At 32.2% G+C, this 60,948-nt stretch overlaps 4 protein-coding genes across 4 annotated transcripts; 1 reads left to right on the top strand and 3 right to left on the bottom strand.

The window, feature by feature from the left end:
• Nucleotides 1–4,127: 4,127 nt before the first annotated feature.
• On the bottom strand, nucleotides 4,128–12,893 carry LOC133323632 (ceramide transfer protein-like). The gene is made up of 6 exons (XM_061532546.1): nucleotides 12,814–12,893; nucleotides 5,836–6,072; nucleotides 5,532–5,763; nucleotides 5,265–5,467; nucleotides 5,065–5,200; nucleotides 4,128–4,323 (listed from the first exon to the last, which is right to left on the bottom strand). The coding sequence occupies exons 1-6, from the start codon at nucleotides 12,877–12,879 to the stop codon at nucleotides 4,196–4,198; spliced, it is 1,002 nt and encodes a 333-aa protein (XP_061388530.1). The 5' UTR covers nucleotides 12,880–12,893; the 3' UTR covers nucleotides 4,128–4,195.
• Nucleotides 12,894–18,912: 6,019 nt separating this feature from the next.
• Nucleotides 18,913–24,982, bottom strand: LOC133323639 (ceramide transfer protein-like). Its single transcript, XM_061532562.1, has 5 exons — nucleotides 24,641–24,982; nucleotides 19,526–19,833; nucleotides 19,272–19,356; nucleotides 18,991–19,200; nucleotides 18,913–18,942 (listed from the first exon to the last, which is right to left on the bottom strand). The coding sequence occupies exons 1-5, from the start codon at nucleotides 24,980–24,982 to the stop codon at nucleotides 18,913–18,915; spliced, it is 975 nt and encodes a 324-aa protein (XP_061388546.1).
• A 2,858-nt stretch (nucleotides 24,983–27,840) lies between these two features.
• Nucleotides 27,841–30,956, bottom strand: LOC133323637 (uncharacterized). The gene is made up of 5 exons (XM_061532560.1): nucleotides 30,572–30,956; nucleotides 30,227–30,506; nucleotides 30,012–30,158; nucleotides 28,099–28,248; nucleotides 27,841–28,033 (listed from the first exon to the last, which is right to left on the bottom strand). Exons 1-5 carry the CDS (start codon nucleotides 30,954–30,956, stop codon nucleotides 27,841–27,843), a joined length of 1,155 nt encoding a protein of 384 aa, XP_061388544.1.
• Nucleotides 30,957–55,381: 24,425 nt separating this feature from the next.
• Nucleotides 55,382–57,431, top strand: LOC133323631 (ras-related protein Rab-43). Its single transcript, XM_061532545.1, has 3 exons — nucleotides 55,382–55,594; nucleotides 55,669–55,753; nucleotides 57,064–57,431. Exons 1-3 carry the CDS (start codon nucleotides 55,382–55,384, stop codon nucleotides 57,426–57,428), a joined length of 663 nt encoding a protein of 220 aa, XP_061388529.1. The 3' UTR covers nucleotides 57,429–57,431.
• The last annotated feature ends 3,517 nt before the right edge of the window (nucleotides 57,432–60,948 follow it).

The raw sequence follows: 60,948 nt of genomic DNA, 5'->3' as shown, positions 1-60,948 counted from the left end.
GATTACATGTAAATGGTGCCCCAAAGTCCCTATATATCTTTCGATTTGCACGAAATTTGGCATAACGTACTGAATTGAGCCTAGAATGATGTCTACTAAGTTTCGAGAAAATCGGTCCAGATTTAGGTATAGCTCCCATATATAGTTTTGTCCGATTTCATGTAAATGGTGCACAAAAGTCGCTATATATCTTTCGATTTGCACGAAATTTGGCATAACGTACTGAATTAAGCCTAGAGTGATGTCTGCCAAGTTTCGAGAAAATCGGTCCAGATTTAGATATAGATCCCATATATAGTTTCGTCCGATTTAATATAAATGGGTCTCCAAAGTCCCTATATATCTTTCGATTTGCACGAAGTTTGGCATAAAGTACTGAATTAGGTCAAGAATGACGTGTACCAAGTTTCGAGGAAATCGGTTCAGATTTATATATAGCTCCCATATATATTTTCGTCCGATTTAAGGTAAATGGGTCTCCAAAGTCCCTATATATCTTTCGATTTGCACGAAATTTGGCATAACGTACTGAATTAAGCCTAGAGTGATGTCTGCCAAGTTTGGAGAAAATCGGTCCAGATATAGATATAGCTACTATATATAGTTTCGTCCGATTTCATGTAAATAGTGCCCCAAAGTCCCTATATATCTTTCGATTTGCACGAAATCTGGCATAACGTACTGTCTGCCAAGTTTCGTGAAAATAGGTCAAGATTTAGATATAGCTCCCATGTATAGTTTCGTCCGATTTCATGTAAATGGTGCACCAAAGTCCCTATATATCCTTCGATTTGCACAAAATTTGGCATAACATACTTAATTGAGCCTAGAATGATGTCTGCCTTGTTTCGTGGAAATCGGTCTAGATTTAGATATAGCTCCATTTTATTATAGATTGATTTTAAGTAATTGACGTACTAAGGAACCAATAGAAACAAAACGTTCTGAAATCAGTACAACCTAACCTGTGACAGGTTTGTTTGAAATCGCTTAATATTTGGATAGAGCTTCCATATATATTTTCGCCCGATTTCAAGTAAATTGGGTATCAAACTCCTCATGTTAGTCAGATTGACATCAAATTTTGAACAACGTATTGAGCATAGAATTACGTAGTTGCGTTTTCTAGAAGTACCGACATAGCCCAACGGATGACCTCTTTATACTTGTTTGAAGTCGATTGACATACTTTATGGATAGATCTAGGTAGATTCACAGTTAGGTAAATATCACATATTTTTTTTCATCCAATTTTATGTTAATAGTCCTGTTTAATATACTCATAGTGGTGAAGGGTATCATATAGTCGGCCCCGTCCGACTTTACTACTTTCCTTACTGGTTTTCTAATAAGAATAGTATTGTTACGAATATAACTTTAGATTTAGTCTAATTTAGATGAATTCCGTTAATTTAAGAATTTAAATTGTAACGTAAATTTCTACTACACAGTTTATTCGAATAACTTCACAACAACAACTACTGTATAGATTTTTCTACATCCTTCCATTTCCTCTTTCATTTTCTATTTTGCTATTGACGTACAATACTTTTTGTGAATGTCATCATTGATGATCGCTTAATTCCTCTTTCTTTGTTACTCCCTCGCCTGTATATGTGTTGTTGTTATTGTTCATTCAATGTAAGTTTGTATGTGTTTGTTGCATTGGTAGATTGTTCGTAATCTAGGTGTTACCAGATCGTCTAGAAACTTCTGTAGCGACAGGCAAGGCTCATATAAATAGGGGAAATGGCGAGGCAGTTAGTGAGTTGTGAATCAGATCGCGAATTGAAACCGTCAAGTGCAAAGTAAAGTTGCGTCAATAAAATCATTGTAATATTCGTAATCAGAAAGAACCCGCGTTTTATTTAGTACGAACTGTACTGGGAAATAAAACAACGTCTACACGGGATTAAGTAAAATCCAAGAACGTAACAGTATTGCAAAACTGTTAACTCATTTGGCGCCACAGTCCAATTGTAATTTTTTGTTGTATTATTATGATTCTTTGATATTATAAAAGAGCAAAAATTAGAAATTCTATGATATATTGAATTAATCAACAATAACTAGTCAGAAAGTATCGTTGTTCCCGACAGATATATACCCTCGGTCTATTACTATTTTGGTCAGTGAACCGACATTTCAAGAAGGCACATTTTTAATCGTAAAGAAGTCGGTAAAATTGTTTCCATTCCATTCGTCGTTATCGAAAATGTAAAGCTTTTATGTATTTTATGACAAACAAATCTTTACATAATTGCATATAAATATGCATGCTATGTACAGACATACATATATTCTGATCAATTAAAGTCTATATAGTATACTTATATTTATAGATTATAGAGCCAGGAAATTTCAAAATATTAAACAATATAAATAATTTAAGTATTTTTACAAATGAGCACATATTGTCCGTACATTTCGAAGGAGAATATTCTCATTTAAATTTTGAAAGCTGAATGTTGTCAAAAGTAAAAATATGAAAAAGTTGAAATCATATAGATGTGTGTGACTACCTTGTATAATTATGCCATGTTACCTCCCATAATTAAACCATGATTATGGGTATAATTGTACAAATTTACAAGTGTTTTTATATGATTGTAAACATTTAAAACAGTTGTGTTTAGTTATGATATACTTACGCTTAACTTCCAGTACGTATTTAATTGTACAATTCTTCTGTTCTGTGTTCTCTTCAATAATCTGATTAATTTTTTCCACATTTATTATTTTGAATTGGTTTCAACTTTGAATTTTTTTCTTGACGAAATTTTTAACAGTATTCCATTATTAAGTTAAGTAAAATTTTTGTATGAGAAATTGTCAAAGCATGATGATTGTCTTCTTAAAAAAAGTAAAATGACATATATATTTATTTGGTGTTTCATTTCTTGTTTTGTTTCTTGACAAATATTTGTAGTAGCTACTATAAAATAAATGCGATTTACTTTCACACAAAAATTAAAAAAGAATAATTTATTAAAAAAATGAAAATAATTATAGAAAATATTGTTTTCAACAATTTTCTTTCTTTATCTTGGGATAATGTTAAACAACTTTGTTGAATATATATAGCACTTTTTGTTTTATAATTTTCATTTGCTTATTTTTTTTTTGTTCTTGTTTCTTATATAAATATATTAGAATTATGGTATATTAAATATACATAAATATCTTTTGTTTTACTTGTAAATAAAGATTTATATTGAGTCATAGTGATTGTGTGTACGTGTGTGTATTGGAAATATATTAAGGATTGCTGCTTTTGTGCATGTGTATATATATATAAAACAAAAACAAAAATTACACTTTTTAAAATAAAGAAATTTAATATATATTTTTTATAAAATATAAAGGAAACTATTTAATTGTTATTCAGTTTGTATTCTTAAGCCAAAACGTATTGAGATATTGCTCACTCTGCACCATTATAAGATATAAAATTCCCTCTTTATATATATTAAGATTATTGAATTTTCAGCCAAGAATTAGAATAGACTACCGTTGAGAAACTTGAATGGTTTATTTATATAAAGGTATTTTTTATCTCGGTGTTTTTTTTTTCATTCTGTAAAACCTTTTTTTTAATAAAAAAATCTCCAATCAAAATTTGCAATAAAGAGGGAACTTTTTCAATTTGTTTCTGTTTTTAGAATTGTTTAACATTTCTACTAATATTGTAAATATATGATAAATGTTTTAGTTATTTTTTTATTTTGTAATAAGAAAGGCATATGGTTTCCAATTTGGGGGCTATTTGGTTATTTTTATATGTGTATTTGATTTTATTAAATTTAAATTATTTTATTTATTTTTACAACAAAACACCCAAGCGTTGTTTACTAACTTCCTACTAACTATTTAAAGAGGAGGGGAAAGTATTTGTTCGCTTTAACTTTGTTAAAATCTAGTAAATAGTTAATAAAAAAATTTGAAGAACGTTTTAAGAAGTACAATTGGAACTTGTGGGGATTTAAAACGAAGAAAAATAAAATAAAACAAAAACAATATTAAAAACTGGTTCCATAAAATAACATAAACAAATTAAATTATTTGATTTTATGCCTTGCATTTTCATCAATGTGAAATCTAAAACTTTGCGAGTAGGAGGGGTGATAAAAAAACCATAAAAAATAAAATAAAAAAGATTATAACAGTGTAAATATAATAATGAAAATGGCAAATATCAGAACATAATGGGTTGATCTTTACGTTGATCTATCACGTAACTGGTGAAACGTTTAAGGAACTTTGGATATTCACGCTTATAAATAGCGCGTAAAGCTGAGGCGGGCGCCCAACCACCGGGATTAACTGAAAGAAAAATAATTGGTAAGATAAAACGAAATTAGAATTGACATTAAACAATAAGTGGTAATGAAAATCAGACCTTGAATCAGAAGGTTTTCTTTACGCATACAGGTCATCTATTTATACTTTCTAGGATCTAAAGGCCTTCTGCATGTGTTTTACATATATATATATATATATATATATGTCTTTCTTCTATACACATACGAGCAGTCTGTTGTGTCTAATGCTTATTCACATCTTTCGCAGACAGTTATTTTATTTATATTGCATTTTCTAAGGATGAGAATTGGCCTTAGACAGTAACTGGGAATGCAAATTTAACGTAGAAGCAGAAGGGGTTCTTTCTACAGACAGACCTTGTGCATGCCTTTAACAGGCAGACAACATTTTATAAGTCTTCTATACACAGAAGACTTGTCTGTTATATCCAATGCTTATACAGATCTTCTGCAGACAGAATAACCGTATATATCTTCTATGAACAGAAAAACCTCAAGTTTATTTATGTATAGACCATTATTATTTGTACTAGAAATCTTTACGTCTCTTATAGACACACATATATCCAATGACAGAGAGTTCTTTATAGACATTTGAATGTCAGATGGCTAGTTAGAAAGACATTGAGTAGTTACACGAGCCTTCTAGTCATTTTAAGACATTTTCAAACTGCTTATACTTTGTATTATGAATTCATCGTATTATATTTACATATTACCGATTTTTGTTATTTAAACTTACCCACTGAACAATATGTAACTTTACACGTCAAATCGTCACGTGTCAATTTATCGGATTTAGTTTTTCCGGGAGGCAAATGTGTCTGACAGGCCATTATAACAGTTAAAAATATTCTAACACATTTGCCATTTTTAGACTAAAATGAAAAAGGAGAAAATTAAACAAACATCCTCATTGCACATTCAATTCCCACTTCTTACCTCTTGGTTAGAGTAATCTGTTGAATTATTGCAAACAATCCAGGTATCGACTGCACCCTCATCTAAGCCATCGGTTATTTTACGCATATGCGACCAGAACAGGGCATCTCGCTGACTAGCTGGCCAGACACGTTTGTGAGTCTGTAGGAATAAATATGTGTCGGGGGAGATTTTTTCTAATATTGTGCAGTCCTCCAATGTTGCTAAAACACACAAGAAATTAAATAAAAATATTTTCAACCAAATAGTGTATTTCCCGAAACTCACTTTCCCATTCATTGCGAAATTCGGGCATAAAGAAATAATGACACATTTCCCGTGCCGTAACACCCTTAACGGAATGATAAGCCTTGAGCGGATCCACCACCATACCATTGACTTCTTCTTCACGTTTATACATTTTGATTTCACCTTCGTCGGCGAATATTTGCCAACCATTGCCATCCTGTCCGACACCCTGACGGGCATAATGTAACTGTTCCAGGCACACTCTATCAATCTGTGTAAAATGTGGATGTCAAAAATTCAGTAAATAATTATTAATTTCCTTTTTAGTTAGATTTTTCATTACCTCTTCCCACAGAGCATGTGTCTTGGCCAAGGCACCAGTGCCAAACTCAGCATCGGCATCATCGTTTTCTCCATTTTCGATTGGTGTGGCAAGTGCTGTGTTGTGTGTTGAGATTTGTGATTGCTGTGATTGTAATTTCAATTTGACACGCATTTGCATATCCTCTTCGATTTTATCCAATCCCGTTTCAACAGCATCGAAAAATTCATCTTCCGGTAGTGTGGAATGTGGTCCTTCCTGTAAAGAACGGAAATAGTATTTTTTAATTAAATTTGTAAATTCGATTACATAAATTGAAATAAAATTGTTTAATGTGAATATAAAAATAATAGATGAAGTTCAGACATTATTTGCAGAGATTTCCATTGAGATAGATATTTAGAATATTTTCAAAATAATTTTTTGTACATTTTTTAGATGTCAAGGTTCCTTAGTTGTTCTGTATACAGAAGCCCGTAATCTTCTATAGACATACGACTTTCAGAGATCTTCTGTAAACAAAAGCTGTGCTACAAATATTCAACAGGACTTCAACAGCCAGAAGGCCCTCAACATGTATTGTGTAGCAAGAAGAGTCTCAACTGGTCTCCTACTTTAATTGTCAGATCCTCTATTGTATATCCTGAATACTTTATACATCTATTATACAATTATTAGAACCGATGGAAGACGAGGGACTTTTAAAGGTGTACTAGAGCAATATGAACTCTAAAAAGTTCTTCGATAAAAAGGAGGCCGTCTGAAGGTCCGATTTCTATTTTAGACAGATGGGGTTTCACAGATCTATTTTAAGGGAAAGAAAACCTTTCACAGTTAACCAAGAAGACCTTCTACAGGTTTACTATATCAATAACATTTTCTGCAAAACTTCTACAAGGTAGTAGGTTTTCAACAGGACTTCCACAGCCAAACGACCTTCAACAGGCCTTCTATCGCTCGAAGACTATTTACAAGTCTTCAATAGCAAGAAGACCCTTAAGACAACTCCTACAGATATGACCTGTTGAAGGTCTACTGTCTATAAAACTCCTAAGACATGAGACCTTCCACATATTCTTCATCTTCTGTACACCTTGGAAAATTTACATGTCTGATATGGTAAGAATCTCCTTGAGAAGTCGACAGATTTTTTCTACAGGTCTTTTAGTGTCTGATTTTCTATGGGGGAAGAGCTTTTATCGGCCTTCTATTGGTGGCAGACCTTCCATAGACCTTCAAAGGTCATCTAGAGCGAGAAGACATTTTAACATGTATTTTATAGATCGTGGCCATAAAACTTGGAAATGTATTATTAATGCAGATGATCTTCTAAAGGTCACATATAGGCGGATGAACATATACACATCTAATATATAAAAGAGCTTAGTGTTAAGTGAGTGAGTGAGTGAGTGACTGACAGATCATCGCCCAGACGAAACGGCTAAAGCTAGAAGCTTGAAATTTTGAGTGTGGGTTGGTGTTGGTGTGTAGGCGTGAGATAAGGCTGGGTTTTTGGAAATTCGAACTAGAAGGGTACGAAAAGTACTAAAATGTACCAAATATGGTACCCTTTGTATTAGGCGAACGGGAAGAGCTAGAATTCTGAAATTTGGAATGTGGGTCACTGATGTAAAGTTAGGAAGATGTACAAAAGCGTTTTTGGAAATTCCTACTAGAACGGTACGAAAAGTACTAAAAAGTACTAAATGTGATACCATTTGTATTTGGCGAACCGGTAGAGCTAGAACTCTGAAATTTGGATTGGTGGTCGCTGAGTGTAGGATAGATGTACCAACGGGTTTTTGGAAATTCGAAATAGAAGGGTACGAAAAGTACTAAAATGTACTTAATTTGTACAATTTCGTAGCATGTGAATTGATAGAGCTAAAAACTTGAAATTTGGAATGCGACTTAGGGATGAGATGTAGAGTCTATTTAAGGAGATGGTTTTAAAAGCGTGTACTCATGTGTACGAAAAGTACTATATGATACTATATTTGGTACAAATTTAATTTGGAGATACAAATCGAGCTGGAATCCTGAAATTTGAAATTAACATTAGGAGTTGGACATCTGAGTGTAGGATTGGGAATGTACGTAGTTTTGGAATTTTTTTATCCAGTTTTAGTAATTTATATTCATGGGTACTAAATGGTACTAAATTTGGTACAATTTGAATTTTATGCGAACCAATAGAGCTAGAATCATGAAATTTGGAGTCAGGATAACTGTTGGGGTGTAAGATCGAGATATGTAGGAAGTTTTAAAAATTTTTACTAATGTGTACTAAATTTGGTACAATTTGAATTGTGGGTGAACCGATAGAGTTGGAATCATAAATCTTGGATTTACGATCAGTCTGGGGGTGAAAGTTTTGGTTAAGTGGGACGTTTTGGAAATTCGTACTACTGTGTACTAAATTTGGTACAATTTGAATTGTGAGTGAACCGAAAGAGTTGTAATCCTGAAATTTGGATTTAGCATCTCTGTTTAGGGTAAGTAAGAAGTTTTCGAAATTCGTACTACTGTGTACTAAATATCGTACAATTTGAACTGTAGGTGAACCGATAGAGTTGAAATCCAGAAACTTGGATTTAGGATCACTGTGAGGGTGTAGGATTGGGGTCTGTAGGAAGTTTTGGAAATTCGATAGAGTTGGAATCTTGAAACTTTGATTTAGGATCACTGTGGGGGTTTAGAATTGGGGTATGTAGGAAGTTTTGGAAATTCGTACTACAGTGTACTAAATTTGGTACAAATTGAATTGTGGATGAACCGATAGAGTTGGAATCCTGAAACTTGGATTTAGGATCAATGTGGGGGTGTAGGATTGGGGGAAACTCGTATTTATGTGTACGAAAAGTAATAAACGGCACTAGATGGATTTGGGTGAACGGAGAGAGCTGGAAACCCATAATTTGGACTAATGGTTGATGTTTGAATATAGAATTGAGATATGGAAGCATAGTACCATTGTGTACTAAATAGTACTATATTTCGTACAACTTGATTATGTGTGAACGGATAGAGCTGGACTCCCGAATTTTTTAATTAAAATTACTGTTGGAGTGTAAGATTGACATAGTTTAGGAAATTGTTAATTATAGAAACAAAAAGTACTAAATGGGTCCGGAAATCTTACAAATGTGTGAACGGATAGGGCTGTATTCTAAAATTTTGAATTAATATTACAGTTTGAGTGCAGAATTGGGATATGTCGGTAATTTTTTAAAATTCGTCATTATGTGTACTAAATGGTAAAAAAATTGGTACAATTTTGATTCGAGTTAACGGATAGAGATAGTAAACGTAAATTTGTAATTAAAATTGCAAGATTAAGGAAGTATTGGAATTTCGTACCTATGGATACGAGAAGACCTAATTGGTACTAAATATGGTACAATTCGTTTTGTGTGAGCGGGAATCCTAATATTTGGACTTAAAAATAATTTGGAACAATTTGGACTTTGGTGGAAGTAAGATTAGGATTGATGGATTGATGTAGTTTTAGAAATTCTTACCTATGAGTATGAGAATTACTAAATGGTACTAAATTTGAAACAATTTGGATTTGGTTGAATCTTGAGATTTGGAACTTAGATTACTGTTGAAGTGTAGTATTGAGCTATGGAGACAACTTTGGAAACTCGAATTTATGTGTACCAATAGTATAGAATAGAAAATTCACTAAACTTGGATAACGGAGAGAGCTGGAAACCTAAAATTTGGAATGTTGGTCATTGACAGAGAGTTAGAAAGAAGGACCAAAGGGTTTTTGGTACCAAATTTAGTGGAGGTGACGGTGTTCGAAAAGCTCTAAATGGAATTACATGTGGAACCTGTACGTTTTTGCTAAAGTGTGGATTTCGGAAAATAGTGCTTATGTGTATGAAGAGTAATTAATGGTAATAAACTTGATATTAAATGTAGGAATAGAGGTGGAATTCAGAACTATAGTACAACTAATTATACGGTATTCACCATTTCCATATGAAATATTTTTTATTCCCTTTCCGCATACGAAGTAGCGGGTACTTTGCTAGTATGCTATAAAGAGAATACCTTCTATATGCATTTTATATATAAAAGGCATTCCAAATGTTTTCAATAGGATAGGTTTCTATGAATACGTCCTCCTCTCTAGATTACATTACATTGGTATTTATTTAAGACTTCTCTAAATATATGTCCTACTATATATCATAAATACATGCAAATCCTTCCACACTCTTTCATTTCCATTTCATAAAAATCCATGAAAGATATTTTTAAATTTTGTTTTTTTTTTTATAATTTTTTTTTATAAAAATTAACGAAGAACAGCCAAAAAATTCAAATAGAATAATTAATAGCACGTCTATTGTTGAGAATAATTTTTTTGTCCAGCGCGTAACGTGACTAAAATAATTGTTTTAAAAAATAAAAGATTTTATTAACGGACGCAAAGATGGGCGAAAAATGTTAAGCGTGAGTCAAATAAACTCAGAATAAAAAAGCTGAACATCTTCACGCATTCGCCCAGGAAAAAAGAGACGAATATTTTAATGCAAATTAATAAATTTGCGTCATTCGTTGTCGTACGACCGATCAACAGTTTTTTTTACTTTATTGCCAAAATCGTATGGCTGAGGTATTCAAAATAAATTCTATAAACGGGATTTGAATGAATAAAACAATTGTCCATATGAATTGATTATTTTCTATTTTGCGTAATTTCAAGAAGGCGTTTTAGAGAGATTGTGTATTTATCAGAAATACACACACACACACTTACATATTATGTGTTTGGAATTAATAGTAACAGGTGTAACAGAATTTCTTAACGAAATAGCCAAAAAATAATTCTTTATTTACCGCTGTAATTGATTTCCAAAAATTTTAATAATGAGCCCTGAAAAAATGTTTGTTGTTACATTTATGGCATAACTGGAAATACCAAACGGGGTAAAACGGTGTGTTCGGTTCGTTCCCAAAAATTTTGTTTAAGCCAACATTTAAGGTCGCCTGTAATATTATTGGCCATCAACTAATTAAAAATGCAAGGCAAGTGTTATCATTTTTAATTATTTACTGGACAATTATGGGGTGGTAGGGGGAGTGTTATTTATTTATTTTATTTTTTTTACATTAAAAGAGTTGACACTTTAAATCTACAGGTGACATATGTCAAATAATCACAACTTTAAATTTTAATTTGATCTTGACATTTTGTTAAATATTGTCTTAGGTTTTATGGACTCTTAAATATCTTAAATGGATAAATTCTATAGGTCGTCTTTAGATTGAATACCTACTACAGGTATCGTATGTAAATTATAACATACTTCACGAGTAAGATGGTAATCTGTTGTTTATATTAGTCCTCAATGACCCCCTTAAATTTTTTCAAAAAATCTTAAATGGTTATAGGGATCGGAAAAACAAACAGATCTAGCCTATAACTCGACCTTTCTCTCGTAATGTATGATATAACATGTTTTCTTATACTTTCACAATGGAGTAGCTAACATAATATAAGACATTGGCAGATTTTTACAAAAGTCGATCGATATTTTTCAGAAAAAAAATCTTCAAAATCCATGATTATTACTCGAATGTGTTCTCTGAAAAAATAATAAAATATTCATACATATAGTATTGATGCTTCTCTTAAAATTATTCGGAAAAAATTCCCGTTTATTTCTCTGATGGTACTTTAAAATTCCATGCTTATAGATTTTAGCCCCATTAAGAAATAAACCTTAAAAAATTCTTTCTCATAGTATCGATGACCAGAATATCTTTGAAACACCATCTAAAAACAGAAGAGCGTTAGAAGGTCTTCTGTACCGTCAGAAGACCATTCAAAGTTATTTAATATACCGAGTTACGACGACGATGGATAGTTTACATATGTTGGGTTCCAGGACATAATAACATAGAAGGGAACGAGAAAGCCGATGCATGCTCGAGGGGGCTCACAATCGTCCAATCTTCCGATTGAGATATCAGTGCAACCACCCATTGGCTATATCATTGGACTTTTAGCACTAATGTACTTTAAAATATTCGTATAAAAATCCAGTCTTTGATAGTCCTTTGAAAAAGTATTCAGTGAAAAAATGCAGAAATTCTCGCTCACAACCATTTTTAAAAATCCATGATTATAGCTCTAAAGGGCGATTAAAAATTCTGTTTTAAAAGATCCTCGCTCATAGCTCCAATGGATTATAACAAATTAATTATAAAGCTCTGATGATATTTTCCTAATATCCTTTTTCCTACAAACCCTTCGCTTTTAGCTATGATGGTCCTCTGAAAAATTAATCGTAATAAAAACAGGCTCATAATTAAAAAAAAAGCATTAATGCTCTAATGGTCCATTGAAAAATTATTCTAAGAAAAATTCTTTCTTCCAAAGTCTATAAAAAAATATTTTTAGCTTCGATGGTTTTTTGAATGATTATTTCGAAAAAAACGCTCACAGCTCTATTGGCTGGCCACTTGAAAATGCTAGTCATAAGACCCTGATGGTCCTTTAAAAAATATTCTTAAAAAATGAAAAAAGATCTATGATTTTAGTAATAAAGGCCCTTAAAATTTAATCTAAAAATCAACGCTTTTGGTTCTTACCATATTATCGGTTGAAATATAGAATTTAGGAATTTTATTTAATTCGAACCCACACTAGTTCAAGAACTCTTGAAGATATAGGCGATTTTTTGTGTCAGCGTAAAGTATATATTTCAAACTTTAAACTCGAAACTAATAATCTAATCGGTATCAAATTTTAAAACGTTATTCTATCGTATGAACTAGGATAAATGTAATCGGTCAAGATCTTCCTTATTTTCTAACATAGTTTGTGGTCGAAAATATGGGATTTAAAAAAAAAATAATTCATATGTCCGGTTGAAAATCATAAAAATTTGAAATCGAGAAAATAACAAACTTAAACAACTTCTTTCTTCATTCGTTCTTAAAATTGCAATATCATTTGTGAAAAAAAAAAATACTTACAACCAAAACATCTTTGCTTTTATTATTAATTTTAAGTCCTTTGATCATATGACTGATGGATGGCATGATTAACGAGAAACTTCTTTTCTTATACCTCAATTACACAAATATGCTTTACAATATACAATTTTTGGCAATACAATAATATTTTGAAAACAAGTTACATTCACACATTCACAAAAGAGAAAAAAATTGTATTATGAAATATTGAAGTTTACATCAAACACTTAAAAGCAAAAGGTGGGTAATGCACCACCAGAAATTAAACACTTGCAAACAACAGAAATTAAATTGGAAAAAAGTAATTGTTTAAAAATATTCACAACAACAACAACGTAAGTAATGAAACAAATATAGTGCACAAACAAAAATTACACTGAACTAAACGAAGATATCAATTTTATTCGCTTTACTATACGTTGTTTTGTGTTGTATTTTTGTAGTAGACAAATTTTCGTTGGGTATGAGCGTGGCTTGTTGTTGATGGCTTTAATGTTTGTGGCTAACTGAATTGCCAAATGGCCAACAGGTATTCTGTTTTCCCTAGCCATAAGCAAGCAAAAAAATCAATTTAGCATGCTCGGGCTTCTCCCCAAAAGAAGAGGGAAGTATATTTCAACTACACTGTAATATGACTCGGAAAGGGAGTTTAATTCGTTTGAAACATATTTATGTTAGCAATGCGCCAAAGGGGTTGGATAGGTTAGTTCATTGCTCTGTAATCTGTTGCACACATGAGAGGAAAACATTGCTATGGATTCATCAAATAAATGGCGACTAGGTTAAATTTTTGTAAAATAATAGACAAATGCAATAGAGGAAGGTGAACACTGTCAATGGGACCTTTAGATCCTAATATTCTAACAATATCTATACTAATTTTGTATAAAATACATTTTATTGAAATTTATATTCTTATATTAAAAAATAAAATATGCTGAAGAGAACAGAAATCTAGCTTATACTAAATTAGGTAACATTTATTTATTACTTTTTGTACTCGAGTTGTACTTATTCCAAATTTCATGATTCCAGCTGAATAGGTTTACCGAAATCCAAATTTTACCAAATTAATTATAAATTGTCAAAACTTCCCTATCCTGCACTCCAACAGTAATATAAATTCCAAATTTCATGATTGGAGCTCTATAGGTTCAACCAAATCCAAATTTTACCAAATTTAGTACCATTTTATACATACTCATAGAAATTTCCATATTTATCTACATAGTAATCCAACAGAAATTAAATTTCCCAATTTCAGGATTATAGCTTGATCCCTTCACCCAAATCCCAGTTGTACAAAATTTAGTACCATTTTGTAGTTCTAAATACCCCAACTGTTGAAGTGTAGAGCAGTAATCTAAAATCCAAATTCTCCAGCTCTATCGTTTCAACCTAATCTAAATTGTATAAAATTTAGTTCGCATTAATACAAATTTCTATAACTACCTAAATCATACAATCCAATAGAAATATTCGTTTCTAATTTCAGGATCCCACTCCAATCAGTTCACTCAAATCAAAATTTCAACTAATTTAGTACAATTTAGTTCACATTAGTGCAAATTTCCAAAACTTTCTACATACGCCAATCCTACACACCAACAGTGATTCTCACTCCATGTTACAGGATTCTAGCCCTATCGGTTCACTCAACATTATTTTTTTTCATACCAAATTGAGTGACATTTAGTTCACTTTTCCATAACTACCTACACCACGTATTTTCCAAGTATTCCACCTCTATCAGTTTACCCAAATCCAAATATACTACCATTTAGTACTTTTCGTACACGACAGTAAGTTAATTTCAAATTTACGCTCCATCCGTTCTTCCAAATTTAAATTGTGCCAAAATAATTACTGTTTAGTAATTTTCGTATAGATGGCCAAACCTACTTCTCCGACAGTAAGTTAATTTCAAATTTACGCTCCATCCGTTCTTCCTAATTTAAATTGTGCCAAATTAAGTACTGTTTAGTAATTTTCGTATAGATGGCCAAACCTACTTCTCAACCTTGATTCGAATTCCAAATTTCAAGTTTTTAGCTCTCACTGTTCTCATGCTACGAATTTGTACCAAATTTAGTACATTTTAGTACTTTTCGGATACTTATAGTTCTCTTCGTGTCGTTCTAGAATGAATTTTCAAAAAAAAAAAAAAAACAGTCTTATTTGACCCCTTTGGACTAAAAGTAACCATCACCCCAAAAAAGGTTTAGCTCCAGCCGCTCCGCCTGGGCGTCCATGAATCCTTAAGTCAGTCAATCACTGTACTCTATTATTAGTATAGAAAAAACCTTCTGGCAGTCATTTTACGATGACTAGATCCCATATAAGGTCCGATTTTATAGAGAAAACACCCTCTTATGGAAAGATATTTCAAATAATATTTAAATATAATAATAAACAAAACCCCTAAACCAGTAACAAATTAATAATTCTTCACTTAGTATGGTCTAATCAACTATGGAAAGCAAGCCATCAGCTCCCCCTCAGTAATTCACGAAAAATTAAAAATCTCTTAAATTTGTTTTTGGATTGCACTTTACGATGTCTGCATTACGATTGTATGTTTCCTTGTAAACCGCTAAAAAAGAGCGGTTAAAATTTGAACTTGACCGACAATCGACTAATTCGGCAAACAGGTTTTTTATGTTGTGTGGCCACCACCAACCAATTCAGTCTGTGGAAAAAAATTTGGTGTGGCGGAAACCAAAACGAACTCGGTAGCGCACAATTACAATTTAAACGTTGTAAAAAAGCAACCATACAAAACATACTAGCTAGGCTAGCTGCTAAATAATTCGATTGACGTGCGTACCAAAAGTTTATTGGCATTGACTTTAGCTATGCAAAAAATGAAGAGACATGACATTACAATGCCTTTAATATCGAACAATTATGCTCTTTGTTGTTTGAGGTTGAGTTTTATTTTGGATTTTTGATAAAAGTGTAAATTTTCTGTATGAGCAAAAGCAATTCAAAAAGCTAATTTTTTTACATAAAAAATTACTTAGTTAAAATCGGGTAGTTTGTTCGCCTTATGTTCCAAAAAAATTGTTGGCCAAATTTTAACCATTTTATGAGGGATGCACAAGAAGGAGTGGACCGACTTGTCCCATTTTCGGCCATAATCTACGATGTTTATATAAGATGTACACGTTTTAAAAAATTTGACCCTTTGATGTACACGTTTTAAAAAATGTGACCCTTTGTGGGGGTGGTACCAGAAGAACTGGACCGACGGACACCGAGGCTTATCTAGGTAAGGTAAACATATAACGATGTGCAAAATTTTTATGAAATTGAAAATTGCGTTCGCTTCAAGTATTCACAAGATTGATCCCTTTATGATGGAAGAACTAGAATGAGTGGGAAGATATGTTCCATATTTCAACATTATACAGTCATGGTTATAATATGGGGTTTTGCATAGTCCATTCACGTGGTATAATAAAAAATCACCAAAATTTAGGTAATTTTGAAGGGATGGTAGGGAAATAAATTGCTAACAACAATTTAATAAATATTGTTATTTCATTATTAGAATTTGTAAAATATTTCGTAATTATTTTTTCATAAATATTTTGTAAAATAATAATTAAATAAATACATTATTAAGTTTTTGTGAATGCATGCACATTTTATCATCAGCTATGAATCTTGTAATATTTACAAAAACAATACCCCATACTACAATAGTTCAATCATGCAATAAAGTTGTTGTTCACCTTATATATTATTTATAAATAATAGTAATATTGTTGTGTATTTATAATCTAGACTTCATTTAGATATTCTCTAAAATTTATAATTGGATTACGTCTGTTAAACTTATTATTTGTCTACAATAAGTAAGATTGCTAGTAATGGTCATTCACTTATGGCTCGTTGACCTCTTTTTTTCGATGCATACATAATATATTTGCATACCAGTAAGACTTGTTGCCAATGGTTGATTGCAATATCTCCATTTCGACTTGGGGGGATAACAAAAATTACATATATACAGTCGATGAGGGTGGGTAGGTTGATAATTTTTTAATGATATTAAAATAGATAGTGAAGAAGAGTTTGATGCACTTACATATATTACTTTAATTTTTTCTTTATGTTAACTTCTACACAAAGGAAACAAATATGAATGAATATTTTCAATATTTTTTGTTATAAAATATTAGATATGAAACATGGTCTTATTTTTTTAATTTAATTTGGTAATTTACGCTTTATGTTTTATCGTGGTGGCAACGTATAAATGTTTGGCCTGTATCTTCTTTTCTGTAACTTTTAACTACTGAGGGTGGTAATTGTTTTTCAATAAAGTAAACTAATTAATTTATAATATTTAAATATACAATTCCACACACTTGAATTCACTATGCTATATCCTAATCTGCTAAATGTTTAATTAATTAATATGGTTGTGGTAATGTAAGTCGACTATACCATTATCACAGCGGTTTAATTGATTTATTTTATAAATTTTCCAATATGTTTGGTTAATTCACAATAAGATGCGAGCTGTTTAATATTTGATCCTAAAAGTAGGCTATACAATTATATATGCCAATTAATATTATGTGTATTTTTCTTTTTTCAATTTATTTCGACATATTTCATATGAAAAGTAATAATAGATTTGCGTCAGGTGATAGCTTCTATCATATTTCAAAATTAAAAAAGAGTTTAAAATAAAATTAAAAAAGTTGAAAATTATTAATTTTGAACTTGTACAATTTGATGAAAATTGTTAAAATTTTGTTTTTTTGTATTTAATTTAGAAAAAGGTTTAAAAATTCCAACAATCTCGAATTAGTGTTAGGTACTGTGTAGGATTGAAGAGATGTAAGTAATTCACACTGTTATTACATTTAGAACAATTGTCATGTTCGGCCGAAACTAACTTTTAATTTCATCCTGGCGGTTTAGTTTGAGAGGCACTCTTCCGGTCGCGTGAAAGTAGGCTATACAATTATATATGTCAATTAAAATTACATATGTGTATTTTTCTTTTTCAATTTAATTCGATCTTCCGATTTATTTCGACATATTTCATATGAAAAATAATAATAGATTTGCGTCAGGTGATAGCCTCTATCATATTTCAAAATTAAAAAAAAGAGTTTAAAATTAAATTAAAAAAGTTGAAAATTAATAATTTTGAACTTGTACAATTTGATGAAAAGTGTTAAATTTTTTTTTTTTTGTATTTAATTTAGAAAAAGGTTTAAAAATTCCAACAATCTCGAATTAGTGATAGCTTCTATCATATTTCAAAATTAAAAAAAGAGTTTAAAATTAAATTAAAAAAGTTGAAAATTATTAATTTTGAACTTGTACAATTTGATGAAAATTGTTAAAATTTTGTTTTTTTTTTTGTATTTAATTTAGAAAAAGGTTTAAAAATTCCAATAATCTCGAATTAGTGTTAGATATTGTGTAGGATTGACGAGATGTAAGTAATTCACACTGTTACTACATTTAGTACAATTGTCATGTTCTATATTTTCTTTTTTTACAAGAACCAAAAATAATTCTGATGGCAGAACTCGTAAAATTTGAATACGAAGCTATTTAAATAATTTTGACTGTATACACTAATTGGTATTGCACACAAATTTACCCTCTTTTCTATATTAAAAGCTCATAGATTTACCAAAATTTTGAATTTTTTTGATTTTTCTTTTGATATGTTTCGTCCATAATCAGGTCTTAACATATAAAATCGAAATAATATATATCTATTAGCTGTATATTAAATATAAGCTCTAAAACATATTGTTACTCGTGGGCAACATTGGGCCACAAAGGGTTAAAAAATCTTGTTTTTAGACCAAGAAAGGGGGACACTCCCATTAAGCTTTTTTCAAATATGAAAAAAGCCATACGAGCATATTGAAAATATTGCAAAGATATGTAACATAGCTGAAGTCAGAGGTTCAAACCTTCCAAAATGTTGGCTCAGAATTTAATTTTTAAAAATTTAATCATATTATCTATTCGCTTAGATATTTATTTTATTCCTAGTTTTATCCCATATTTGATGAATTTTGCGAAGAAATCAGTTAGTGGAATATTTGGGAGGGGTATTCATTTTTGGTTCTCACTCGAATTTTTATACTAGCTCACAAATTTGAGATTAGAAATTTAATTTTATTTTTAACTTACCTCTAAATCTGGGCCAGGATATGATATTCGCTTAAGTTTTTCAATTTCTTCCTTTAATTTACGATTTTGTTCTTCGATTTTTTTACGTTTCTCTGCCTCTCGGTCCAGTTTTTTCTTCCATGTCTCATCATTTTCAACGATAATTTCCAGACAATGTTGCAGTGTTGTCAATACACCGGCTGTTGTGGCGCGAAATGTTATAGATTCACCCTAAACAGTGAGAAGAATGGAAAAAGTGGTTTAATGGTAAAATAATTAAATGTTGGTTACGTTGTAAGTACCTTAAAATCAATAGGTTTTAAGCCATCACCCAAATCTAAGGGCTTATCCATGCCCTTGTTGATGTCGGCACAGGCATCAAAGTATCTGTAAGGTAAAGGTTAACATAAAAATGGGAGAAAAACATAATGAATGATGGCAAACTAGATGAACAACTTTCAATAAAGGACCTAATTCCTCTTGAAGGTGTTTTCAGTTACAGTTGTGCTTTTATTTTTTTTTAGCGATTTTGTGTTAAACATTTTAAATTGCTTACCTTTGGAGTGTCTCTATTTGCCCAAACAGAATATCCTTAAATGTCTCAATTTCGCCAACCTTCTCCTTCAGATTACGTTGTGTCTTCTTCAAACTGCTGCCACTTGCCACGGATACTGTATTCGACTGCAAGGACATTGTGCTGCCATGACGTCGCAAAGATGTTGTATCTGTGCTGGTACTATCCTCTTTGTACATACGCAACACTTCCACCCAATGCATACGGTCCTCCGGTGTGTCGGCACGTAAACACCAATTATTATAATTATTAACCACAACATCGAATCGAAGTTCATCGGACTCATGAGGCTAAAATGTAAAAGATGAAATTTGCTAATATAATTAAAGGATGTAATTTAATTACGGTTATATCATAAAACAAATATTTACTTTGAGAGAGGAGTTATGTTATTGTTGCACAAAAATGGATATGGACAACATCAAATAAAAACAAATATTTAAGTGGAAATAATTTGAAAAAAAAAAATGTTGTGCTATAACTAAGATTTCTCTATTGTTTCATAAAATGTTTTTGAAAAAAGATCAATGTTGGAGGGTAGGTGTGAAAAAATGTTGTATTTTTATTTGTACAATAGAAGGACGATAAGTACTAAAATCGAAAAAAATAATTGTAAGATTAATCGTAATAAAGGCTGAGGCTACTTCCGATATATATTCAATATATACATTGAATCATAAACGAAATCGGGCCGGCCTTCTCGTACAAGTTTTATTTTTGTTAAAGCTTTGAATAGTTGTAGCACCATTATCTTCCACTGATTGTAAATTCTACCGTTCTGGAATCAAATTCAATTAACTGCTATCAGTATTGTTTACAATTGTAAATTTATTTGAACAAAATAGAACAGAACAAAATAAGCTATTGGACTGTTGTATGAAAATGTCGATATCAAGTCGTTTCAAGTACCCTTCACCTTATGAGATTATAGATAAAACATGTATAAAATAATAATTTTGAAATATTTTCGTACTATAGATATTTTGCGATTAATGAGCGACGTTAAAAAGCTATGTACATATTTTTTTTGTAAATTGTTTATAAATTCGGAAATAATATGCCATTTCGATTTTATTATTACAGGGAGTATTAGTACAGTTTATAATTTAATTCAAATGACAATGGAAATAAATAAAGATGAATATTTCTTTATTTATTTTTCGAAATTTTAAATATTATTAGAATTTTATCCTGATTTAAGATTCAGTTCGTACCCTTAACTTCACAATGCAATTGAAATTGTAGCAGTTAAAAGGCGGTAAAATAAATCGTTGTACATATTCCGCCGCTTGTCCATGTGATTCAACTGGAAATAAATATAATTGATTAAATTGGGGAGTACCCTGGGGTCTATCAAAACAGATAACACTAGCCAAAAAGTGGAACATGACTAAAGTTTATATCGTATTGGGAACATGTTACAAGTTAGAATACATTCATGCCTACTTTTGCCAAAGTGAAATTGTTTTTGTGTTGCTAAGAGCATACTTCACTCCCGCACATACCCACCAACAAATTTTAATAACAGTACAAATTATAAAATATAATTAAAAGAGCAATAAAAATAAAAAATTGTGTTCTTAATTGGTCAGTATTGTTTATAATAAGAAACAAGTAACAAAAGTGTCTGTCGGTGTTGTCGACAGAGATATACCCTCAACTCAACTCAGCCTATGTATGTCAAGAATGAGTTTACACATGGATAATGGATATTAAACATTTTAAAATGTAGAAACTCAAAAAACACTAATCATATTATTATTTTTTTATATTCATTTGTTTCGTTTATTTTACATATAATTCAAGGCGATCGAGCCTAGTAATAAACAGAATTACAATATACATTAACTTTACCTTAAATATAAAACTACTCCACGTTTGTGCCAACCAGGTTATCTAATGATGTAAATTTTTTTGATATATTCCATTTTTTGAAATGTGGAAAATGTTTTCAGTTATAGCAAGGACAATATACAATGTATTAAATCGAGCAGAAAACGATAGAAGATTGGAGTTAAAGCGAGTAGGTGATCCAAAATTAATAAGCGTAAAAAGCGCAAAATTTATAGAAAAATTATGCAAAACCCTAAAATTTTCACAAGGACGCTTGCGAGGGTTTTCGACATTTAGAAATGCGTCACCTTTTCTTTCAATCGAATATAGCAAATATTTTGTTATTGTTTCTCCAGGTACCCCAGCTCCGTGGACAATTGGACGAAGAGTTCTTTTCAATCTCTGGGCCAATAGTACCCATTCAAATTCACATACATTTTTTACCTTTTCCTATTGCGTCCATATAATCTTTACACTTCAATTGAAAAACAGAACACTTGTATGCATGTACTTTGTTAATTGAGTTCCATTCAATTAACAATGACGTCATAGTTCTGTTTCATGGCTGTGGGGATTTCTTTTATTGTTTTTTTTTTTTTTTATTTACTTCTTCTAATTAATGGGAGTTTACATTGTTATCACAGAAAATAATAAACCTATTTTTTTTTTTTTTGTACATGTGATTCAGCTAGAAAATATAAATGCAATGATATTAGGTGGGATTATGAAAAAATGGGAATATTTTGTAAAAAAAACGGTTGAACATCATAAAAATAACTAAAATCGCCATACATTTCATATACTTTACGATTGAAGTTGATTAAAATATTTCAATATTTCAAAAAAAATTCTATATTTCAATATCGAAATTGGTCGATTATTATTAATTGGTCGATTTTGTCGACTATTATCTAGCCTGTACGAAGAAATTTCAAAATGTCGCTGACCATGGTATTGGGGCTATATAGAAACATGCACTTATATTGACTATTTTCTGTTATGTAGCTGTTTACCCTCTGAGGTTGTGAAATGTTAAATTACTGTCAGGTCGTAACTCTCAAAAACCGAAAATGGGCGCTGTACTAAAATGTGGACAAACTTTTTATAATTTTAGGTAGAAATATTTGACACCCAATGACAACCAAAAATATATATTTACAACATTAACATTAATGTTATTTAAAATCGTTTTTGAAATTCTCAAAATACCAAAAGTTTGTGACACCATCTGAGAACCCAATATTAGAGGCCATTCAGTTAAAAATCGTTCCCAAAATTCCGAAGATATCGAATAAGGGAATATATCCAAACTACATCACCTCCAATCCATTCCAAAATATAAATTTACAGCCATTTTGATGAAAACCAAGTTCAACAAAATAATGAAATTTGGAAGTTACAGTAATATGGAGGCTACCCTAAACAGTGGACCAATATTGATCAAATTTAATATGAAAATTTGATACTCGATGATAACCCAAAATACCAAAATACCAAGCAATTCGGTCGGAAAGCGTGCCCGAAAATATCTAAATTTGGTACACCGATTGCTGTTACTGGCCGTTTTTAAGTGGAAACTATTAAAAAAAAAATATTGTGCTATTAGATTAGAATATTTTATAGTTTCATAACAAAACTCTGATAAATGGAATGAGGGCCACAGATGGAGTGTGGGTTCACTAAACCTTTTTTGGAATTCCTAATGAAGGGAGAGACTATTTCCGAAATTCATTATAAATATATACAATCATAAACGAAATCGAGCCGGCCTTTTCGTACACATTTTATTATGGTAAAGCTTCGAATACAACTATTATCTTCCACCGTTCTGGAATCAAATACAATTAACTGCTATTGTTTTTTTAATTGTAAATTTATTTGAACAAAATAGAACAGAACAAAATAAGCTATTGGGCTGTTGTATGAAAATGTCGATATAATCTCACATCACCTTGTGAGATTATAGATAAAACAGGTATAATAATAATTTTTAAATATTTTTATTACATATATCAGTACTATTGACATTTTGCGGTTAATGAGCGACGTTAAAAATCTATGTACAGTTGTTGGTAAATTTGGTTAAGAAAAAATAATAATATAGTGCAAAAACCTCAGTTGGAAACCAATGGCAATCATATGCCCAAAAATTGATATTGAAATTTGGTGAGGAAAAATTTGATTAAAATGGGGAGTCTATCAAATTAAGAACACTTATTACATCTTCAGCCTTATGGTTATTAATCGGAATATCGGTTTTAGACCCCACGTTTCTTTGGACCAAATGAGTTTGGGGCAAAGCCCGTCCGTGTGTCTGTTTGGCTGACTTTTCACGATAACTCTCGACGGAAATAACCGACTTCATCGAAATCAAGTTTGAAGATGGGGAACGTCGGTCCATTCTTCTGGCATATTCTACACAAAATGGTCAACATTTTGCTGGAAATTAATGTTGTAAAATCAAATGAACGAAATACCCCATTTGAAACAAATTTACACATCGTAATATTTTTACCCATCCTATACCACGTCCAAAGATGGATTTGATTCAATATCAAAAGAATGGAATGTCCGATTTGATACAACATTTGCAAATCATTTGATTCAACAGTCCTCTCCTTGTGTGGTACCTCCCCCCGACAGACGGAACGCTAAACATAGTATATCCATTCTTTTCTAGCTGCACATAAACAGGACAGTAGTAGTACGTCATCACTTTCATGTCAATTAAAACTGACAACCAAAATACTATTCACCATGTCCATGAAGACAAATATCAGTGAACTAATGTATGGGGGACATAGTGCGGTTTCCTAAACAAGCCGAAAAACAACAACAACACAATAACAACATTGCCACCCTACTTAATTGTATCGATAGAAAAAATATAGCAAATGAAGTGATATGAGGAGAACACAGAGACAGCAATAACAAATTGGTCATCAAAGACAACAATCTATGCGGGTCAAAAGTCAAAGCACATGATTCCAATTTAATTGAATTTGAAAAAAAATACAACCAACCAAGCACTAAATTCCAAATAACAATAGATTATAGACTAAATATACCACAATAACAATATTCGATCGAACCAATACTAACAGCCTGTTTTTGTAAAATTCGAAACGAAACACAAACCTTTATTTATGTATAAAAATGTTTCTTGATTCACAAAAATAAACACATATTTTTCAAAGCCAAGTCGTTTGGTCATACTGTTTACACTATGTAATTGGATATATTTGTCTTTGTTTTAAATCTTACCTTAATTGTGGCTCGGCTTAGACTTATAGCACCACGACAACCAAAATCTGATTCCGATTCGGATTTATAATAGGATAGGGTACCATCTTTTAGTACAATATAACGTGGTTGCCAGCCATAAATGTAATTGGTCCATTTACTTAGATATCCTCGCAATTCGACACTGCTGTTGTCGATGAATTCCGGTTCGGAATCACTACTTGGCGGATCATTGTGAACCATATTGCTGGTTGATGATGATGTTACCGCTGGTGTTGCTGCTGCTACCGTTTGGGGTGGGGCTGATTTGCCGGCAATGGAGCCACTTGAACTGCCACCATTCAATTGTTTAACATAATTCATTACTCGTCTTCTTCTTGTTGTTTATTTTATACGTATTATTTATTTACGTTCTGCCTTCGCTGCGTATGTTTGCGGGTATGTCTGTGTGTTCTTATAATAAGCAACAAGAAGTGGCTACAATAATAACAAACAGCTGGTAACAGACAACAAATCTATTTATGCACACTTTTGTTAGTGGACAACAAAACCACTTTTCCAAATTCTATTCTCGGTCGTTGTTTTTATAATAAACAAATTTGGACAAACGAACGAGCAAAAATAATCAAAGGAATTTAATGGACGGCCACGTAATTTCCAATTGGAAATTATTTATTTTTTACTCGAAACTAACCACGACGGTCACTGATGAGCAATTCTTCTGTTATCGTTGCGGGTGTTGTTCTTTGCTCGGGCACAACAAAAACAACATAATCTCTATAATTAACACAGAACAACAATAACAAAATGAAGAAATAATCTTTAATTAAAATATAATAAGAGCTTATCCACAGTCACACCTGATTTTTAAATTGTGGTGGATATTTAATCACAATTTAGGCCACAAATCGCCATAAGCCATTATACCCGACCGACCGACCGATTGACGACAGACTTGCAAATCAAGAACATTAAAGAATTCTGCACAACGGAACAGACGTTAAGACCTTGTCTTCTTTTGTTTTGTTGTTATTGTTTTGTTTAGAAAGTAGTATTTTCGCTTGCTTGGGGATAATTTTAAAATTATTATGACAAATAGAAATAGGTTTATGTTATTATGTAAATTGGCTAAATTGTCCTTAATGAATTTATTAATTTATTGCCTTGTTGCTATTATTTTATTGCATTATTGCAGAGCTGTTATTACACACTTGTCACAAAAACACCAAACCACTAGGGATTTATAAGTCGACTTTCGACTATTCAATTCAAATGTCAAAGACGCTCCGCAAATCTGTCGCTCTGGAACGATTTGGTTTATATGAAAAATTCAGAGAAAGGAACGACTGGAACTAGATTCATCTATTTAGTAGGGATGTGTAAATCGATATTTGGTATTGAATGTTCAAAAGGGCATGGTATAATTAGTATGCCTGCTTACTCGATATTTGGTTAAAGTACATTTACATATACGATTTTAAATCGAATCGATTAACGAAATCCAGAAATACACCCTAATTCACGGCCTATAAATAAGGTCACCCAGGGAGACCAGCTGTATATCTGTGCCACTCAAGTTTGCTGTCAAAATGCATTATTGTGAATTGACTTCCATTATGAAAAGGTAAACAAAGTCGAAATTTTTGACGTTAGACTTGAGAAAAAACAACTGTTTTCCAATTTCGACTGTTAACTGGGTGACCTTATTAATAGATCTTGTCCTAATTGTTTACACATACCTTTAATCAAGATATAATGGTCAATCAGCTGATGTTTGTTGGTATACATACAAAATTATTAATTTGCGCCAATAATATTGGTTTGAAATTTGAAAATGAAAAGAAAAATTGGAAAGTAAAAAATCACCTTAAAATCTATAAATAATTTTCATTTGATTTTTCATTTTTGCATTTGGCAACCTTTAAATATAAAAACAAAAAGTTGCAAATTTTGGTACATTGTACATAATTTATATTTATAAATATTTTGAAGTTCCCTGCTTTTAAACTTATAAATATAAGATGTAACAACCGTGGATAAATCTTGAGAGTAATGTTCAACTTTAGAAAATATATTTTGTTTAATTTATTGAAAATATGTCAATCGACATACATAACATTTTATGGAATTTATTTTTCATATTTGGTCTGTTCCCGTACTGCAAGAATCTACTAGTTTTTACTACTATAACGAATTTTCCTTTATGATATCGAAGAAAATAGTAAAATCGTGTAGAATCTTGCAGTACGGGAACAGACCAATTATTTAAAATTGATAGATGAGTTCCAAATTAAAAAGGGTTGCCATCATAAAATTCTTAAATGAGACTACATTATGTAGTTATACCATGAATTACAAGTTTGCAAGATTTTCATTCGTGATTTTAAATTTTATTCCGAAAGTTCCAAAAAATTACATTTTCAAAATAAATTAATTTTATTAATATTTCGTACGTTTTGTTTACATTTTTCAACAAATAAAAGTGACACTAGTGTTACATACAATAACAATTCGATCTAATACACTCGCCAGGGGCTTTTATCCCCGCAATGAATTTTCCATTTCCCTTTTAGATACAAATTATCATTTAAAAAATCAGTCAATACTATTTTATCACTTAATACGGCATTTAATTAGAACTTTTTACCGGGTTAACCTACTTTATGAGGATTTATTTGGCATATATTCAAAGGAATTGACAATTTAAACCCACTGGGTTAACCAAATCCGGTACTGTAATGTAAACGTACTTTAAGAGAATAAAATAAATAGCCAAACGACATTTTCAATATTACATTTTAAATTCGATTTTTATTAGTTTTGATAATAAATTAATAAATTACAAATAAATAATAGCTTCATTAGTTAATTAATGAAAATAAATACAAAACAAAATGTTTATCATTTTCTATAAATATTATTAATATATACAATGTTGTTGTGTTTGTTTTTCTTCCATTTAATTACAAATTAAAAACATAACTTATTTGCTAGACGATGACTTTCAGAGAACACTCATTTGTGCGCAAAAACAAATTTACGTTAATTCTAAATTAATAACAAAAAATATTAAATAAATTAACAAAAAAATAATTTACACAAAAACAAGAAAATAAATTATTAAATAAATAAAAAATTTACTAATTGTTAAGTTTTTTTTTAATTTTTTACAAAAAAAGATAAATATTGCCTTGAGTCCATTAAAAATGTTGTTTTATGGTTTACATGGAATATAAATTACTGGACCTTTTCCTTTTCGCATAATCCCGTTTAATTTCATTATATTCAGGATTTTCTTCATCATCTTGAACTTGCTGATCCAAGATATCTGAAGCGGATATTTTTTGTGGCAGTTGGGGTTTGTTGGTTATTTCTTCGACTTCTTGTTCGTGATATTCACCTTTTTGGGATTCTCTGAAAAGGTGAAAATAAAATACATTAATTTGATAGATTTTGAAGAATATATTTTATGAAATTACCTGTATTTATGATTTTGTATTGCCTTGAAAATACTTCGGGGACAATCTTTGTAATAGGGGAAGCATTCACCAGGCGACACACGACCTTCACCAATTTCTTGTGCCTTAACATATTCTGGTATTAGATCTGAGAAGGGAGATCTAGTCACACTATTGGGAAATATGAAAAAAAAAATATTATTTGTTTAAGAAATAATAGGGCTGTTTGATTAGATGATTATAATTCAGCAACAATAATTTTAAATAGACAAAATGAAGAGAATATTCTTATTGAGTTTTTTGTTGAACAAGTTGTGGGGAGTTTTTATATTTAGTAGTGGACCTGAAGGTAGTATTTTCGATAGATGAAATACTGACGTGGGGTTTTTCGAGATGGACAGGGAGATGAAAGAAGTATTTTCGATTAACTTTTTTCGATAGAGGAGGAGCTGAACAATGTATTTTCGATAGACTGGGAGCTACAGAGAGTATTTTCAATAAACGAGGAGATGAAAGGAGATTTTTTCGTTTTAATAGAGGAAGGGCTGAACAAAGTCTTTTCGATAGGCGAGGAGCTGAATTGATTTTTTTCTACAAATGGGGAACTGGAGGGAGTTTATTAGATAGACAAGTATCTGAATGGGATGTTTTCGACAAAGAGCTGAATGGTGTCTTTTCCTTTTATGAAGAGCTGGCGGAAGTATTTTCGATAGATGACGAGCTGAAGAGATTTTTTCGATAGACGAGGGACAAGAGGAGCATTTTCGATAGACGAGGATCGGAATGAAGTGTTTTTGGTTGGAGTCTTTTCAAATGACGAAGAGCTGAATTGAGTTTTTTCTATAGACGATGAATTAAAAGGAGACTTTTTAGATGAGTCGAAAGGAGTATTTTTCTAAAGATGATTATTTAATTGATGAGGAACTGATGGAAGTTTTCGATATTCGATGGAAGATTAGATGAAAATATTTTTTTAAGCTGAAAGTAGTTTTTCGATAAACGAGCTAATGGTAATATTTATTCTATAGAAGGGTTCAATGCAGCCTATTTCTATATCCCAGTTAAAGGGAGTCTTTTCTATAGACTAACTGAAGGAAGTCTTTTCTATAAACGAGCTGAAGGGGGACTTTATTAGAGACGAGGTGAAAGGAATTTCTAATATTAGCTCTGTCTGTTTACTCGATATTTGGTAACAATTGTTACCAAATGTTACTAAATGTGGTCTGTTTACCCAAAAATCCAGTAAAAGAGAGTCAAGTGAGAGAGCAAGTTTGACAGTTGAACAACAACAAACTTACTGGAGTTTACTGAAAGAATTTTATGCAGTAAGATTTTGCAAACTCAGCAATTTTTGGATCAGCTGTTTTATGATCAAACACACAAATTATTCAAAACAAACTAATTCCTTATATATTTTTAGGCAAGTTCCAGATAGAGGACAATGTATTGATGCAGGAAGCTTTTATGTTCCCGGGGAACATACCAAATCAGTTTTTGTTTTATTGTTCATTTTATTTTTAATATTAAATGCAATACAAATAATTGTGTTTGTCCTTTGTTTGTTGTTTATTTTGGCGCAAATCAAATGTTTTCTTGAATCAGCTGTTTATTTGCTAAATCTTACTAAACGTTGTCTGTTTACTTTTCTCTGCATTATCGCAAAAGAGAGTAAAAAAGCTTACTCTCTGAACTAGAACATACTGAATAAATGTTACTGGAAAAGTAACCAGACACACTTATTTACGAATATGAGAGAGTATTTTTCTACAGATGACATTTTCATAGACGAAAATAAAGTCATTTATATTTAGATGATCATGAAGGTTTTTTTTATTGAAAAAGGAACAGTTTATAGTGAATTATAGTTCTCATGTCCATTAACAGTCAAATATAATCCAAAAACGTAATCATTTCATTTGATTATTGTTACTTACGTTAAAAATAATTTCGCCATTTCACCGAATACACCAAAATGATCCACTGATCTCGAGTGGACCTCACAGATTGTACGTAACAGGCATGCTTTACCATTCATACCGAATGTGGCCAAAAAGTCCTCTACCACACCATACAAAATTACTCTGGAAGAGGAAAAGGAGAAATCATTTATAACCAAATTCTTGTTCGCTTTCATGTTGACATCTAATACCTTTCTCCACCATGGAATATGTGCTTAAAACGTTCGGGTAATTGTGGAAATTCTGGATGGTCTTCATTGTTTGTTTGCTGCTGTTCAATTTTGAAATGGCCACTTGATATTGGTGCCTTATTCTGTTCGCTTAGGTCACGTTTACGTTTGAAATGCAACAGCTTGGTTACATAGTCGCCCAACATTTCACCGGCTGAATGGCCAAAGGAACGGGCAAATATTGGCGGCAAATCACCCAAAGGATTTTGATTGTCGGTCAGGCCCAATTTATCGAAATCGACTAGAATAAAACAAAATTAATTTTTAAATTTTATCAGCCATCCCATTTCTATGTCAACTACTCACTTGTTACGGGGAAACTAATGGTCATATTTGAAAAGAAACCCTCCGGAGGATGTCTCACCAATGGCATCGATATGGTTGGTGTAAATGTCAATGCTGTACCTGGTGGCAGTGCCAATCGTCCATCATCTGTAATCCATATTAAACGTTTTCTACGCGAATGCGGTTGCTGTGAATCGGTATCAATGAATTCTTCATGTTCTATTTCATCGGCCAGTGAATTGCTATGTTGTGTTGTTGTTGCTGTTGCACCGACAGTGGCGGATGTATCTGCATTTGGTATGGAGTCATCTGTGCTAGCCTGGGCTAACAACACCGTAAGCGCTATTGTGAATAAAGCTATTTTTGAGGAGGTGTTTTTTGCGGAGCACAGCCACGTTGAAGTCATGATTTGTTTGGAATTTTTTGTTTTAGCTGAAACGAAGACAGGGAAGGAGTTTAGTTCAAAGGCAATGTAAACAATACAAGTCAAAACATGATATTTTTCAATGTAATTGCGAATACAAAAATTGTACAGAGGGGTTTGAAGTAGTTCTTCGTGAGTCTATATAGACAACTAAAGGGAGTTTTTATAGACGAATTGAAGGGAGACTCCATAGACATATTGAACGGATTCTCCATTGACGAGCTGAAGGTTGTTTTTATAGACGAGCTGAAAGGATTCCTTAGAGACGAGTTGAATAGGATATTTATAAATGAGCTGAATGGAGTATTTATAGATGAGCTGGAGGGAGTCTGTATAGACGAGCTGAAGGGAGTCCTTGTAGATGATCTGAATGAAGTCTTTAGAGATGAGGTGAAGGGGATATTTACAAAAGACCTAAAGGGAGTCTTTATAGATGAGATGTAGGGAGTCTTTACAGACGAGCTGAAGGGAGTCTATATATACAAGCTGAATAACGTTTTTTAGACGAACTGGAGGGAGTCTTTAGATGAACTGGAGAGGGTCTTCATAGATGAACTGGAGGGAATCTTTACAGACGAGCTGAAGGTAGTCTTTATGATAGACGTCCTGAAGGGAGTCTTTATAGACAAGCTGAAGGGAGTTTTTAATACTATATCAAAAAGTTTATTTAGAATGGTCTTGTTTATACATGAAAAGACTTAAGACCAAGATATTTTATTAAAGTCAATTAAAAGTCAGCTTTTTTAAATCTAATGTCAAAAATGTTGAGTTTGTTTACATGGACGTCAATTATGGATTTTCACAGCAAGCTTGAAAGTCAGCTGGTCTCTCTGTATGACCTTATTTAATAGGTCTAGACATGATGCAATAATAAGGTGATGTATCAAAACAAAAACATTTTTGTTTGTCTCGATTATCTGTCAATTTTTTCCTTATAATATTTCAAAAAGTTGACAGCATTGCACATCGAATTCAAGTAAAATTTACCACTTTGACAGTTAATCAAGACATCAGCTGCTTTAAATGGACAACCTATTCATTGTGCCATTGGTCTAGATTAAGACTAAAATTAGAGCACGATCTATTAATAAGGTCACCCAGCAAGCGAAAGTTTTTTCTAAAGTCTAATGTCAAAAATTTGGCTTTTATTTACGTCTTCATAGCGGAAGTCAATTCACAATAATAGATTTTGACAGCAAACTTAAGACAGCTGATATCCTACTGGTCTCCTTGGACGACCTTCTTTATAGGCCTTGAATTAGAGTTTATTTCAAATTATGACAGATAACAGATATAGTTGCCATTATGATGCAATAATAAGGTGATGTATCAAAAGAAAAACATTTGTGTTTTACCCGACCACCTGTCAAATTTTATCTTGTAATATTTTTCATGGTTTGGCAATATTGCACATCGAATTAAAGTAGAACATGGCCTATAAATAAGGTCACCCAGGGAGACCAGCTGATAATCAATACCTCTCAAGTTTGCTGTCAAAATGCATTATTGTGAATTGACTTCCATTATGAAAATGTAAACAAAGTCGAAATTTTTGACATTAGACTTGAGAAAAAACAGCTGTTTTTCGATTTCGATTGCTATCTTGGCGACCTTATTAATAGATTTTGAAGTAGAAAATACGCATGTTGACAGTTAATCGTGTAGTCAGCTGTGCTAAATGTCAATATTACAGAGAAATGCTGCCAAATTAGGGCGAAGACAATTTTTTTCTATAGAGTTGAGATTCTTTTGATAGACGAGTTCAAATGTGTCTTTTCTATAGACAAACTGAAGGGAGTCCTTTTTTGAAGATGACCTGAATGAAATTAGAGTATTTCGAAAAACATAAGAAAAACATTGAAAGCTCAATTTATTCTAATCTGATCAACAAAAATAAACGTTTCTCCTCATTATCATACCGCCAACATACATATGCACGTATGTATTTTCCATAGCTGCATAAATTTAAAATTCAAACATTTACAAGTAATTCCATCTAAATGTAGATTAAAACCCCGTAATCCTGTCTGGTGTCTGATTGCCAAGTAAACCGGTTGTGATGACTTGGCAAAAGCAACCATCGTCATTTCATTGGACTATTTTTATATATTAAATAATTGTTTCTTGTTGTTATTGTTCTAAATTGGTCAATATGTATATCATGATTACCTAGAAAATAAAGAGCAGAACAATGATTTACAAAAACGATCGAATTAGAAAACTGTTTAATGACTTTCTAAACATGTTTAGCTGCCGAAGCAGAACTAGTTTAACTAAATCTTTTCGAGATAAATTTTTGAATTGTCGATATACTTGTCGTTTGAGAGAATATTTGAGTTATTGATTTCATAATACATATTATTAAAATTCTAATTATTTATTTTTATTGTATATTACAGCAGTTTTAATGAGAGCGTTGTAAAATCGAAAGTGATAGAGTCGGTTCATTAAATTGAATAAAGACAACAATCATGGGAAGAGTAAATTGTAGAAGATATTTTATTAAGCGATGATTTTTTAAAAATTATTAGGAGGAAGTCTATCGGCTTATAAACAAGATGAAGGGGATCTGTTCTGTTCTAGACGAGTCAATGGAACTAAAGGGACGGAGGAATGCCCAGAAGGTAAATATTTCTAAGAAGAAGATTTTTTTCATAGACGACGTGAAGGTAGTATTTGTTTATCAAAAAACTGAAGGGGTTATTTATAGAATAACTGAAGGGAGTTCTGAAGCCGAACTAAAGGCTGTTTCTACAGATTAGCTGCTTCAAGTTTCGATAGACGATCTAAAGAGAGTCTTTTTTATAGACGTGCTGAAGGGAGTCTTTTTTAAAGGCGAACTGAAAAGAGTCTTTTCTATGTAGGAGTTGAAGGTAGACGAGCGGAAGGGAGTATTTTTTATGTGAAAGAACTGAAGGGAGTATTTTCTATAGCCAAGCCGAATCAAGTTTGTTTCCATAGACTAGCTGAACGGAGTCTTCTATTGGAGAACTGGAGGATGTCTTTCGTATAGACGAACTTATCTTTTATCTAGAAGACTTAAAGTCAGTCTTTTCTATAGCAGATCTAAAGGGTTTATTTTTATATACGAGCGTTTGGTGTAGTTACTATAGACGAGTCGAAAACAATTTCTACAGAAAAGCTGAAGGTAGCTATAAAAAAACTAAAGGGATTTTGTATAGACAACCTAATGCGAATCCTTGTAGACGAACTGAAGGAAGTTTTTCGGGTAGACATATGTCTATAAAAAAATTGAAGGCAGTAGCTATAGGGAGCCTTTATGGGCGACTTGAAGGGAATATTTCATATAGTCCAGATGAAAATAGTATTTATATAACCTCAGCACCATATACCCTTTGCAAAAGTGTGCCTCATCGAAATATGTTTCTTTGGACCTAATCCGTTTTAGACAATTGAACATTCGTCTGTCTGGTGTCCACGATAACCCTCGAAGGGTGTAATCGATTTCATTAAAACTTAGCACCTCGTAATATTCATTCTAAACTTAGGTCATGTTCGTAAATGGAGGATGTCGGTCCTCTCCTTCTGGTACCTCCCTCACAAAATGGTCCATATGTCGCTGAAATATAATTCTATAATATCATGCAAAGGGACTCAAACCTACAACTTATTATCTCATCAGGTCAGAAGATGAGACGTATTGGTCCACTCCTTCTGTTAGCTCCTCCACAAGGGTTCAAAATAGAAGAGCTAACGGGAGGTTTTTTTATAGACAACCTAAAGTGAATCCTTGTAGACGAACTTAAGGAAGTTTTTCGGTTAGACATGTGTCTATAAAAAATTGAGGGCAGTCGCTATAGGGATCCTTTATGGACGATTTGAAGGGAATATTTCATATAGACGAGATGGAGATGGTTTTTTTATAACCTCAGCCTCATATACACTTTGCTACGGCAAAAATTTGCCTCATCGAAAAATGTTTCTTTGGACCAAATCCGTTTTAGACAATTGTCGTCAATTCGTCTGTCTGGTGTCCACGCTAACTATCGAAGGGAGTAATCGATTTCATTCAAACTTAGCACTTCGTAATATTCATTCTAAACATAGGCCAAGTTCGAAGATGGATGATATCGGTCCACTCCTTCTGGTACCTCCCTCACAAAATGGTCAAAATTTTATTGAAATATAGTTTTATAATATCATGCAAAGGGACTCAAACCTACAACCTATTATCTCATCAGGTCAGAAGATGAGACGTATTGGCCCACTCCTTCTGGTAGCTCCTCCACAAGGGTTCAAAATAGAAGAGCTAACGGGAGGTTTTTTATAGACAACCTAAAGTGAATTCTTGTAGACGTACTGAATGAAGTTTTTCGGTTAGACATGTGTCTATGAAAAAAATTGAAGGCAGTCGCTATAGGGATCCTTTATGGACGATTTGAAGGGAATATTTCATATAGACGAGATGGAGATGGTTATTTTTATAACCTCAGCCTCATATACACTTTGCTACGGCAAAAATTTGCCTCATCGAAAAATATTTCTTTGGACCAAATCCATTGATGGAACCCATCGGCCCACCCCTTCTGGTACCCCCTACAAAAATGTGCAAATTTGGCTAAAAATAATTTTATAATCAAGCGAACGAACTATCCGATTTGAACTAAACAATGCACATCCTAATATTTCAACCATTACTGCATAATGTTGAAATGGTCTACTTTTTCTAAGGGTCGACATTTTTAAAACTTGAAAATCTCAAATGGAAGGTATTAAAAATACCTTCCATATAAAATTCCCGATCATTTGTAGATGTTTTGCTGGTGGAGCGTGTAAAGACGTTTTCCTTTTTTGTAAATTTTAATTTTGAAACAATAATTTGCATACAACAAGTCCGAACCTAACCTACCCTAAATTGCCGTTTCGTTTCTAAATAATTTAACACTGACGCCGAAGAAGAAAAAAGAAAATTGAATGTCAATAATTTCCCATTTATAGTTGCCGGCCATATAGATGGCTTAAAACGCCATCGAATCGTCTCTGTTGGTCAATTAACTTTCTCGTGCTAGTTTGTTGCTTAAGTCTTTTGTTTTCAATGCAATGCAATTGAATTTCATTGCCGTCTGAATAAGGAGTGTGGCGTGCGTGCCTTGTGGTATTTAAACAATGACATTTACAAATTAAATGTTCTTTTAACGAGAAATAATTAAAAGTGAAATTAACAATAAAAACAAAAAATACAAACATTTAATTCTTATATAAGAATCATGATGACTTGCAAGAATTTCATTGGAAATGCCACAGATGTAAGATTGTTTAATGAATGTCAAATTAGTGTGATATGACATCAGTGATAGATAACTGTCCCACTTTGCATTACGTTAGCCTACTTCCTTCCAAAAATAAAACGAAGGAAAATAACAAAACACTTAAAATATTCAAATGTTTTGCTTGACATGTCTCTGCCATGTTATTTATGTACGTAAATGTTTTGTGATAACACAGCACATCACATCGCAATGACACAATCGATTTTAATCGCAAAAACGCGAAGCCCATGTAATTGGAACTGATTTAAAAGGTTTTGTTGTGATTGTTTCTTTGGAATAAAACAACAACATCAGGTTCATCATCATCGTGATGGGCATTGTCGTCATCGTTAACATGGCTTAATTATTATTCAATTATGGTAGTCTGCCCTGGACAATCGCAACTGCAATGCAAGTTTTGGCTATTTAAAGTAAGCGGGTGTGTATGTCTGAGTTTACTCAATTGGGGTCGCGTAACTTTCTATTGAATCGATAAATCTTTCAAATTTGTATTGAGTTTCATGTGGACATAAACAAAGTGTAATTAAAAACCCCCCGACAAAATTATATTAACTTATCATAACTATTTTTTTATTTTTTAGTTATCGTATTCTATACAAAAAACACACACACGACAGCACATAATGGAAGGGGTGCCTTATTGACCCTTAAAAACAAAATTGGCAAAAAATCAATTAGTCTCTGATTTCACTTTCTGCAAGGGAATTTTTATTTAATTTTTGTCACGCATTTTAATAAATATTGAAAACAAATGAAAAAATCGCTGCTGGTCGAAAGCGTAAGGGGGGGTTTTTATTATTTGTTGTTTTTGATATGCAAAACAAAACAAGCTGAACACTGTTCCCTTTTTGATTTGTATTGAGAAATTGTGTAATATGTTTTTTTTATGACAAATGATTGTTAGACGGATGAAAGGGAAGTCGAATTTGATTTTAAATAGGTAATATTGCGAATTTTTATATCGTCAGCCTTATGGCTAATGAGGGTATATACACTTTGATACGGTGAGAATGGCCTCATCGAAATATTGGTTTTAGAACCCATGTTTCTTTGGACCAAATCCGTTTCAGAAAATTTGGAGTCGATTTGCACATGTCCGTCCGTCCCTGCGTTCTCCGTCCGTCTGTCTGGCTGGCTGGTGAGCACCATAACTCTCGAAAGGAATAACCGATTTCATCCAAACTTTGCACATCTTAATATTTCTTCCAAACTTAATTTAAGTTCGAAGATGGGGATTACCGGTCCACTCCTTCTGGTACCTACCTTAAAAAATGGTCAAAATTGTGCTAAAAATTAATTATATAATAACATGCAAATGGACTATCCGATTTTAACGAATCTGTGTACAACCTATTATCTTTACCAAGCCTAGATCAAGTAGAAGTTGGGAGCCATTGGTCCAATCCTTCTGGTACCTCCCACACAAAATGGTCAAAATTGTACAAACATTTATTTTCAAATAACATGCAAATGGAATATCCGATTTTAACGAAACTTTGTACAACTAATTATCTTTACCAAATCTAGATCAAGTAAGAAGATGGGAGCCATTGGTCCAGTCCTTCTGGTACCTCCCCCACAGAGAGTCAACATTTTCAATATTTATAAATCCAATATCAGGCAAATGTAATGTCTAATTTGAACCAAACTTTGCACAACCTATTATCATAATCAAGTTTGATGATGGGACCCATTGGTCCCCTCTTTCCGGTACCTCACCCACGAAGGGTCAACATTTTTAATATTTATGAATCTAATATAAGGCGAATGGAGTGTCCGATTTGAAACGAACTTTACACAACCCATTATTTTAACCAAGCCTAGATCAAGACCGAAGGTGGGACCCGTCTGCCATCGCATCTGTTATACCCTACAAAAAGGGTCAATGTTTTATATTTGATCACCATAAAATCCGAAACATCTTCAATTAAACACATACCTTATATAAAACTAATAATAAAACATGTGTATAACTTCGAATACCTCCTCCACATATCATAGGGTGAGATTCCAGCTCAATCAGTTCACCTATATCCACATTTGGTGTAATTTAGTACAAATTTCCAAAACTTCATACATTGGTTCACCCAAAATTTAAATTGTACAAAATTTAGTTCACATTAGTAAGAATTTCCAAAACCTCCTAAATAGTTCAATTCTACCCCCAAAAGTGATCCTAACTCCAAATACGAAGATTCCAGCTCTATCTGCTCACCCAAATCCAAATTTGGTACCATATAGTACACATTTGTACGAATTTTCAAAATCCCCTACATACCCCAATTATAATAAATGCAAATTTCAGGATCCGAGCTTTATTGGTTCACCCAAATTGTTCCAATTATAGTACGATTTAGTATTTTTCGTACACATAAGTAAAAAAATTCCAAAACTACGTACATATCCCAATCCTACACTCCGACGATAATGTTAATTTCAATTTTCAGGATTCCAACTCAATTTGTACCAAATATAGTACCATAAAAGTACTATACTTTTCGTACACATGAGTACACGCTTTCAAACCCATCTCCTATTATCGAACCTACTACAACCCTAATTCGCATTAAAAATTTAAAGTTTTCTGCTCTATCACATGCTACGAAATTGTACCAAATTTAGTACCTTTCGTATACTTATAGTTCGAATGTCGAAAAACCCCTATCTATTCAATACTCCATCAGTGAACCACATATAAAATTTAAGAGTTCTAGCTCTACCGGTTCGCCAAATACAAATGGTATCACATTTAGTACTTTTCGTACCGTTCTAATACGAATTTCCAAAAACCCAGCCTTATCTGTCACCGTTGGACCAAGAGTGAACCTCACCCAAAATTTCAAGATTCTAGCGATAAGTCACTCTTTTATTAGTATAGATTTTTCCCTCCTCCTTGGATTTAACCTTCTAGTACCTCCCCCCATTTGTTGGGGAGGTACTAGAAGGAGTTGAACATTTTGACCATTTGTGGGGGAGGTACCAGAAATAGTGGACGAATGGGTCCCATCTTCGGACTTAATCTAGACTTCGTAAGGCTAATGGGTTGAGAAAAGTTTGGTTCATATCGGACCTTTCATTCGCCTGATATTGGATTTACTAATATTGAAAATTTTGACCATTTGTGGGGGAGGTACCAGAAATAGCGGACCAATGGGTTCCACCTTCGGACTTAATCTAGATTTCGTATGGCTAATGGGTTGAGCAAAGTTTGGTTCATATCGCACCTTTCATTCGCCTGATATTTTATTTACAAATATTGAAAAATTTGACCATTTGTGGGGGAGGCACTAGAAGGATTTGACCAATGGATCCCAACTCCTCACATGATCTAGGCTTGGTAAACATAAAAGGTTGTATAAAGTCTCATTAACATAGGATAATCCGTTTGCATGTTACTATAAAATTAATTTTTACCACAATTTTGAAAATTTTGTGCGGAAGATACCGGAAAGAGTGGACCAATGGGTCCCATCTTCAAACTTGATCTAGGCTTTGTGAAGATAATAGGTTGTACAAAGTCCGTATGCATGTTATTATAAGATTAATTTTTACCACAATTTTGACCATTTTGTGGGGGAGGTACCAGAAGCAGTGGACCGATATACCCCATTTTCGAACTTAAACTAAGTTTAGGTGAAATATTAAGATGTGCAAAATTTGAATAAATTCGGTTGCTGCCTTCGAGAGTTATCGTGCGCACCAACACGATAACATGTCTGAATCGATTCCAAATTTTCTGAAACGGATTTGGTCCAAAGAAACAAGGGGTCTAAAACCAATATTTCGATGAGGCACATTTTCACCGTATCAAAGTGTATATACCCTCTGAGGGTATAAAAAGAGTAGAACACACAAAAACTATCGGTGGAGTACCGTTCATAATACAAAATCAAGAGATATGTAAAGAGTTATTTGTCAATGTAAAACTGAGCCATATTTTGTACTGTTGTTAACTCAAACTGTATTAAGGGCAGCACAAAACTATGATAAAAAAACAACAACAAAAATAATACAATTAGTGTTATTTCCATATTCTACATTTGAAAATGTTTTATAATAATCCATGTGTAAAGTCATTCTTGGCATACTGTATATATTTTTTCTTCTCGTATTTTCTGCATCAAAAATGTTGACACGTAATGCCAACTTCTAATTCGCCAATGTGATTTTATTTATTTTTAATAATTATCCCTTAATTTGGACATTTTTACTCGTCATCGGTCCCGTACTTTTTGTTCGTTTACTAGCTTTACTATTGCCCCGGGAAGAATTAGCTCATTAATTAGCCTCGGTTTCGACAATCTTACCATTCTTGAACTTTTTATACTCTCAGAGTGATTTTCACATATTTCTCTTTAACTATGAAAACGTAGCAAATATTCGAACCTTTCACACACACCTCCATATATTAACCTAATAGTGTGTGTTTTCTTTTCATTTTCATAAAATGACCCCTTGCCATAATTTATATGAAATGCACTTGACTTTTAACTAGCATTCCAAAAACCACAATCGCCTACAATCCAAGACCATTTCCTTGTTCAGCCGGGCATATAACCACAAAAACAAGAACTCTTTACAAAATAAAAACGGCGTAGAAGAGCTGAAGAAAAACACCTCACTCTAAGACGAAATACAAGAAAGTGTTAAACACCAAACATACAATGTTGTATCTAACTATCCGTTTGCTATCCGACCGACCATTGGTTCGTAAGTTTTGGTTCGCCTGTCTGGAAAGAAAACAATTGCTTCGTGAGTTCAATCACGACGATTTGAAGACTTTGACATTGAAGTGTTTCTTGCTCATGGTGTTTGTTGTTGTTGTTGTTGCTGCTGCTTTAGTGAAGATGATAGGAAAAATTATAATTGCAGGCAATGGACACTGATCCAGAATTTCATTGAAAACATTCCGTCCATTTGAAGTTGTCTGGTAAGGGGTTTTGAAGTGTAACGATGACGACGATGAAAATGAAAACAAATGCAATTTTCTGCCAGTCTGTCTGCCTGACTGCCTACCTGCTTGTCACGTCTATTACTTTTCACTTGTATCGAAGAATTTTATTAAATGAAATTTAATACATATTTTGGTTTTAAAAGCGATGCTTAAGTCACATCAGGAAATACAAATTCACAACAAAACCAAACAAAGCAAAAAATAATCACGATCCCCATCAAAATAAAAAGAAAACCTGATTGGCAAATGTGGGCCAGTCAAATGCAAATTTTTGTTTACAATTCATTGACTTGACGAATCAAAAAAAAAAAAAAAGACAAACAATTAAAAAATATTAACATAACTAATATTATCTACAAGTTATTTTTTATAGATACAGGAACGAAATTCGGCAGGTATCTTAAGAAATAAATCGATCCATATACAATTTCCATAAAATAAAACTGAACAGAGCAAGATATGTAAAATATATGGGACCGATATATAATGGGCTTTGTTGAGTAGTTAATCTACTATAGTTTTGACTTATCTGCACAAACAACACATGCAATTATTTCAGTGCAGAAAAGTCAAAAAAGCAGATATCTGATATTGCCCACCTGCCTCAACCTGCAGTGCATAAACCAGTGACAATGTTAACTGTTCTGAAATACGCGTTCAACGCTAATGAAACAGAAGGACTATTGGAATCGATAAATGTTGTAAAAATGACTATTTTTTACATTAATGTGGTTTGTGCAGCTAAATACAACAATTTTAGTAAGTTGAGGGAAAAAATACAAATATTCTGAGTAATTATCTTAAATTGCAGAATTGCAGGTATGAATTGTGCCCTTTAAACGAAATATTTCAGGGTTAATCTGAGAAAAAGTGCCAAGTAATGAATCTGCAGTAGTTTTGAACTAACTGCACAAACAACACATGCAATTATTTCAGTGCAGAAAAGCCAAAAGTGCAGATATCTGAAATTGCCCACCTGCCTCAACCTGCACTACATAAAAACGTGGCAGTGTTAAAAGCTCTGAAATACGCGTTCAACGCTAACGATACAGAAGGACTATTGGAATCGATAGTGTCAATAATTGAACAAAGTTGTAAAAAAATACTATTTTTTACTTCAATGTGCTTTGTGCAGCTACATACAACAATTTTAGTACGTCGAGGAAAAAAATACAAATATTTTGAGTTGTTATCTTAAATGTGCAGGTATGAATTATGCCCTTAAACGAAATATTTGATTGTTAATCTAAGAAAAAGTGCCAAAGAGGTCAATTTGGGCAGCTAAATCCAATGGGCAGCTATGTACATGACAGCTAAATAAAATCTACTGTATATTGAAAAATGTCTAAAACATTGTACGTTATCCTCTGAGAATCCGAAATATTATCTTGCTGTCACTATGGATGAAAAATACGTCCTTCAAAATACATAACTAATATGGGGCCGGGCTATGTTCTGCAATGAAATATTACATCCTATAATAACCCGAAACACTACATAACTTCAAAACACCTAAAATCGGTTGGCGATCCCTATATGAGGAATATGAAAACCTCGGATGAAGATTAAGATTAAGAAAGCAAAATGCCAAAACAGAAACAAAAACTTAGTTCGGAAAATTAGGTTAGGATAGGGACGATTTTGTGTATATCCACTATTTTACGAACCAAAAAAGAATATGTCAAAACATTTCAAGAATCTGAAATATAAAATTAAAAAAAAAACATATGTACATTGAAAAATTATACCTTTACAGATCCTATACAAAAGTGTGAATCTTATATAAAGTTCTTCTGCAAGTGATCATGCTGAAACAAAAAAATGTCTCATATATTGGTCCATTCAAAAATATTCTCAATATAGAAAACAGTTTAAGAGGGTTCTGTAAATAAAAATAAACTTCAAAAGCTGTCTCAAGGTGTCAGGTATTTTGAGAGGCCTCATTAGAATAGGAATTTTTAAAACTGAAGATTTTTCTGAGATTCTTCAAATCAAAGTATACATCTTAGATGACTTCTGTACATTCTAGAGGTCTTTTGAAAATAGAATTTATGAAGATATCCTAGGGGCATTTAGAAATAGATGAGTCTCATTACGAAATGTATAGACTTCTATAAACAGAACCCCATCCAATAGAAGAAATCCAGAAGCGTTCTCAACAGAATCCCTTCCTTCATTCATTCTGAAGACCTAAGGATTTCCAAAAAGAGTAACCTATAGAACATTTCTTAAGAGAGAAGAATTTCTCGAGACCTTCAGATAAAAAAAAAAAACATTTTTAATGTCTTATGAAAAGTGACTTTACAAAGATGTTCTGAAGACTTCTTAAAATATATTATTTTCTCCTGGAGTCTCTATATGATTTATATAGACTTCTATAAATATAAGCCCTTCCCTTTCAAAGATAAGAGCTTCAGCAGCTTTCAATTTCGATTTTTCTTTTAAAGATTTCTCCCTTCACAAGATAGAGGGCCTTTCCTTAACATAGAAAACCTTTAGAAGGCTTCTGCAAAGTTTGAAGTAGACCGATGGGCAGCCAAAAGAAAATATGTGGGCCTTCTAATGATCAGAGAGTATCTATAACTCTTTAGTTCATTGGAATTATTCTGAAGTACTTCCAGGAGAGGGCTGACAAAGATCTTCTGAAGATAAAATATATTTTTTTATACTTTTATCATTGAAAAATAAAATATTTTTATCGTTAGGAAACCTTGGGACTTTAGTAGATCGCGGTAATTTTACAATGCTTTAGAAAACCTGTTGGCCTTTTGAAGACCTAGACATATTTAAGAGGCTTCTGGAGGCAGTAGCCATTCTATAGGAATTCTTAAAAAGCTATTATCATCCCCTTTCTTCAATCCCTACTTTTTTACAAATTTCGAAGTAAATCTATAAACCGCACTTTATATTAAATTAAAGACTAAATATTGACGGGTTTCTAAGGGTTTCAGAAAAAAACCGACCTTCTACCAAACGCATCATAATGAGATGAATGCGGTAGGAATTTCAGCAAAGGTCATTAATAGTCCGCATTTTATCAACAACAAAATTTGTGAAGTCTGATTTTATACTGATCGCTACAAATTCCAAATTTATCTCACAAATCGATTAATTTGTCACACCAGGCTTCTTCTTCTTCTTACAAATTTCTGGTTCTAGTGAAAGTCTTTGAAAAGGAAAAACACATCTTTACGCTTTCTATGATTGTTAAAATAGAAATTCTTAAAATTTCACTGAGTACTGGACGACATATACACCGCGGGATATGTGCGTTATTTTTTCCAATTTTTTTCTTGTTCACTCCTTTTGTAACAACAACTACTACTACTACTTCTTGGACAAATATGAAGAGAACTGGTCTACTAGCCTCCATATTCATTTGCAAATTTACAAGAAGTGTCCATACGCACTGACAAATATAGGAAGATCGTAATGAAATATGTGTGTGTTTAATAGGGTGGAATGTAAAAAAAAGTAAAATACAGTAATGTTATCCAGGGGAAAATGGCCTGGAATTTATTTTTTGGAAACTAGTAATAATGTCGTTAAGTTCGAACGGTGCAAATTTTACACTATAATGCAAATATCAGCTAAAAGGTAATCGATCGATAGTGAACTTGATCGACACCGACCCATGGTCTAATAAGGGTAGTACGCCTTCCCTGAATGACGCTTGTTCCTGAACTAAAACGAAACACCACCTTAACGCCACAAAAAATATGGCGCCCAATTAATTATTTTCTATGGGAGCAAAATGAAAAAGTGTGGTCAATTTAAGGAATTTACAGGCTAAACTAACTTTTGGAAAAAGGATTAATGATGGGTGGACATGGTGGGGTACAAATCAATATCAAGCTCCTTTAACATATTTGTATGCTTCCGTCTTTGTATCGTTTTGTTTAGATCTAGAATAAATGTATACCACCAATTTTTGTGTTTGGTTTGGTTTCGTCCCAGGATAAATGTATTCCACAAATGCCATGTGCTGATTGGTATTTTTGAACTAATTTGTGTTTGGAACCCTTCTTCTTGAACTAGAACCGACCTTCATCATAACACCGAAATATACTGAATTTTGAAATATGGCAGTATGAATTTAAACATATGGAAACATCACCTGAGAGCGGCCTAAGCTAGAACGTAAACCCATCATAACGTAACATCTGGCTGAGAGAGCAAAATTAAGACATTTTCTGGCTAAAATGATTTGCGGAAAGAAAAGATCAAGGATGAATGGGTGTAATGAGAGAACAATCAATATCAAGCTCATTTACCATAGTTTTATGTCTTTGTGATCCAGGATAAATGTGTGCTACAAATGTCATAAGCTCATTTGAACTAATTTAGGGTTGAATAACGCCATATTAGACTGATTTATATATATGGCGCCCAATAGTTTGTTTTCTGTGAATGTACGTATAACATGTATGTTGTATTTAAATCCTTTCAGTGTGAGTAAATGGGAGCCTTTATGAAATTATCCAACCGATTACATCTTGGAATGTATGTAGACTATCGAATTAAATGGTTCCTTGATTTTAATCCTTTCAAATTTAGATATAACACTCATATATGATCTCATATTTATTTTAATTTATTTGAAACCTTGAACCTCTATAGATGAGATACCAGAAAGAGTAATCCATCATTAATCTAAACAGACATACTTTATCCACTCAAATAATCTCCGAGTTTAAAACTCTATACACCATCCTTTTATCTCAAAAATACACATATGGCAAACAGATTGTAAATGCTTCACTTTTACACCATTTTGATGGCAAGTATCTATGATTTTTACTAGATCACTACGCACTTTCATATTGTATTCAATGTAAACACTTCGGCACTACGGCATTGTCTAAACAAGTCACCCCTCCTAGCGTATTCCGAAATTTAGTTCATTTCAGTGTGCTTCAGTTTGGCTTAGACATTAGTTGTTGTGTGGCCATTGTTGTGATGCAACAATAAAAATGATGTCAAGAAAGCAAAAAAACTGAAACTATTCCTGCTCTTCTTGGTCAACAACAACAACAATTTTCAATGTCTTTGGAAAACAGCCAAAGTCTTAAACTGCGAGTGCTGGCAAAATGCATTTCCTTAAAAACAAACACCATCCATTCGTTATGCATAAAAAAACAACGCGGCCAATAACCAGTAGTCCAAAAGAGGTTGTACCACAAGAAGCTAGTCTAACTTGAAAAAAAACTGTGGAGAATTTTGTTAGTTTGTTTTTCTTCTTCTATAGTGATCCTCAATTGAAGACAAGTATTTCTAGCTATAGCCGGTTAATTCCGTCTAATCATGATGAAGGAGGGAGTAATAAAGGAATTAATTTCTTGATTTCATCACTTTCCACCCATAAATATTTCTTGAATAGTAAACAACAACAAAAATGACATTAAATATCATTAACAAACAAAATTCTTTAATTTTCTAAACAAATTGAGTAGGCGTTGTTGTATATTGTCACTCAATTTATTTGCCATTGTTGGCAATTACAATTGACAAACCACAAAATGTCATTTAACCTATGACAGAGAGTCTGAGAGCGCGCTCTATTGTGTATTTGTTGTTTTTGTTATGATTGCATGAATGCATAAACGTGTTCGTTTCTTAAGTCTTTCGTGAGCACAGGATTGATTTGTTTACATTTAATGACCCATTTTTGTTCATATTCTCTCTTGCTCTCGTCACATTTAATCAAGAAGAGAGATGAATTCTTGTTATTATTTGTTTTGTGTATGTGACCAAGACATTTGCTACAATTGATGGGGTTTTTGCTGGGTAATTTATTATCTAGCTGTCAACTAAGTTTGGTAGATTGGAATTATTTACACAATGGGGTGGAATGATAATAGAAGACTAAAAATGTGAATAATCAATAAATTTTAAATGTTTAAGATCTTTTTAAGGAATATTAACAATCATAAAAAGTTCTTTTTTTATAGAAACCCCTATGTAATCTTTGGTCTGTTCCCGTACTGCAAGAATCTACTAGTTTTTACTATTTTTGTCGATATCATAAAGGAAAATTTGTTATCGTAGTAAAAAGTAGTAGATTCTTGCAGTACGGGAACAGGTCAAAGATTACATAGGGGGTTTTCTATAAAAAAAAAACTTTTTATGATTGTTAATAAAAAAATCATTTTTTTAATGCGACATTGACATAATTAAAATCTAATGTCTCTAAGCGTTTTTAACTTAAAAAGTCAATGCACCTGTTGTAATTAATCTTGAACTCAAAGCAAAAATAATTTGAAGCTCTGTTGACCTGTGTTATGTGAATTTCATATTTAAAATATTATTTCACGTAACTGTGACAAAAAATAGAGCACAAATATTACGCAGCAAGTCAAAATTCTTGCAAATTGTTTAGCATGTGTATAAATTTTGTACAATGGAAAGACATTCTTACATTTTTAACACATCAGAGTGAATAATAATTGCCCTAAAATGGTGAATTGTAATTATAATGACTAAATTAAGAAGTCATTTTATTTCTTTAGAAGTATAGATCGAAAAGTCTAAAAAATTGACTTTTGCTCTCACAACGAATCCTTAATAATATTTTTTTCGGTTTAGCAATATTTCTGTTAGAACAAATATAATAGGTAACAAGCAAAAAAATCGTTAATTTCTTATACCAAAATTTCCTTACATATGTCAGGGCCTTCCTATGGGGACAATGCTATTGCATGGGGCATTTGTATAGGGGCTTTTTTAAACTCTAACCTATATTAATAAACTGTTTTAATCACCAGGAATCCGATATCCCAAAATATAACCACTTCGATGGTAAAATTCGGATCCGAATACCTCTTTATCCTGTAATGCCATACTGCGACTGAATACTGACAATGGAGCGCTACCCTCACATGCGTCCTATATCAAAACGTAGTTATGGGAGATTTTCTACGCATTGAGAATCCAAAATAAAAAATTCGAGCCAATTCGGTTATAAAACGTGCAATTTTCCGTATAAAACCGGGGGGTTTGGAAAAAAATTGGACCAATGTTGATAATTTTTGGTACGAGGATGTGTTACCTAATGAGAACCGAAAATACCAAATTACAGCCTATTCGGTTGTAAAACGTATCCATACTACCCAAAAAAACGAATAATGGGGGTACCGTTATATGGGGCTCAACCTAACAAGTGAATATTAATAATTTTCGGTTGCAAAATGTTCTACCCAATGATAACTCAAAATTGTACCAAAATTGATCATTTTTGGTAGGATGATGTGTTACCAAATGAGAACCAAAATACCAAATTATAGCCTATTCGGTTGAAAAACGTGTCTATATTACCCAAAATACTGAGGTTTGAGAGGTACCGATATATATATATATATATATAATTATTGGATCTCCGGTAAATATTTCGAGGTGTTCCTCTTATGTTGGAGGATATAAATATTTAAATAATATGTCAATTTTATGTTACACATACAAGCACAAAGATAAAATATCGGAAATGTGAGAATTATTTAAACTTGTATATGTTTCCCATTAACTTGTTGGAATCATTTTGATAATAATTTAATTAATTTAATTATTTTTATATAAAAAATTAAGAATCTAATATTGTTTACTACGATAACACATTTTCCTCTATGATATCGAACGAAATAGTAAAAACTAGTAGATCCTTGCATAGACCAAATATTTATTATGTGGCTGCCAAACAAAAGACTTAAGACACAAACACATGCCGTTGACAAAACACGCTCAATGTTCTGATATTAATAGTAAAACGTATATAACACTTACATACTGATAAGTCACGTATGTTAATATCGTTTTGAAGATTAAACCACTATTTTTACCACCAAAACGAATATATATATATATATATATATATATATGTAAAAATCGTTTTACCAATAACACTTTTTTTAATCGTTAAAACCAAAATTAAATATTCCTTTTTTTGCAATTCGAAAAAGAACTTTCTCGGAATCAATGTAAACGGTAATATTTTATACAATTTCGCTTTTCTTCTGGCTCAAGTACACCAAAGAGCAGACATTATTATTCGATAGAATTTTCATTTTCTTCGGTGTTTGTTTATCCTTTTTTCAACGTTTTCTTGTTCTTCTAAACAACTTTAGCACACATTTGATTTTATAAAATCGTTGATTTTTTTTTATTTATTACCAGTGAGGAAAACCAGATATCCCAAATATGTTTGTTTGTATTTTTGCGATTTGTTATTTTTCGTTTTTCGTTTTAAGTTTTCTTTTTTCTTTTTATTTTACGAGGAAATGCAGTTAACAAAACCGATAAAATGGCAACACATCCGTGCCTCTGAACGTATTAAACTCAACTGACGATACGTTGTAGTGCACCGTGTAATGTTATTAAGTGGAATGGTGAGTTTTTGGCGTTTATGGCATTTTGGGGAGCCTTCTTCAATTGGCCAAGTTTTATGGCGCAACGATGAGCATTGTTGTGTTGGTGATATTGGTAGTTCGTTGCTACTTTTGTTGTTGTTTTGGTCTGCGGCACAGTGATATACCAACTGACCAACATTGCCATAGATAACTAAACAAGTAGTATTACCTAGTGGTGACAATAGCGTTGACATTGCCTGCTGCTGCTGGTAGTCAGAGTTCCTTGTAAAGATTCCATAAAAAAACACTGATCTTTGTATGAATGGGTGGAAACATCTTAAACAGAAACAAAAAACTGCATATGTGTTTATGCTGCTGTTTGTTGACGGAAATCAATGTTCTCTTTGCAATGTTTGCAAACATACATACATAGCTGTTGTCGGCTACAGCCAGACAAACAACAATTGTGTTTGATGGATTGATGGATGGATGGCTAGATCGATAATCTTAATATGCTCAAACTCATGTTGTTTAATAAACATTTCTCATTGTTCATACCACACCATGTACGGACTGTCAATTCGGAGGAAAAGAAAAAAAAAACTCAAAGGGATAAAAATCGGAGGCATTAAAGGAAATGAAATCAAATATTTTAAGGTGTTTTCAATCAATCAATTATGGAATAAATAAAACTAATTCATTTCATTTTTTTTACTTTTTTTTAAATGGACTCTTAAGGACGTTATAATACTTCTTAGAAGAAATAATCCAAACTTATTATGCAGGAAAGCCGAAACGGTGCTAAACATCGCCTACGATTGGGCTCAACAGAGGGGCTTAAAAGTAAATCCGGACAAAACGGAGATATGTCTTTTCACTAGAAAGACAAAAATAGGTAGGTAGAGCCCATCTTCCAAAACAAAACGATAGACATGTCAAACTGAGTTAAGTATCTGGGAGTAATTCTAGATAGGAAACATAGATGGAAAGACCACATAGAGCTCAGGGTTGACAAGGCCATATATGCTGGTCTTTCTGTAGAAGAGACGTAGGCTTTAAATGGAGTTCAAAGAACGTGTCAGCATTCGCAATTTTTTACAATAGAAAAATTATAAATGCCTGTTTTCATTGTAAAAAAATTCGGAGGCGTCTTTTTTAACACCTCTTTCTATATAAAGGAGTTGCCAGATGGAAACAATCAACACCAATACGAATTATATGGGTACCGAGTCACAAAGGAATCACAGGCAACGAGATAGCAAACCAACTAGCTAGGAGTGCCACTGCACTACCCACAATAGATGTGGATACCGCCAAACCCTTTAGCGCAACATGTCAAGAAATCAGGGTATGGGCTAATGACACCCACAAAAACCTTTGGGAAAATGAGGGGACAAGAAAGATCACCGAAATCTTAAGGGGTAACCAAAATGAAAACAAAACTAAGCAACTGCTAACCCCAAACAAAAAAGAAACAAGCCGACTGACGGGTATTCTTACGGGACACCTCAGCCTGAAGACAAAGAACCGCTGAAACATTTCCTATGCCAATGACCACCATTTACATGACTTCGGAAACAATTCTTGGGAAATGAGACTTTTCACGGACTAACCGATCTGGGGGGGAAAGTGTGAATGGAGAAGACTGAAGGATTTCTCAAAAAACTCGGAATTCCTAGAATCATAGGGGGATCAAGAGAGAAAATTGCAAAATTTTAACGAACAAAATCCAGTAAAAACATTATATCAACACAGCTGATTACAACAACAAACATTTTGGCGCAAACAAAAAAGGAGCACTTTTTTTATAAATACTTGCGTTTTCTTTGTGATTATTAATTTTTAATGATACAAAATCAAATTCAGAAAACAATCAATTTGCTTGAGAACAAGATCTATTAATCAAATCAAACAGCTAGCGAAAATCAGCTGTTAATTCACAAGCCTAATGTCAATAATTTATAATTTGCTTACGTTTTCATAATGGCAGTCAATTCACAATAAGGGATTTTGACAGCAAACTTGGATTTTGACAGCAGCTGATATCCAGCTGGTCTCCCTGGATGACCTTATTAATAGATCTTGCTTGAGAACATTTTTTTTTTGTTTGCTTATAGTACGTTTACATTTAACCGGATTTCGTTAACCCAGTGGGTTTCAATTGTCAATTCCTTTGCATATATGTCAAATAAATCCTCTAATGTATATGCCGTTTTACAAAATAATACAAAACAGCTGATGAAATATCAGCTGATAGCACAAAAAATTCTTACTGAGTAAATTTTATTTGTATCAAATGTCCAGGGAGACAAGCTGGATATCCGCTGCTTCTTAAGTTTGCTATCAAAATCCATTATTGTGAATTGACTTCCATTATGAAAACGTTAAGAAAAGATCTTGATTTGTATCATAACTGTCAAATCTGTTCTCTCAATTCACTATTTTTTACTGGACTCTTGGTTAAACGATCAACATTTTGTAATAATTTGTACAAATTATTGAGTAAACGAACGAACCTATTGTACCATGAAATACACTACTACTTTTAAAGTATTTGAAAAATTTTATAAGCTTGGGTTAGCGCTAATCAGATTTTATTATAATTTAATCCGATATTTTGCGCACTCAAAGAATTAATAATAAAGTGTTTATAATAAAATATCATTAAAATAATATTCAAAGACAATAACTCTTTTGTAACAATAAAACATTATTGTGAAAAATATTGCATATTTACAGGTATTACCTTAAATTTCTTTTTTTTTCATAAATGCCGGAAACACATTTTAATATTTTCTTGCACACGAACACACACAGCTGTTCCCAGTTCTTTTGGAATTTAACAAATTTAGCCGGACATGCCAAATTTGGAATATTAATTAATAAAGACAATTGTGAAGTGATATAAATTATATAATATAATAGCTACAAAAATAGGGTTTGGTCTGAATGTGCAACTCCTATCGCACACATTTGTATACATAGAAATTGAAATACGTGGTGGACATAGAAAAATATCAGTAAACATACAAATAACAAAAACAACTTGCATTGTTGTCATATACGGACAATATGTAATGCCAAATACGTGATTGTCAAAATATTCGATAATATCCCAAATCGACAATCAAAATTTCAGTGTAGACAAGGTATATTTTCATTTCATAGCGCCACAATGCATTGGCGCTTTCTTTTAAACAGCTTCTAATCAAATCAAATTTGTTCACACACGCACACACACAAACTAATGCACTCGTTTAATCGGTCAGTAGTAGGCATAAATCAAAGAAAAATTGTCTTGTTTTTTATTTGATTTTTGCCTGATTTGGCATTAGATTGATTTTTTTGTTTGGTTTTTGTAATCGCAAGCAATGAATTGCATAAAAACACACTTTGAATGTAACACACATTCTGTTCGTATTGACATGAAAATGTCATTTAGATTTGGAATCGCTGATACGGGAAAAGGAAACCCACCATCATTCCCATCAATGCGTAATGTATTTTCTCATACATTTCAAACTTGAGTACTTCTTGCGTTCCAAGAAAATAATCAAATCAAATTAAGTGAAAATTTCATTGACAATTAAAAATTGCGTAATTGTGTGTTAATTTAGGCTATTAGCAAATTGTTTTACTATGCCAAATGAGAATGTCAGTCGAGGCAGGCATTTGAAATAACAATTAGTTAATGAGGCGCCAAATGGAACCTGTTTAAATTTTTTTATGTCCTCAGACATGGATTGTAGTAATGGTATAATTATTACAAGGTGGAGCTTACCAGCGGCTTTTACAATTTTTGTCGTAGTGTCCTGTTCTAACAAATCAATCAAAAGTCAAATATACAGGGAAACTTGTTGCGTATATTTATTTTATATTTGAAGGAACAAAGCTCTATATACATAGTTGCTTTTTGTTTTTCACTTCAATATATTCTGCCTTGTATTAGGTATGTAATTTGTACAAATTATTGCAAAATGTTGTTCGTTTACCCAAAAGTCCACTAAGAGAGAGCAAATTTGACAGTTGTGTTCCTGAGTATTTGCAAGGAAAAATTTACTCAGTAAGAATTTTCTTGTATCATCAGCTGATATTTAATCAGCTGTTTTGTTATGTTTTGTAAATAAACAACAAATTTGTTTTCAAGCAAATTGATTGTTTTGTGAATTATATTTCGATTCTGTATCATAAAACATAAAAATGGATAACGAAAACGCAAGTATTTATAAAATAGGTTTTGTTATTTGAATGTAAGTGAATTATTTCGCACTGAGAACTTCAGAGCGAAATATCTTCATCTTCATGAGTAGACGAAGATCATGTCCTTCCATAGACTCATAGGCTCACATTAAAGATCTTCATTATGTATCTGGCAGGCATGAATAGCATTCTTACAGGGGCAGTGCCCAAGCAGTAGAACAATGCCGCAGGGCTGCCATTTTTGCCTATTTATGGGCAGTTTGACGATTTTCACTCTAAAAATGGGAAATGTCGATTTTCTATTTTTGCCTCAGAATTGATATTTCAACAATCGACACAAATTCTCTAACTTTTTTATTTAATATGGCGCTATCTTACAGATATATGAAATTGACGGATTTAAATCATTATAAGAAGAGGAATAATACTTTTCTAGAATTTTTTGTAAAGAATTTCCCGATTTTATTTTAAAAACTAAAAAGCAATCTTTAGAGTTCGGGCTTAGGGAGTTAAACTTTCTGAATTTTAAAGAAATTTTTGAAAATGTTGAAAAGTTTTTGAGAAAAAGTTTCCTAAATTAGACGTGGGGATTCCAATTTGGCTTTTCCACTTTTCTCTAACTTTGTATAAAAAATTATGGATCTTCCACACTACACAGCAAATGTGGAACGAATTTTTAGTCAAGTAAACTTTAATAAAACCAAATTAGAAGCTCACTTGCCAATGATTAATTGGAAGGGATTCTTTATTCTAAATTTTATCTCAAACTAAATAATAAAATATCTCAAACTAAAAAGCAGAAACAGCTGTCTAGACAAACACAATTAGGATGGTACAACCACAATATTTAGAGTTAAAACAAAAATCACGACATTTTCTGCTACTTCGATTTGGTGGAGTGATGTAAAATTAAACTTCTGCAATTTAAAATTAATTATATGTTTTTCTATTTCAAAATTCAAATAATTATCTTACTAAAACATCGGTGTGTGTCTTTGATATTGTTTTCATTTGAAAAACCCCATAATTAAATTACCTTACGTACGATACGTCACCAGTAACTATGTCTAACTAAGTGGCATTGTGAGTTGGCAACACTACAGAAAAAAACAATTGTTTTTTTTTCTACGCAACAACAAAAAAGAACAGAACCTTTCAAAGAAAGCAAGTGCAAGGTTTTTTACTTTTTTGTTATTCAATAAATAAAAAGGAAATCGATATATAAGTAAATATATTTAACGCATCACTAACAGCCGAATATTAAAGGAACAACGATTGCAGTCGTCACGAAAGGAATCTCTTACAGACAAAGGACAACAACAGTAAAAAAGGAAATCACAAGCCAGAAACTTCAAACAATTATACAAAATATTCCGGTTAAGCAATTCATGTACATTCCCTTTTGAGAATCATTTTATGTCTTGTTAATTCTTCAACAAATCTCATTGAAACTGGTTAATGGAAAGGTAAAAGAAACTACACCCACAATTTTGCACTTGATTGATTGCTAGGTGTTGTGAATCCAAAAAAGTGATATCACACATTGCCAGCCATTGTCACACAATACCGATCAACCGTCCGTCCGTCCACTCTAGAACACAACAAATTAACTGCGGCTAAAATATGACAGCCAGAAATCCTCAAACTCTAATGGCTCTGCCTAGCGAAGAAAGTTTCGATTTTCTATTTAAAGTTGTACTGATAGGCGATGCTGGAACGGGCAAAACTTGTATTGTGGAACGCTTTAAGACTGGTAACTTCATGGAACGTCAGGGTAATACAATCGGAGTGGATTTTTCAATGAAAACCATTAGTTTAGAGGGAAAACTAGTTAAGGTAAGTATTTGAAGAATTTAACTACATCACATCGAAATAAACAATACATTTTACATGTGTCTTTTTTATTTTAGCTACAAATTTGGGATACCGCGGGCCAAGAACGTTTCCGTACAATAACACAAAGTTATTATCGTTCAGCGAATGGTGTTATCATTGGTAAGTGGTGTTTGTATTTTTGTTTTCTTTGACGCACATTTGGTTGGTTAACTTCATATGTGGTTTGGGATTTGCTATTCTTGTGTAATGATTCATGGTTATTATATTTAGAGTATTTTTGTCAGTCATTTTTGTAATTTTATGTTTGCCTTTCTTTCTGTGGTAAGAACGAAAATATTGAAATAAATGTGGCCTTACCTTGTAGGATTATCTGATATACATTTTTAGAATTAGAGAAGGATTTATATATGGTAGAAGGATGCATATATGTGTATATATTTTAATATGGATTTTGCTACTGCTCATGTAGACTGGAGTATAGCAAAATGGAGAACTGTTTTATTCAGCAATGAGTTTAAATTTAACTTGTTATATTCAGATTGAGTGTGCTATGTTTGAAGACCGAAGGGTAGCGGCTACATCCGCGATATTCAAAAGCCATAATAAAGCATGGGGATGGGAGTGTCATGTCGTGGACTTGGTGCGTTTGTAGAAATACAAACCAAACCGTTTTACTTACGGTCATATTTTAAAAATCAATATGCTGAATGGGAAATGCCACTTTGATGGGTGTTTTAACATGATAACGATCCAAAACACTCATCAAAGTTGGTTAAGGACTTGTTATCTGCTAATGGGATTAAATTTTTAGATTGGACGTCGCAGTCACCAGGCATTTGAAAACAAGAGTTGGAAGACGTCACTTAAAAAAACAAACATGCACTGATGAACTGCCTAAAATCAGAGTGGGAAGCTATACCAACAACAATTCTAAAAAATCTATGTCAAAAAGATGTGCAGCGGTAATTAAAAACCAAGGGTATCATATGCAATAATGAAAATTACTTGGATTTCGAACAGCTGTTTTTTGAATATTCATTTTTTTTTATATATTTTCCAATGAAATATAATTTGAGTTTGTTGTTATTTTTAGATTATAGGCACATAGTGTAATAGTAAATAATATATATTAATGGCAAACCCACCTCAATTGCATCTATGAACACGTTTGACTCGGAATAACAAGTTATCCAAATCATTAAATATTGATGGCATCTCTCAATAAATAAATAAACCGAAAATGGAGACTGAACTATTTAATCTTCAAACTTTATTTTTATTTAATTTGAAACAATAACATATAAAGAATGTCCCTTGAAAATTTGAAGAACTTTTGAAGATATTGCTGATTTTTTTTCATTTTGTACCACCCGTTAGTATAGGTTGTCTGTTGATAGATTTTGTTACGATTTATTAATTTTTTAACAAGTATTTTTTTAATCTACATCTTCTTCTTTCCATTTTTTTAGTTTATGATATAACCAATCGCAACTCATTTGCAAATCTACAAAAATGGATTGAAGAGGTGCGACGATATACGACATCAAGTGTTCTACTAATTGTTGTCGGCAACAAGTGTGACTTGGAAAATGAACGTGAAGTAGAATTTGAAGAAGCACAGCAAATGTGTCAATACATACCCGAAGTTCTGTACGTTTTGGAGACATCAGCCAAAGAGAATCGTAATGTTGATGATGCTTTTGTGGCGTTGGCAACGGAATTGAAGAGACGCATAGATACGAGTATAACGCAAGTGGAGAACGATGAAGATGCCATTAAATTAGGACAAAGTAAACCTCTCAATCAATGTAGTAGTTCGTGTAGTTTAACGTAAAAACAAAGAAAAACACAAATTTTCTTTGTTTCATTTTTTATATATTTGACCATCATACATACATAATTATATTGTGATTTATTTTTTAATGGTAGTGATGTGATTATTATTGAAATTTATTTAATATTTTTTATTATTTATTTTTGTTTGTTTGAGTTTAAGAATAATAAATTATGGTACAAATGTTATATGTGGTATTTGTATTTTAGATTATAAACACACACAGTGTGACATCATCATCACACACATACAAATCTCTTGACAACAAACGTCAATTAATAATTATGCCGCTTTTTGTTTCTAGTTTTATTTTATTTATTTCCAAAAAAAATATTCCATAATAATAACTAAAACGTCCTTTTTATCTTACAAACCAAACAAAAAACCTAAAGGAAGAAAATTTTAACCAACGAATTGTTAATAAAAATTTTAACATGTTTTTTGTTTTTTGAAAAAAAGGTTGATTTGTTTATTTTTCTTAAAAATGGAAAATAAAGCCGTAAGTAAAATAAAACACTGATATTTTTATTATATAAATATATTGTTTATAAGATCATCACATAAATAATTACAAAAAAACCCGACAACTTATTATATATTAAGGCTTTTTATAAAACATAATTTCTTCATTCTCATTATTGTGATTATTTACACTTATTCTTTTCACTAAATAATAATTGCGAAATATTTATTTTAATTATTTGTTTGAGGTTTGTTTTGTTTTCTTCTTACGCGTGTGACGATTCTTTGCCGTGTCTTTGTTAACGTTATTGTTGCTGCTGCCAGCAGCAGTTGCAAGATCATAACGGAATATAATGCAACGTTGATCAAAAAATTGTTTGAGATCCTGTATATAAAAAATATTGAATATATTTTAGCTAGTTAGAATTTTTGGTGATATATTTGAATTATTTTACCTTTGGATCATAACGATAGCCCAAGCCTTTGAGAAATAAATATATTTCCTGCAAATCAATTGGTTCATACATCAATATACTTTCATGCAATTTACGATTGGAACAAACCAAATTATACCATGCAATATGAAATGGCAGCAAAGGTTGGGGAGTCTGTGAATAAAAAAAAACGCAATTTAATTTGTGTGATCTTTTTTTTGGTTTGTTATCACTTTCTAGTTAAGGTTACATGGAATTACTTACTGGTTTGTAGGTTTCTGTGGAGAAAATCAAACTAGTCTAAGAGGTAGTCTTAAAGTTATGTATTAAAAAAGGCCCGTAAATTGAAGTCCTTATGTCCCGCTACTTCGTTAGCGAATGTGGGAACTATTTAAAACCCAGTACCGATCATTATTAACACTTTAAGAACCATTTAGTACCTAGGTTCTCTTATAGTACGTTTTTCCAAAACTTCCTCCATTTCTCAACCCTACACACCAATCCTGACCACAAAAAAAAAACGTAGCTCTATACAAAATTTGGTGTCATTTTTTAACCTTTGTAAGTTCAAAATTTCAAATATAGCTTAACCCAAATCCAAATTAAGTACCAGTTAATAAAAATGAATATAATCATAAATGAATATAATTTCAGGATTCTATCGGTTCACCAAAATCAAATATGTTTCAAATTTAGTACCATTAACTACACATAAGTACAAATTTTCATTACTACCTACATCATGCAATCCAATGGAAAGCTTATTACTCTATTTCAGGAGTCCTGCTCTATCGGTTAGCTTTTAATCCAAATTGGACCAAATTTAGTGCAATTTAGTACACATTTCCAAAACTTCCTACATACCCCAATGCTATACCCCAACAGTGATCCTAACTTCACATGTCAAGATTCCAGCTCTATCGGTTTACCTAAAAACAAATTGGGTACCATTTAGTACACATTAGTCTGAATTTCGAAAACTTTCTACTCTTCTACTTTCACAATCCTACACCCCAAAAGTGATACGAACGTCAAATTTCAAAATTCCCGCTCAATTGGTTCACCCAAATCCACATTTTGTACACATTAGTACGAATTTCCAAAACTTTCTACATAGCTCAATCTTACATCCCAACATAGATCCTAACTCCAAATCTGAGAATCCCAGTTCCATCAGTTCAAACTGTACCAAATCTACCAAATAGTACCCCTAAGTATGAATTTCCAAAACTACATCCATACCCCAATCCTACACTCTAACAGTAACCTTATTTCCAAATTTCAAAGTCTCCAGGTCTATTGGTTCAACTAAAATTTAAATTGTACCAAATTTAGTACACATTAGTACGAATTTACAAAACTTTCCACAAATCCCAATCCTACACCCCAAAAGTGATCCGAACGTCAAATTTCAAAATTCCAGCTCAATTGGTTCACCCAAATCCGCATTTGGTACCATTAGTACAAATTTCCAAAACTTCATGCATCGGTTCACCCAAAATTTTAATTGTACAAAATTTAGTTCACATTAGTAGGAATATCCAAATCTTCCTAAACAGATCAATTCTACGCCAACAATGATCCTAACTCCAAATGTAAAAGTTCCACCTCTATCGGTTCAACCAAATCCAAATTTGGTACCATAAAGTACACATTAGTACGAATTTTCAAAATTCCCTACATACCACATATACCTACAAAAGGTTTTAGGTATATTGCTTCCCTAAAGACGAATTGTACTAAATACTGCCAAAACAGTCTAATTATCGTAACCCTTTCAACCTTTCACCTAACCCTTTCAAATTATTTTCCAAAAAACCCATAACATTTAAAGAAAAATCTAAATTTCAGGCTTTTTTCAATTTGTCGGGAAACTATTAATATTTTATAATAAATTAATTTCTTACCTTCTTTGTTATATTAGTCTGCAGTATATAGTTTTCTTCTGGTAGTTCAGATTTTAGATCAATGGCATATTGAATCATATCAGAACCAAGACCATCAACGAGATTTAATTTATTACCCACAACTGTTGGAACATCGATTGGTGTCGTCGATGGTGCTTCTAGTTGACTGAGATGTTTTGTTGATTTTGTTTTAAGAATGTCATGTGGTTTAGATGAAGTACAACTATTTTCAATAACACTCTCAACAATTGGTTCCTCCTCAATCAAAATTGGATGAGTTTGAAGATATATGTATTCCAATAGTTTAACAGCTTGTTTGCGTTTCAAAGGTTTGATACCATAATTATACAAAGCCTTTAACAATTCCGCCTCTGTATACTGGGAATAATTTGGTTTAACTTCATCAGCTGGTAATGTGCGTATACTATAAGTTTTATTATTAATCGTTAGGGCTTGTTTATCACCATGAATATTTTGCGTCTTGGGTGGAGGTTTTGGTATATCCGAAGAACTTTTATGATTATATAATTTTGTTGTTTTTGATGTTGTTGCGGCGTTTGACTGGATGTTGGTGCTAAATGTTTTGTATTTTTTTAGTTTACCCACAGATGACGATGTTGAGGGCATGTTGTGATGCAGATATGAATTTTGACTGCTTGAGGTATTTTGAGATTCTGTTAAACTAATTTCAGCTGTTAACAATTGATCTAAACCCTG

This window comes from Musca vetustissima, unplaced genomic scaffold (assembly GCF_032173495.1).
Source record: "Musca vetustissima isolate MV318-11 ecotype Yass unplaced genomic scaffold, APGP_CSIRO_Mvet_v1 utg7861, whole genome shotgun sequence".
Taxonomy (NCBI): Eukaryota; Metazoa; Arthropoda; class Insecta; order Diptera; family Muscidae; genus Musca; species Musca vetustissima.
Note: the sequence above shows the minus strand (reverse complement) of the source record. Positions and strands in the feature narration are given on the sequence as shown.

What these genes read in the sequence shown, in the direction of transcription:
- LOC133323632 (XM_061532546.1), bottom strand. Translation starts at nt 12,879, where the DNA reads ATGCCATCCATCAGTCATATGATCAAAGGACTTAAAATTAATAATAAA. An exon ending in ATTTCGCAATGAATGGGAAA is followed by an intron (nt 5,468 to 5,531) that starts GTGAGTTTCGGG and finishes TGTGTGTTTTAG; the next exon opens with CAACATTGGAGGACTGCACA. An exon ending in CAGATTACTCTAACCAAGAG is followed by an intron (nt 5,201 to 5,264) that starts GTAAGAAGTGGG and finishes TTTTCATTTTAG; the next exon opens with TCTAAAAATGGCAAATGTGT.
- LOC133323639 (XM_061532562.1), bottom strand. Translation starts at nt 24,982, where the DNA reads ATGAATTATGTTAAACAATTGAATGGTGGCAGTTCAAGTGGCTCCATT. An exon ending in TAAGCCGAGCCACAATTAAG is followed by an intron (nt 19,834 to 24,640) that starts GTAAGATTTAAA and finishes TTTACATTTTAG; the next exon opens with CCTCATGAGTCCGATGAACT. An exon ending in TAAAACCTATTGATTTTAAG is followed by an intron (nt 19,201 to 19,271) that starts GTACTTACAACG and finishes CTCACTGTTTAG; the next exon opens with GGTGAATCTATAACATTTCG.
- LOC133323637 (XM_061532560.1), bottom strand. Translation starts at nt 30,956, where the DNA reads ATGACTTCAACGTGGCTGTGCTCCGCAAAAAACACCTCCTCAAAAATA. An exon ending in ATGGCGAAATTATTTTTAAC is followed by an intron (nt 28,249 to 30,011) that starts GTAAGTAACAAT and finishes ATTTCCCAATAG; the next exon opens with TGTGACTAGATCTCCCTTCT. An exon ending in ATACAAAATCATAAATACAG is followed by an intron (nt 28,034 to 28,098) that starts GTAATTTCATAA and finishes TCACCTTTTCAG; the next exon opens with AGAATCCCAAAAAGGTGAAT.
- LOC133323631 (XM_061532545.1), top strand. Translation starts at nt 55,382, where the DNA reads ATGACAGCCAGAAATCCTCAAACTCTAATGGCTCTGCCTAGCGAAGAA. An exon ending in TAGAGGGAAAACTAGTTAAG is followed by an intron (nt 55,595 to 55,668) that starts GTAAGTATTTGA and finishes TTTTTATTTTAG; the next exon opens with CTACAAATTTGGGATACCGC. An exon ending in AGCGAATGGTGTTATCATTG is followed by an intron (nt 55,754 to 57,063) that starts GTAAGTGGTGTT and finishes CCATTTTTTTAG; the next exon opens with TTTATGATATAACCAATCGC.